At 43.7% G+C, this 72,089-nt stretch overlaps 1 protein-coding gene across 1 annotated transcript; it reads left to right on the forward strand.

Annotated features, from left to right (window-relative positions):
- Positions 1–6,828: 6,828 nt before the first annotated feature.
- Positions 6,829–36,745, forward strand: PPIE (peptidylprolyl isomerase E). Its single transcript, XM_069757177.1, has 10 exons — positions 6,829–6,953; positions 7,047–7,145; positions 10,220–10,263; positions 10,391–10,417; positions 22,687–22,768; positions 22,862–22,962; positions 25,374–25,497; positions 27,556–27,741; positions 34,802–34,944; positions 36,543–36,745. The coding sequence occupies exons 1-10, from the start codon at positions 6,923–6,925 to the stop codon at positions 36,609–36,611; spliced, it is 906 nt and encodes a 301-aa protein (XP_069613278.1). The 5' UTR covers positions 6,829–6,922; the 3' UTR covers positions 36,612–36,745.
- Positions 36,746–72,089: the final 35,344 nt, after the last annotated feature.

A 72,089-nucleotide genomic window follows, 5' to 3' on the forward strand; every position in this document is an offset into this window, starting at 1 on the left:
TCACAGCCAAAATCTGCCAGTTGCGGGTGAAGCCGAGCTGCACCCACGACTAACTGACTTCAGAGCGGTCATAGGGCTAATCGGTCATGCTGTACTGGGAATTGTGGTGCAACAGACTTTTTGAAGCCTGTGCCATTACTACTACTGGTGTTCCTGCGATTTCTGAAAGACATTCCTTATCTGTCTTTTTCTTAATCCAACCCAATCCCCTCTCCCTAACCCCCTTCCCACTTTCCCCTGATCAGTACTTGATCACTCGCTTTTTGTCGCTTTTTTTTTTTGTTCGTACGTCCTGCAGCCGTTGAACGCTGATCAGTGACGCAAGTCACTGATCAGCATCCGTGCTTGTGGTTCTTGAAGACTTTTCATCCCTGTCTATTCCCCCCCTTTGCACCACCTCCGTGTATGCATCCTGCAGCTGCCGAGCACTGATTACTGACACAAATCACTGATCGGCACTTGTGCTCGCTGTTTTCTAGGGCATTTTTTCCCTCTAATTTCCTCCCCCCTTTGCACCACTCCTTGTGTGCGTCCTACAGCCGCCAAATCGCTGATCAGATGCACATCAATGATTGGCACCTGTGCTCGCTTTTAGACAGGACTTTATTTTTTCACCTTTTAGCACCATATTCCTTTAAGGAAAAAAAAAGGTCTGCGCCCCTGATTGGATTTCAGGGAATTAATGCGGATTGCTGTTCAGGATCCATGTCCACTCCTTGTTGTTCCAGATTTCATTAATCAGATCTTTGAGACTAAGTAGTTTTCCAAAGTGGAGCTTAGGGGGGCCTATAATCTCATCCGTATTAAGGAGGGGGATGAATGAATGGAAGACTCCTTTTAATATGCTACAACACTACGAATACCTTATGCCTTTTGGTTTGACTAATGCTCCTGACGTTTTTCAACACTTTCTAAATTACATTTTCCATCACATTGGCAGGTAGATTTGTAGTTTGGATCTGGCGAAAGTACAGGTGGTACTGAATTGGGATTGTCTTGAAGACTTAAAAGCTTTACAAAAGTTTATAGGGTTCTCCAATTGTTACCGTAAGTTCATCAAGAACTTTACGATAGTGGCCATACCACTGATGCATACAGTTTGCCACTTTAAAGAGATGTTTTTCTTCTGCGACGATTCTTATATACAGCCTGATGTCACTCAGCCATTCATTGTAGAGGCTGACGCATCAGAGGTGGGGGTTGGTCCTGTATTGTCGCAGGGTTGATCCACAAGTAAATGGCGTCCATGTGCATACTTCTCCAAGAAACTGTCCGCCAAGAGAAAATATGACATTGGTAATTGGGAACTCTCGGCAATAAAGCGGGCCTTTAAGGAGAGATGTCATTTTTTGAAGGGGGCAGTTCATCCTGTCATGGTTATCACAGATAATAAAAAGCTTTTGTATTTGGAATCTGCCAAACATCTGACTCCTAGACAGGTAAGATGGTCATTATTCTCTAGCAGATTCAACTTTCTTGTGATTTACAGGACGGGGGATAAGTACATTAAGGCTGATGCTTTATCTTGTTGCTTTGCCAGGGAGAGGGGGGAAGTAATTACGAATCTGTTCCTATACTACAGAAAGATGCAGCTATTGCTACTATATGTTCTAATCTGGAGAAGGAGGTCCTAGAGGCTCAGGGGGGCGCCCCTGCTGCCTGTGCTTCATGTAAACTGTTTGTCCCTGTACTTCTCCGTCTTAAAATTTTGAGTGACCATCATGATTCAGTCTTGGCTGGACATCCTGGTAGTTAGCCACCATATATCTTCCTACTCATTGTTTTTGGTAGTCTAGGATGCACCAGGATATTTGGGAATATGTAGCTGCCTGCAGACCAAGGCTCTTCAACCTTTGGTGATTCTCTGTAGACCATGAACTCATTTGTCTGTAAATTTCGTCACTGATCTACCCGTATCAGCAAGTAACACTGAAATATTGGTGGTGGTGGTGGACAGTTCAGCAAGATGACTCATTTCATTGCACTACTTGCATTACGGAACACCAAGACTTTGGCGCAAATTTGTATGAAAAGAAATTGTGAAATTACATGGGATTCCAGCTGATATTTTTTACGATCGTTGGATTCATTTTATTTCCAAATAAATTGTGTTCGCTCAGGGATTCATCTTTCATTTTCATTTTCATCCGCCTTTCATCCACAGTCTAACGGAAAAACTGAACGAGTGAGCCAGGAGGATTGGGTTTCTTATTTACCTCTAGCTGAGTTTCCTGTGAATAACCGTGGTCATGAGTCTACGGTTTTCATCCTCAGTTCTGCTGAGGATGAATGGTTTTCTTTGTGTATTACATCAGTGCGGCAAGGTGTTATTAATAATTTAAGGAGAGTAGGGTCCAAATATAAGAGAGTGGCTTATCGGAGACACTTGGTGGGTCAGGACCTGACTGTTGGTGATTTGGTGTGATTGTTAAATTTTGAGTTCAAAAAGCCAATCAGCGCTCCTTGTTTCGAGCCCTGCTTTGCGCTCAAACAGTAGTTTTCTCCCACATATGGGGTATCTGCATACTCAAGAGGAATTGCACAATTATTTTGGAGGTCCATTTTCTCCTGTTACCCTTGTGAAAATAAAAAGTTTGGGGCTAAAAGTACATTTGTGTTAAAAAGAAAAATTTTCACAGCTCAATGTTATAAATTTCTGTGAAGCACCTGGGGATTCAAAGTTTTTGCAACATATTTACATAAGTTCCTTGAGGGGTCTAGTTTCCAAAATGGGGTCACTTGTGGGGGTATCCACTGTTTATGCACATCAGGGGCTCTTCAAATGCAACAGGGCATCCTCTCTTGATTTCAGCCAATTTTGCTTTCAAAAAGTCAAACGTCACTCTTTCGCAACCAAGCCTTGCTGTGCATCCAAACAGTAGTTTTCTCCCACATATCGGGTATCGGTGTACTTTGGAGAAATTGCACAACAAATTTTATGGCCCATTTTTTCCGGTTACCCTTGTGAAAATAAAAACATGTGGGTCTAAAGTAAATACCCGTATTTTTCCGACCATAAGACGCACTTTTTTTCCTCCAAATTTGGGAGGAAAGTGTGGGTGCGTCTTATGGTACGGATGTAGCATGTGGGGAGGGGGGCAGCAGTGAGTGGGATCGCACTGTTATCCCACTTCAGGATGTTCCGCTGCCCAGAATCAGCGCTGGAGAAACCATGTGCTCCCTATGATTAAGTGCAGTGAATATTCATTAGCGGCTCCCCGCCCACCTATCAGCTGAGCAGCGAGCCAGGAGCAGCAAATGCTTAAGCAGGGACACACATGGCTTCTCCAGTGCTGATTCCTGCAGCAGCTGGGCAGGTCTGTGTGTCTGGGGGAGGGGAGGCAGCAGCAGGGGCCAAGGGAGAGAGGAGATGGCTGCATACCTGCCTGCCATGCCTGGGCTGGACGCTGAGTTCTGTGCAGGAGGACCTGTGATGATGTCAGGAGTGGGCGGGCTGGAGCATCACATGGCAGCTCAGAGCCCTCCCTCTTCCTGACAACATCACAGGTCCTTCAGGCTCTCCAGTCTCCACTAGAATCTGCAGCTTCATCATAACCTGTGCTGTGGAAAGGAAAGCAGTCATGGGATGCTCCAGCTTTAACCTCACCACAGTGTGGCTGGCTGCCACATTTAAGAGGTTAGTCTTTACAAAACACAATAAAGCACTCTGCCACTCCTTTGGTGAACTATAACTCCCAGCATGTCATAGGATCTGCAGGACATGCTGAGAGTTATAGTTCTCCCATGGGATTTTAAAGCAGCACTCCAGTGTTATTTTGCAGTGCTGGAGTGGTGCTTTAAATATAAGCCCTGTGCCCCCATTCTTATACTCACCCTCCAGCATCTTCATATAGTGCTTTACAGACACCACACTGGTCCCGCAGCTTCCAACATAATAACATACTATTATATATAATAACACCACATATAATAGTATGTCATTTATGTTATTAACCCCTTCATGACCGGGGGATTTTTCGTTTTTCCGTGTTCGTTTTTCGCTCCCCTCCTTCCCAGAGCCATAACTTTTTTATTTTTCCGTCAATTTGGCCATGTGAGGGCTTATTTTTTGCGGGACGAGTTGTACTTTTGAACGACATCATTGGTTTTAGCATGTCGTGTACTAGAAAACGGGAAAAAAATTCCAAGTGCGGTGAAATTGCAAAAAAAGTGCAATCCCACATTTGTTTTTTGTTTGGCTTTTTTGCTAGGTTCACTAAATGCTTAAACTGACCTGCCATTAATTATGATTCTCCAGGTCATTACGAGTTCATAGACACCAAACATGACTAGGTTATTTTTTATCTAAGTGGTGAAAAAAAATTCCAAACTTTGCTAAAAAAAAAAAAAAAAAAAATTGCGCCATTTTCCGATACTCGTAGCGTTTCCATTTTTCATCATCTGGGGTCGGTTGAGGGCTTATTTTTTGCGTGCCGAGATGATGTTTTTAATGATAGCATTTCGGTGCAGATACGTTCTTTTGATCGCCCGTTATTGCATTTTAATGCAATGTCGCGGCGACCAAAAAAACGTAATTCTGGCATTTCGCATTTTTTTCCCGCTACGCTGTTTAGCGATCAGGTTAATACTTTTTTTTAATTGATAGATCGGGCGATTCTGAGCGCGGCGATACCAAATATGCGTAGATTTAATATTTTCTTTATTGATTTATTTTGATTGGGGCGAAAGGGGGGTGATTTAGGGTATGTGCACACGTCAGGTTTTTTTCCTGACAAAATCCGGAGAAATCTGCCAGAAAATCGCGTTTTTTTCCGCGCGTTTTTCTCGCGTTTTTTGCGCGGATTTTTTGCGGATTTTTTGCGGTTTTTTTTTTTTTTTTTCCTGAATGCATGAAATCCGCAGAAAATCCGCAAAAAGAATGAGCATGGCCATTCTTTTTGCGGATTGCGTTTTTTTTGCGGAAAAAAACGCATACATCTGCACAAAAAATGCGGAATGCATTCTAAATGATAGGATGCATAATTTGAGCGTTTTTTATGCGGATTTATAGCGTTTTTATCGGGAAAATCCGCAAAAAAAACCGCGAAAAATCCGGACGTGTGCACATACCCTTAAACTTTTATGTTTTTATTTTTTTCACATTTTTTTAAACTTTTTTTTTTTTAACTTTTGCCATGCTTCAATAGCCTCCATGGGAGGCTAGAAGCAGGCATAGCACGATCGGCTCTGCTACATAGCAGCGATCTGCTGCTGCGGACGGTATAATCGCGGCGGCCATTTTCCCAAAGCCGAGATCCAAACTCGGCTTTGGGAAAATGGCCGCCGCGATCTCTAATGCGCACGTGCGGCTGCCCGCGGCCATTTTCCTGAAGCCCCGTGCAGCAGAGTACTCCATCTGCGCACGCGCGGCCCCAGGAAGATGGCCGCCCCCACCGATGCAAGGGATTACAGCGCAGATCGCGCGCTGTGTCTTCACGTGGGCGCAGAGAAGTCGGAACTCTGGACATGCGCACACCACTACGCCACCAACGGAAAGCTGGGGAAGAAAAGAGCGCTGTGAACACGCCCACCTGACCAGACCAGCCTGATTGACAGGCGAAAACGGCGACTTTGGTAATGTATTTCTCAGCATACATGGGGAATCAGGGTACACTACATACACTATAGTAACACACAGCGCAGGCCCTATTTAACAGTATTTATAGCTCAATCTCAAAAAACGGGGTGACAGGTTCCCTTTAAATATTTTACCACATTTTTTAGCTTCAAATATTTTTTTTCCCTATTTTCCACCTCTAAAACCTGGGTGCGCCTTATAGTCCGGTGCGTCTTATAGTCCGAAAAATACGGTAGTAAGTGAAAATGTTAATTTTTTCCTTCCACGTTGCTTCAGTTCCTGTGAAGCGTCGGAAGGGTTAATAAACTTCTTGAATGTGGTTTTGAGCAGGGGTGTCAAACTGCATTCCTCAAGGGCTGCAAACAGGTCATGTTTTCAGGATTTCCTTGTACTGCACAGGTGATTAAATTATCACCTACACACATCATGATTCCAGCACCTTGTGCAATGCTAAGGAAATCTTGAAAACACGCATCCTTTGCGGCCCTCGAGGAATGCAGTTTGACACCCCTGGTTTTGAGAACCTTGAGGGGGTGCAGTTTTTAGAATGGTGTCACTTTTGGGTACTTTCTGTCATATCCATAGACCCCTCAAAGTCCCTTCAAATGTCAGGTGGTCCCTGATAAAAAAAAATGGCTTTGTAAATTTTGTTGGAAAAATGAGAAATTGCTGGTCAACTTTTAACCCTCATAACTTCCAAACAAAAAAAAAAATATGTTTCTAACATGATGCTGATGTAGACGTGGGAAATGTTATTTATTGACTAATTTGTGTGACATAGCTCTCTGATTCAAGGGCATAAAAATTCAAAGATTGAAAATTGGGAATTAAATTTTCCACCTTTTCGCCAAATTTTCGATTTCATCACAAATCAACACAAGTCACAGCGAATAAATTTTTACCACTAACATGAAGTACAATGTGTCACGAAAAAATAAAGTTCGAATCGGTGGGATACGTTGAAGCGTGGTCAGAATTGTAAACTTTGGTCAGGAAGGTGAAAACAGGTTTCTGATTAAAGGAAGTATTAAAGTTGTGCTAATTCTATGCTGGAAGTCATGCTGACCAGGCAGTATTATTGCTGACTGCTACTGTATAACTAGGCACAGTAGCGCCATAGAGGGCTCCATTACTCCGTGAGTACGGCTAGTCCGCCATTATACAGGGAGCTATAAGTGACTGTGGAAAGCGTCTAACAAGGCGCATGCGCACTGCGGGAAGCCTGAGCTAGGATCCCGTGACAGAAGACACCGCCCTTGTTACACTTTTCCCTCTAGTGTTTCCAGACGTCGTACGTCGTGACGTTCATGACGTGGAGGGTAAAGGTGAACGATTTAATCCAACATGTCTGCCACCAAGCGGGTGTTGTACGTGGGTTAGTAATAAGTGCCTGTCGGTGAACCGGCGCCATAGACACGTGTTGTCTCTCCCGACTGCGGACGTTACAGCTGTTCTCTGTGTGTTGCAGGCGGGCTGGCTGAGGAGGTGGATGAGAAGATCCTGCACGCAGCGTTCATCCCCTTCGGAGACATCACAGACATTCAGATCCCTCTGGACTATGAAACGGGTGGGTATTCCAGTGGGGGGCTCATTCACAGGTCCTCTCTCCTGGACCCCCAGGCACGTGTGCGGCTTCTCCAGGGACACCCTGAGCTCCGGACTTGCAGAGCAGTCTGTGTGATGGCCGCAGGGACACGGAGCGTGATGGCCGGCGGCAGAACAGCACTGGCATGGTGTGCGGCAACTGCCTGCCTATCCAGCCCACCCCCATGAGGTGGCCGGTAACCTTGGCAGCAAGCTGTGAATCATAGAATGAAAAATCCCACCCTTCTTCAGATGAATCTGTGTATTAATAGGAGGCAGCGTTGCTTAGTTACAAGGACTTTGCACATTTCCCCATGTAGTAGGATGAGACAAGGAGGTTTTCTCACTTTATGAAGAGAATTGTAGTATTTAAAGTGACCCTGTCAGCAGGATTGAGCACGGTAAACTACACACAGTGTCAGGTCAGCGCCGTTATACTGATTACAATGATACCGGAGGTGATGAAATCCGTCTTGTGGTTGTTTAATCTGCGTTTGTAGTTTTCAGTTAATGATCTGCTCGTGCTGTGGGGGGTCTGCACTTGGTACTCTGCTTCTGCTTAAGGTACCGTCACACTTAGCGACGCTGCAGCGATACCGACAACGATCCGGATCGCTGCAGCGTCGCTGGAGAGCTGTCACACAGACAGCTCTCCAGCGACCAACGATGCTGGTAACCAGGGTAAACATCGGGTAACTAAGCGCAGGGCCGCGCTTAGTAACCCGATGTTTACCCTGGTTACCAGTGAAGACATCGCTGAATCGGTGTCACACACGCCGATTCAGCGATGTCTGCGGGGAGTCCAGCGACCAAATAAAGTTCTGGACTTTCTTCCCCGACCAGCGACATCACAGCAGGGGCCTGATCGCTGCTGCCCGTCACACTGGACGATATCGCTAGCCAGGACGCTGCAACGTCACGGATCGCTAGCGATATCGTCTAGTGTGACGGTACCTTTAGGTAGTCGTCTGTATTGGCTTATGACAGGTCATTGACCTGCTTTGTTAGTCCAAGGATGACAATTGCGATGAAGTTTAGAAGGGGCTGTGTTTAGGCAGTGATAGTGAACGAAGGCTGCCCCGGCCGTTGGCCAGCATGCAAGAATCCCTGCTGGTTGACCTACACGGTGGATACCGCTACTGGTTAAGGTAGGGACGTCACTCCCATATGTATGGTCAGGTCTGTCGGGTAATGTAAGGGACTCAGTCCGACGCGTTTCGGGAGCTAACATCAACTTGTCTTGCAGAAAACAGTCCCTCGTGTGGCTATGTTAACTGAGAAATACAAACGCTTTCATTGTAGGAATAAATGGAGGATAAAACTTAATCCCCAAATTTTCCGTGGTTGTAAGGGGTAACACCAGAGCTAATGACCAGTGAAAAGATTACACTTCATGTGTTCCTTTTTATTTATTTTTTTAAGTATATTATGGTTTTGCCTCCCCTGTAACCCACAGAAAGTCTTTAGATTAGACTCATATTAAAAATGTGGATTGGTTACAAACTTACTTGGCAGTTTCCAAAAATTATCAGTCTTAAAGTGAACCTGTCAGTAGAGCAAATTTGATCGGGTCAGGGCTTAGTCGGCAAGTTATAGCGCTTACCGAATAAGCCGCAGGGTAGAGCTGAGCGAGTGTGGTGGCTGTGTGACAGACGGGACACATGCCTGGATAGCCCAACACTCAGGCTCTCCATGCATGTGCTGTGACAGGGAAACAGCCGTGACACATGCAGCTGATCAGCCGGGGCCCTCCATGTATCCGGGTTCCCTCTGCAGCTTATTCGATTAGCGCTATAGCTTGCCGAATAAGGAGGGACCCGATGAAATTCGCTCATCTCTACCTGTCAGCTAATGCTTCCCAAACTATGGGCAGCATGTTGAAATACTGGCTGTAGTATCCCAGCCATGGATGTTTGTCTCTAAAATGCTGCATTGTTTAATAGAAAAACATACTTTTAACAGCCCCCGGTGACCGAGCCGCGTTATTTACTAGTCTTACAAGCAGGTCCCTGATGCGGCATCTCCCCGCCCGCTGATGCTGAGAATCCTCTGCCTATATGACTAATCAATAGCACCGCTCATTCCCTGGCAGCTATTAAAAGTAAGTGTTTCTCATCTGCAGCGCAATAATCTACATCCCATCACATGCACAGTGGCGAGGAAGCTGTCACATGCCCCCCATATCCCCCCTGACACAGTAGAAGTCTATAGTCATGTGTGGCAGAGTGAAAATATATAGTGAAGAGCTGCATAATACACAACTCAGCTGCTGCAGAACCTCCCAATACTTTTTAGCTGTTATCATTGCATTAAATTGATAGGATTTCCACACTGAGCCATTACATGGTGATCTGGAGATGCCAGTATGTAATGTATGATGCTGAGGCTTCCAGTGTTATTTTGACACACTATAAGGAACGTGGCAGCTGATTCCCACTGCACGACCCCCGGGCCGCATGAATCGGACATTGGCTCAATTATTGCAGATGTTTGTTTTACTCTGATACAACATAGGTTTAATATCTGTCCGGCAGCTATGGTGACTAGCTCCAATGTCCGGTCCCTTACGCCTTTTCCCTGCTTTGCTCCCCTAGGCTGACAGGTGTGCCCCTGTGTATTTTTACTTCTGCAAGTAGACACTGACATGCTGAGTCCTAAAGTTGGGTAAAATGCGCTCTGTTGTGATTTTACTCTACTTGCCGATTCCAGCGTTCGTCACGAGATCGCTCACATGCACTTTGCAGACTTGTGGTGATGTGCGGACTGATGTTCCTCCTGCTTCTCTCAATTGAAAATTGGAGCAGAGACAAAGCAGATGCCCTGTGACGATCAAGGAAATCTGTCGGGGCCCTTATGCAGCAGAATGCAGTGACAGGCAATCTAGTGTCAGGTTTGGCAATTAGGGGTTGTCTGGGCTTTCTGAATAACGTGTGTACCCAGGCTGCAGAATGCTGACCGTTTGTAATATATAGTACTCCCTGCCTCTTTAGTTGTGCTTTGAGTGCTCGTTTTCTGGACTTTTTATTTTTACTATTTGCTATTGTGTTTTCTTAACAGAAAAGCACAGAGGATTTGCTTTTGTTGAGTTTGAGCTTCCAGAGGTTAGTTGAACTTTTTTTTTTTTCTTTTTACCCTTCTAAGGAACTGTGATAAATGTATGAACTTTTGAATATAATTCTAACCTTGGTAAAAAAAAAAAAAAAAAAAAAAAATTTTTCCTTTTTTTAGGATGCGGCTGCAGCTATTGATAACATGGTAAGTTATGGACTTCTTTTCTCTTGCGGAAATGTGCTGTATGGCTAAATATAGTTCAAACTGTGTGATCCCACAGTGTTGATAAGTAGTGATGAGCTCGTTGCTCGGGGTTTCCTGAGCATGCTCGGATGGTCTCCGAGTATTTTGTAGTGCTCGGAGATTTCGTTTTCTTTGCAGCAGCTGCATGATTTGCGGCTACTAGACAGCTTGATTACATGTTGGGATTCCCTAGAAACCAGGCAACCCCCACATGTACTCAGCCTGGCTAGTAGCTGTAAATCATTCAGCTGAGGCGATGAAAACTAAATGTCCGAGCACTTACAAATACTCGGAGACTGCCCGAGCGTACTCAGGAAAACCCGAGCAACGAGTACACTCGCTCATCACTAGTGATGAGCGCAAGTGCTCGTTACTCGATTTTGCTTGTTGGGCTCCTGTATGTACCGAGTATCGCTTTTGAAGTTTAATTTTAATCATTTTTGAAGTTGAATATTTTGAGAAATGTAACAAATAACGGCACAGTATACAACGTTTTATCAGATTGTTTCAGTATAAACAGCCTAACCTATAGAGGACAGAAAAGAAAGCAACCTAACCATGGAAATATCATGCAATAAGGAAGAGTGAGCTCACACCTCCAGAAAAGGCAAACCTTAGGGAAAGACCACCATAATTGTAATGGTGGTTTTAGAGACAAAGTAATAGTGTCCGTAAAGTCATGATGCACTTTTGACCAGTCACTGGAAAGCAACAAAAAACGATAGAAATGTGAAGGGTGCTCCAAATAAAAGAAAAACTCTCCCAGTTTCATATCTATTCAGTGCAGTTCAATGTGGGCCCCATTTGTTGCCCTACACACATCCAAATGATAGCATAAGCTTGTGGTTGCATGATGTCACAGACTTGGCAGTGTATTAATCAGAGTTCAGTTTCAGGGGTTAATCTGACTGGGGGGCTCAGCAACAGCTTAAAGGGACTCTGTCACCTGAATTTGGAGGGAACAATCTTCAGCCATAGGGGCGGGGTTTTCAGGTGTTTGATTCACCCTTTCCTTACATGCTGGCTGCAATATTGGATTGAAGTTCATTCTCTGTCCTCCATAGTACACGCCTGCGCAAGGCAAATGAGTTTGTGTTGTTTGATTGGTTCTTATCTCTCCTCATGAACAGATCTGATATGATTGGGCCAGAGAAAGGGCGCCAAAATGTAAACTATAAAAGTGCACCATGACTTTACGGACACACTGTAGTTTTTCATTTAGCTTTTTGAGCTAAAACCTGAAGTGTACCCAGCAGGAAAGAGACGTGTAGGTCCTTACTGTTAGTTGTGTATTTTTTTTTTTATCCAATTAAAGATTGGGCTCAGAACCTGTCTGGAAAGGAACTTTTTTTTTTTTTTTTTATGTGTGAAACAACTCTTATAGAATATCTGAACACCCACAGTTCAGGCCTAAGGAGAGATCAATTGTTAGCAAAAAGAAAATTGAAGTATTTCTATATATGATCTGCTTTACTGGTTAACTCCTTCACCCCAAAGCCTGTTTTCACCTAAGTGACAGGGCCAATTTTTACAATTCTGACCACTGTCACTTTATGAGGTCATAACTCTGAAACGCTTCAACGGATCCTGGTGATTCTGACATTGTTTTCTCGTGACATATTGTACTTCATGATAGTGGTAAAACTTCTTCGATATGACTTGCATTTATTTGTGAAAAAAACAAAAATTTGTCGGAAATTATGAAAATTTAGCAATTTTCAAACTCTTAGTTTATATGCCCTTAAATTAGAGAGTTATATCACATAATATAGTTAATAAACAACATTTCCCACATGTCTGCTTTACATCAGCACAATTTTGGAAACATAATTTTTTTTTGTTAGGACGTTATAAGGGTTAAAAGTTGACCAGCGATTTCTCATTTTTGCAACAAAATTTGCAAAACCATTTTTTTACGGACCACCTCACACTTGAAGTGACTTTGAGGGGTCTATATGACAGAAAATGCCCAAAAGTAACACCATTCTAAAAACTGCACCCCTCAAGGTACTCAAAACCACATTCAAAAAGTTTATTAACCCTTCAGGTGCTTCACAGGAATTTTTTGAATGTTTAAAAAAATTGAACATTTAACTTTTTTTTCACAAAATTTTTACTTCAGGTCCTATTTGTTTCATTTTACCAAGGGTAACAGGAGAAATTGGACCACAAAAGTCGTTGTACAATTTGTCCTGAGTACGCCGATACCCCATATGTGGGGGTAAACCACTGTTTGGGCAGATGGCAGAGCTCGGAAGGGAAGGAGCGCCATTTGACTTTTCAATGCAAGATTTGCTGGAATTGAGATCGGAGCCCATGTCACGATTGGAGAGCCCCTGATGTGCCTAAACAGTGGAAACCCCCACAAGTGACACCATTTTGGAAAGTAGACCCCCTAAGGAACTAATCTAGATGTGTGGTGAGCTCTTTGAACCTCCAAGTGCTTCACAGAAGTTTATAATGTAGAGCCGTAAAAAAAAGATTATATTAATTTTCACAAAAAATGATCTTTTTGCCCCAAATTTTTTATTTTCCCAAGGGTAAAAGGATAAATTGGACAACAAAAGTTGTTGTGCAATTTGTCCTGAGTACGTCGATACTTCATATATGGGGATAAACCACTGTTTGAGCGCATGGCAGAGCTCGGAAGGGAAGGAGTGCCATTTGACTTTTCAATGCAAAACTGGCTGGAATTGAGATCGGACACCATGTCGCATTTGGAGAGCCCCTGACGTGCCTTAACAGTGGAAACCCCCCACAAGTGACCCCATTTTGGAAAGAAGACCCCCTAAGGAACTTATCTAGATGTGTGGTGAGCACTTTTAACCCCAATTGTTTCACTAAAGTTTAGAATGTAGCATTGTGAAAATTAAAAAATCATTTTTTCTTTCCACAAAATGATGTTTTAGCCCGCAATTTTTTTTTCCCAAGGGTAACAGGAGAAATTGGACCACAAATGTTATTGTCCAATTTGTCCTGAGTACGCTGATACCCCACATGTGGGGGGGAACCACCGTTTGAGTGCATGGCAGAGCTCGGAAGGGAAGGAGCACCGTTTGAAATGCAGACTTAGATGGAATGGACTGCAGGTGTCATGTTGCATTTGCAGAGCCCCTGGTGTACCTAAACAGTAGAAACCCACCACAAGTGACCCCATATTGGAAACTAGACCCCCCAAGGAACTTATCTAGATGTGTTGTGAGAGCTTTGAACCAACAAGTGTTTCACTACAGTTTATAACGCAGAGCCGTGAAAATAAAAAATATTTTTTTTTCCACGAAAATGATATTTTATCCCCTATGTTTTTATTTTCCCAAGGGTAACAGGACAAATTGGACCCCAAAAGTTGTTGTCCAACTTGTCCTGAGAACGCTGATACCCCATATGTTGGGGGGAACCACTGTTTGGGCACACAGGAGAACTCGGAAGGGAAGGAGCCCTGTTTTACTTTTTCAAAGCAGAATTGGCTGGAATTGAGATCGGACGCCATGTCGCGTTTGGAGAGCCCCTGATGTGTCTAAACAGTGGAAACCCCAAATTATAACTGAAACCCTAACCCCAACCCTAACCCTAGCCCTAACCCTAGCCCTAATGGGAAAATGGAAATAAATACATTTTTTTACATTTTATTATTTTTCCCTAACTAAGGGGGTGATGAAGGGGGGTTTGATTTACTTTTATAGCGGGTTTTTTAGCGGATTTTTTGGGTTGGCAGCCGTCACACACTAAAAGACGCTTTTTATTGCAAAAAATAGTTTTTGCATCACCACATATTGAGAGCTATAATTTATCCATATTTTGGCCCACAGAGTCATATGAGGTCTTGTTTTTTGCGGGACGAGTTGACGTTTTTATTGGTAACATTTTCGGGCAGATGACATTTTTTGATCGCTTTTTATTCCGATTTTTGGGAGGCGGAATGAACAAAAACCAGCTATTCATGAATTTCTTTTAGGGGGGGCGTTTATACCGTTCCACGTGTGGTAAAATGGATAAAGTAGTTTTATTCTTCGGGTCAGTACGATTACAGCGATACCTCATTTATGTAATTTTTTTTATGTTTTGGCGCTTTTACACAATAAAAACTATTTTATATAAAAAAATAATTGTTTTTGCATCGCATTATTCTGAGAGCTATAACTTTTTTATTTTTCTGCTGATGATGCTGTATGGTGGCTTTTTTTTTGCAGGACAAGATGACGTTTTCAGCGGTACCATGGTTATTTATATCCGTCGTTTTGATCGCGTGTTATTCCACTTTTTGTTCGCCTGTATGATAATAAAGCGTTGTTTTTTGCCTTGTTTTTTTTTTTTTTTTGCGGTGTTCACTGATGGGGTTAACTAGTGGGATAGTTTTATAGAGCGGGTCGTTACGGACGCGGCGATACCAAATATGTGTACATTTATTGTTTTTTTTTTTTTTTTTTTTTTACATAAATAAATGGATTTATTGGGAAATGTTTTTTTTGTTTTTTTATTTGGGGATTTTTTTTTATTTTTTTTTTACACATTCTATTTTTTTTTTTTTTACTTTCTAACATTGTCCCAGGGTGGGACATCTCTGTATTAGATCAGATCGTTGATCTGACAGGCAGTTTAGGTGGCTTTCTGTCGCCTGCTCTCAGCAGGCGCCGGCTAGCCAGGTCACTTCATGACCCGGAAGGAGTCCGGCGGCCATCTTGGATCCGGGGACTCCTTCCGGGTCACCGGAGCAACGCGATCTCATTGCGTTGCTCCGGTGGGAGAGCGCAGGGAGCCCCCGTCCCTGCGCGATCCCCCTCTATGCCGCTGTCACTACTGACAGCGGCATCAGAGGGGTTAAATGCCCGCGATCGGCGATAGCGCCGATCGTGGGCATTGCTGCGGGGTGTCAGCTGTCATATACAGCTGACACCCGCACCCGATCACCGCGGCGCTCAGCGCGAGACCGCGGTGATCGGTGCGCCGTACTAGTACTGCTGCTGGCACTAATGCAGTGCCGGCAGCGCAGTACTAGTACGGCGCATGTCACGAAGGGGTTAAAGTTGCTCATTCAAGTGAATGGGTCCTTGAAAATAAATCAGATAACACACAGATGCCATGTGTGCGTCTTCTGGGTGCTGTTTTTTCTACTGAGCAATTGATGGAGAAAAGCTTTGAAAAATCTATAGGATATGTATTTTTGTGAAATAAAATGAAACCTTAATTTTAATATCTGACACACTGGACTGAGTCCAGCACACTGTATAAAACGGTCTAACATAGTAACATAGTTAGTAAGGCCGAAAAAAGACATTTGTCCATCCAGTTCAGCCTATATTCCATCATAATAAATCCCCAGATCTACGTCCTTCTATAGAACCTAATAATTGTATGATACAATATTGTTCTGCTCCAGGAAGACATCCAGGCCTCTCTTGAACCCCTCGACTGAGTTCGCCATCACCACCTCCTCAGGCAAGCAATTCCAGATTCTCACTGCCCTAACAGTAAAGAATCCTCTTCTATGTTGGTGGAAAAACCTTCTCTCCTCCAGACGCAAAGAATGCCCCCTTGTGCCCGTCACCTTCCTTGGTATAAACAGATCCTCAGCGAGATATTTGTATTGTCCCCTTATATACTTATACATGGTTATTAGATCGCCCCTCAGTCGTCTTTTTTCTAGACTAAATAATCCTAATTTCGCTAATCTATCTGGGTATTGTAGTTCTCCCATCCCCTTTATTAATTTTGTTGCCCTCCTTTGTACTCTCTCTAGTTCCATTATATCCTTCCTGAGCACCGGTGCCCAAAACTGGACACAGTACTCCATGTGCGGTCTAACTAGGGATTTGTACAGAGGCAGTATAATGCTCTCATCATGTGTATCCAGACCTCTTTTAATGCACCCCATGATCCTGTTTGCCTTGGCAGCTGCTGCCTGGCACTGGCTGCTCCAGGTAAGTTTATCATTAACTAGGATCCCCAAGTCCTTCTCCCTGTCAGATTTACCCAGTGGTTTCCCGTTCAGTGTGTAATGGTGATATTGATTCCCTCTTCCCATGTGTATAACCTTACATTTATCATTGTTAAACCTCATCTGCCACCTTTCAGCCCAAGTTTCCAACTTATCCAGATCCATCTGTAGCAGAATACTATCTTCTCTTGTATTAACTGCTTTACATAGTTTTGTATCATCTGCAAATATCGATATTTTACTGTGTAAACCTTCTACCAGATCATTAATGAATATGTTGAAGAGAACAGGTCCCAATACTGACCCCTGCGGTACCCCACTGGTCACAGCGACCCAGTTAGAGACTATACCATTTATAACCACCCTCTGCTTTCTATCACTAAGCCAGTTACTAACCCATTTACACACATTTTCCCCCAGACCAAGCATTCTCATTTTGTGTACCAACCTCTTGTGCGGCACGGTATCAAACGCTTTGGAAAAATCGAGATATACCACGTCCAATGACTCACCGTGGTCCAGTCTATAGCTTACCTCTTCATAAAAACTGATTAGATTGGTTTGACAGGAGCGATTTCTCATAAACCCATGCTGATATGGAGTTAAACAGTTATTCTCATTGAGATAATCCAGAATAACATCCCTCAGAAACCCTTCAAATATTTTACCAACAATAGAGGTTAGACTTACTGGCCTATAATTTCCAGGTTCACTTTTAGAGCCCTTTTTGAATATTGGCACCACATTTGCTATGCGCCAGTCCTGCGGAACAGACCCTGTCGCTATAGAGTCCCTAAAAATAAGAAATAATGGTTTATCTATTACATTACTTAGTTCTCTTAGTACTCGTGGGTGTATGCCATCCGGACCCGGAGATTTATCTATTTTAATCTTATTTAGCCGGTTTCGCACCTCTTCTTGGGTTAGATTGGTGACTCTTAATATAGGGTTTTCATTGTTTCTTGGGATTTCACTTAGCATTTCATTTTCCACCGTGAATACCGTGGAGAAGAAGGTGTTTAATATGTTAGCTTTTTCCTCGTCATCTACAACCATTCTTTCCTCACTATTTTTTAAGGGGCCTACATTTTCAGTTTTTATTCTTTTACTATTGATATAGTTGAAGAACAGTTTGGGATTAGTTTTACTCTCCTTAGCAATGTGCTTCTCTGTTTCCTTTTTGGCAGCTTTAATTAGTTTTTTAGATAAAGTATTTTTCTCCCTATAGTTTTTTAGAGCTTCAATGGTGCCATCCTGCTTTAGTAGTGCAAATGCTTTCTTTTTACTGTTAATTGCCTGTCTTACTTCTTTGTTTAGCCACATTGGGTTTTTCCTATTTCTAGTCCTTTTATTCCCACAAGGTATAAACCGCTTACACTGCCTATTTAGGATGTTCTTAAACATTTCCCATTTATTATCTGTATTCTCATTTCTGAGGATATTGTCCCAGTCTACCAGATTAAGGGCATCTCTAAGCTGTTCAAACTTTGCCTTCCTAAAGTTCAATGTTTTTGTGACTCCCTGACAAGTCCCCCTAGTGAAAGACAGGTGAAACTGCACAATATTGTGGTCGCTATTTCCTAAATGCCCAACCACCTGCAGATTTGTTATTCTGTCAGGTCTATTAGATAGTATTAGGTCTAAAAGTGCTGCTCCTCTGGTTGGATTCTGCACCAATTGTGAAAGATAATTTTTCTTGGTTATTAGCAGAAACCTGTTGCCTTTATGGGTTTCACAGGTTTCTGTTTCCCAGTTAATATCCGGGTAGTTAAAGTCCCCCATAACCAGGACCTCATTATGGGTTGCAGCTTCATCTATCTGCTTTAGAAGTAGACTTTCCATGCTTTCTGTTATATTTGGGGGTTTGTAACAGACCCCAATGAGAATTTTGTTACCATTTTTCCCTCCATGAATTTCAACCCATATGGACTCGACATCCTCATACCCTTCGCTAATATCCTCCCTTAAAGTGGACTTTAGACAAGACTTTACATAGAGACAAACCCCTCCTCCTCTCCGATTTTTACGATCCTTTCTAAACAGACTGTAACCCTGTAAGTTAACTGCCCAGTCATAGCTTTCATCTAACCATGTCTCGGTTATTCCCACTATGTCAAAGTTACCTGTAGATATTTCTGCTTCTAGTTCTTCCATCTTGTTTGTCAGGCTTCTGGCGTTTGCGAGCATGCAGTTTAGAGGATTTTGTTTTGTTCCAATCTCCTCACTGTGGATTGTTTTAGAAATGTTCTTACCTCCCTTCTGAGTATGTTTTCCTGGGTCGTCTTTGTTCGAGTCTAATGTTTTTCTTCCCGTCCCCTCTTCTTCTAGTTTAACGCCCTCCTGATGAGTGTAGCGAGTCTTCTGGCGAATGTGTGTTTCCCAGGTTTGTTGAGAAACACACATTCGCCAGAAGACTCGCTACACTCATCAGGAGGGCGTTTCCTTTGAGGAAACAAAACAGTCCTATGAATAAGACCTTTTGAAGACTAGGTCCTTTGCAATGCAGAGGGTGAAATCTGTGACAAGTCTCCTGCAAGACCAGTGAATTGTTTGTGGTCATATTCTAAAAAAAAAAAGAGAGGACTGGGCAAAAACCGATTGATTTGGTAATAGAGAAAATTATCTAAAATAGCAAAATTAAGCCGTTCAGCGGGAACCCACACAAGCAGAGGGGCAGCATAGAAATTCCTTGCAGATTATGTCTTGATGGGATTTGAACCCAGGACTGCAAGGCTGCAGTAGTACTCATTAAGGTGAAAAGGCATCTGACTTGCCATGGCTAATGTAGAAAATCCACCTTAATGGAGAGTGGGAAGGGAAGTCAAGAGAGGATTAACTCCACCCTGTCTACTGCCACAAGCCATTGAGATTAGTAATAATTGTAGTATTAAAGGGAACCTGTCACCCCATTTTTTCAGTAGGAGATAAAAATACCGTTAAATAGGGCCTGAGCTGTGCTTTACAATAGGGTATTTTTTGTCCCCTGATTCCCTACCTATGCTGCCGAAATACCTTACACAAGTGTCCTTTTTCGCCTGTCAATCAGGCTGGTCAGGTCGGATGGGCGTGGTCACAGCGCTGTTTCTCCCCCACATCTTGCTTATGTTCCCGTTGGTGGCGTAGTGCTTCTCGCATGCGCAAGTGCCGAATGCACTGCGCAGCTGTAGAAAAAGAGCGCGCTCGCCGCTATTCAGCGGTTTCTCAGTGGGCGCGGCCATCTTCCTGAGGCCGCGCGTGCGCAGATGGAGTCTCCTGCTTCCCGGGGCTTCAGGAAAATGGCCGCGGGATGCCGCGCGTGCGCAGATGGACATCGCGGCGGCCATTTTCCTGAAGCAGAGTTCGAAAACGGGGTGACAGGTTCCCTTTAATTTAAAGGGAACCTGTCAGCAGGATTGTGCACATTAACCTACAGACCGTGTCAGGTTGGTGCTGTTATACTTATTACAATGATACATTGGTTGATGAAGTCCGTCTTGTGGTTGTTTAATCTTTATTCTCAGTTTTCAGTTATTGAGATTCCCGTGCTCTGGGGCGGCCTGTGGGGGGCTTCATGTGGTGCATTGCTTACATATTCATCCTTTTTGGCTCATGACAGGTCACTCATTCTTCAATGACCAGCCCTCTATTTTACATACTGCATAGAATATTGTTTGAAAAAAAAAATTACATTTATCAGGCAGGCAGCGGCGCCTGCGCTGTAGCATGATACAATAGATAACATGCCTGTATTCATTTAACTTTGTTGGGGGGGGGGATCTTAATCAAAATGGCGTCAGTGGCCGCTCCTGCGCACTAGCATCATTCGAAACGGGTTAGATGCTGCTGTGTTGGCATCATTTGGCTCCATAAATATGGCTTTGCTGCCGTTTTGCTAGAAAGAAAATTGGCTCCATCAAAATGGTGGCGGTGGCACCGCCTGTGCAGTAGCATCTATCTGTGATCCAATAGATGCTACTTCGCAGGCGCCATCTTGATGGAGCCAATTTTTTTTTTCCTCTAGCAAAATGGCGGCAGCACAGTAGCATCTATCGCGTTCCAATTGATGCTACCTCCCAGGTGCGGCTACTGATATTCTATTTTTTTTTTCCTCCCCAACAAAATTCTGACAAATCAAATTAATATAGGCATGTTATCCATCGTATCATGCTGCAATGCAGGGACTGGCGCCCGCCTGGTAAATGTTAAATTTTTTATTTTTTGTTCAAACAATATTCTATGCAGTATGTAAAATCGAGAACAGGTCAATAGGGGATAGATGACCTGTCATAAGCCATACTGATGAATATGTAAGCAGAGCACCACATAAAGACCCCCCTACAGGCTGCCCTCAGGATCTCATTATCTGAAAGCTGAAAGTAAAGATTACACAACAACCACAAGACGGATTTCATCAACCAAGGTATCATTGTAATCAGTGTAACAGCGCCAACCTGACACTGTTTGTAGTTTACTGAGCACAATAATGCTTATAGGTATAGTGTAAAAGTGATAGCAAAATTATATATACACTAGATGGTAGCCCGATTCAGACGCATCGGGTATTCTAGAATATGTATGTAGTTTATTTATGAAGATTTTAGAATAATACATTGAATACACAGGATTCGGCCAACCGCAACCAATTAGCAAAGCGTGGTTCAAATCCCGCGCCAATTCGCGGCCGGACTGCGCCTGTCATTGATTGTTCGCGGCCGGCCACGTAGTATATAGCCAGCCACGTAGTATATAGCCCAGCCACGGAGTGTATAACAGCCCACATAGCATATAACACAGCTCACCTAGTATTTAACAGCATCATATCCCTGTTAAAAAAAAAAAAAAAAAAAAAGAATTAAAATAAAAAAGTTATACACTCACCTTCCGTTGGCCCCCGGATCCAGGTCGAAGCATTTACCGATGCTCCTCGTGCGCTCCGGTCCCAAGAGTGCATAGGCAGCATCAATAGTAAAAAGTTGGTCACACAGGGTTAATAACAGCGTTAACGGAGTGCTTTACACCGCGGCATAACGCGGTTCACTAACGCTGCCATTAACCCTGTGTGAGCGCTGACTGTGGGGAGTAAGGAGCGGCCATTTTGCTGCCGGACTGTGCCCTCGCTGATTGGTCGTGGCTGTTTTGCCGCGACCAATCAGCGACTTAAGATTTCCGTTACAGACAGAAAGACGTAAGTGGACCTTAGAAAATTATATAGTAGTTATTTTGCACCCTCTTATTAGAAGATGTGTATGTATACTCTTTTGCCAGAGTTCACTGTGTAAAAAGCTTTATGCAGTTCTACAGCAAGGCATAAGACTTCTCTAGTTGCAAAACAACCCCAAAAAGCTTGAACCAAAGATAACATTTAGGATTTGAACATTTGGGTAGACTTCCCAATGTTTTTGCAATAATTTTCACAACCACTCCTAATAAGAAATATAGAATACAGAATCTTGACAGGAGGATTGATCCCAGGTTGGCAATAATTAAAGTTCAATCTTTAGGCATTGTTGTAATTAGCAGCAGGGTTTGTATGTTAAAATTAAAAGGAAGATCAACCAGTATATTTTTGGGTGTTGTGACTGGAGAACATTACAGATTCTTGTCAACGGACAGTGACAGATGCACCAAATTCAATAGGAGGCATAGATTTGGGGCATCTTTACTCAAGCACACCATATAACAAGAGTGATGTATAAAATATCAAGCTTAATACATTTTCCCAGAGTGCGATGTCTGGATAAAGTCGATGTCTGGATTATGGCAGCCTCTAGATGGTGCTATGTACTTTGTGTGATCTACAATGTAATCATTATTGAAAGACTGCAGCGTTCCTTTTACATGATAACTATAATTATTTTGGCCATATAAAAGGTGCTCAGTGGATAGACAAGCAAATTGATGATCACGTTCATCTTTACCCGGGCCATTGATGAGAAACTAGCTTTATTACAAGCTGCTCGCACGTGGCTCATTGTCGGCCGAAGGTAAAATTCCTTTAGTAGTCGCTGAGACATTTTGTAGTTTGATATTTTTCCATGGAGTAATCAAAACGTTAACAAGTAATTTTTTGCATATTAGTCTGAAAGAATAAAGTTGCTTTTACCTTTCAGAATCTCTAGAAATGTTCTAGTGACCCAATTTATTCCTATGGACAGTGATTTTTGAAAGAAGATGGGAAGGGTCAAAAATTTTTAAGTGTAACCCTAACCTAAGACTGCTGTCAATTCCACTATATATTCATTTTGATCTTCTGCAGTATATTTTGTTAATGCTTCACCTTCAAACTAATAATTAACACTTGTCATATAATATCTAGAATGAATCTGAACTTTTTGGTCGAACCATACGTGTAAATCTTGCAAAACCTATGAGGCTAAAGGAAGGCTCTTCAAAGGCAGGTGAGTTCAACTAATGTATACAGTACAATTTTTTTTTTTTTTACTTTTTTTTTTCAAACTCTAATTTTTTTTTTTTAATTTTATAAATTCTAGTTTGGTCTGATGACGACTGGCTCAAAAAATTTTCTGGTAAAACACTGGATGAGAATGAACAGGCTGAAGGGACAGATGCTCCTAAACCTGCAGCACAAGAGGTAATGGTCATCTAATAATTATTGCTCAATGGGAAAGTAAAGCTATCAGCTGTATTAGGGGCCGATTCATTTAGGTGTTTACAACAGAATTGTGGTGTAAAACACCTTTAATAATTTGCAATATTTTTCACGCAACTACCAAAAATATTGTGACCTTTTTGGAGTTTACACACTAGCCTCGGCCAGCTACACCCATATGGGCATAGCATGGGTGGGACAGGATGTGGCTATGCCCACCTGTCAAATTCATGACTAGTTACACTACTGGAGTGGCATAACCGTCTCTTGAAATGTACTCCAGTTCCTCACTAGTGTACATTTGTATGCCTCCACCAAAATCAGTTGTGCCGAATTCATGAAGTTGCCTGCACCTCTTAATGAATTAGGCGCATTGTACTGTAGCTAGCCCCTTCATTGGCACTGGCATGCTGAACTCCAGTCAGGTTTTTCTAGGGTGCAATTTAACCCCTTAGTGACCTCTGTTTGGAGATACAGCAGTAAGACAATAAACATGGAAGAGCGCAGCATGAGAAGCACCAGGTGGTTTGATTGGGATGTTGCAATGGAAGGTTGGGGGAATAGCCGCTCACCTGGAAGGGATGTGCACCCCTGCACAACGCCGGCAGCGGACCTCTCCGTGCAGTCCTGCTCTGTTGCTCCAGGACCGCTCCTTGCTGTGCTTCCTGGTCTGGTCACGTGGGCCCAAGATCCAGTCACGTGATGCCACTTCACAGGATGTGACTTCACTTCAGGTCCTGTTGCCTGGAGATGAGCTCTATGGCCCCAACCTGCTCCAGCCACAATCCCTCAGGGGAAATGTAAACGTTTTTTTTGGAAAAAATGTGGTCCATTTAAGGAGCGCTATGGCTATAGAGCACACTGGAATAGATTAGTGGTGAACAAACCTTTTATTGAACCACTGCACGTTTCGGCAGCGGACTGCTACCTTCCTCAAGTGGATTTACAGGCCGTGTAGGAAGTGACGCATTAAATAGGGGTGGTGACCAATGGGATGGAAGCATTCAATGATGTCAATTAACCCTTTCTATACAAGCAATCAGCTGTCAGAAAGGCAGCAATAAAACCAAGAAAAAAAAATTAATATAAAAAAATCAAGTCAAAAAATTATCAAGAAATAGTGATGTATAATATAAAATGTACAATATATAAATATAAAAATATGTGAAATATAGCAGTATCGTAATAAAATAAAAAATATTTGAGCGAAGAGCACAGAATAAATGTGAGCAGAGCCTTATTCCGATTTTTGTGAGGCACAATGCACAAATAGACTACAGTACAGAGATTAGTCTTTATTTTTGCACGGTATAAGTGATCAGACTGCTTTATTCTTCGGGTTAGTGATATTACAGCGATACCAAAACATTTTTGGTAGTCTATCACACAGTAAAAGTGCTTTTTATAAAAGTTATTTCATCGCCATGTTCTGAGAGCTGTAACTCTTGTATCGTTTGTTGAACGCAGCTGTGTGAGGGCTTATTTTTTGCATGACGATTTGGAGATATTTTTGGTATCATTTCGGGCACAACATTTTTTGTTAATTCAGATTTTTAAGACAGAGAATGAACAAAAAACAGCAATTCAGTTAATTTTTTTTTTTTGTTTTGCTTTGCAAAGTTCATTGTGCAGTGAAAGTGATAAGGCTTTATTTTTTTCTTGTCAGTACAATTCCAGCAATATCACATTTATATAGTAAGTTTTTTTCATGTTTTGCTGCTTTTACGGACTAGAAACAATATTTTATAAAAATGATTTTGATTTTTACATCGCCATATTCTGAGAGCTGTAACTTTTTTTTAATCTTTTTTTTTTTTAACATTTTATTTTACTACTTTTCAGTTTTTTATACACTTGGTCCCACTGTGGGACATGTGTATTTTTTACTTTGATCGCTGGTCTCATGCACTGCAGTTATCATGTACTGTAGTGCCTGAGACCTGTCTGTCAGTGAGTCAGATATATCCTGCTTTAAGCCGGGTCTCATAGGTTCTAACAGGCCATTGTACCCTGGGGTCATCAGATGCCCTCAAGAGTACCATGGTAACAATCGGCATCAGTGATTACGATCATAGGGAGTCCAATCTGCCATAGAGGGTCTTTTAACCACTTGGATACCACGGTCGCCATTCACAGCAGTATTTGTGGGATTAATCTGCCCCAAAATTGTCCGGGTCCGTTACTGCAGGGTGTAGGATGTCATGTACCCCCTGGAATTTCATCCGCAAGGCAGCGCTATAAACCTATTCTTATGAAATAAAAGGCCCCTTAACTGCCACTGTTTTAATCATATTGGCGGGCGTTATGGGTTAATGTTAGACTGAGAATAACGGAACAAATGTTCTTATTTACTTTTAGACATCTTATCTTTGTGCTCCTTTTGATGCATACAGGGAGAGCCACCTCCTAAAAAAATACGAGCTAACCCCCAGGTCTACATGGATATCAAGATTGGGAACAAGCCCGCCGGACGTATTCGCTTTTTGTTACGAGCAGATGTTGTTCCCATGACAGTAGGTGAGTGTCCATGAATTATTGGATATCAGATAACAGATAATGGAATCTGTAAATTAGAAGAAAAGCAAAGTATTGGTATCTATTGTTAGAGATAAATATTATTTGTCAGAAGTGTCATTTGTATATGTACAGTAGTCTGTAAAAGAAGTGTCTATCGTTCTCCTTTTCTCTGGCTCTCCCTTTTTGCTCTCTGGCTCTCCCTTTTCGCTCTCTGGCTCTCCCTTTTCGCTCTCTGGCTCTCCCTTTTCGCTCTCTGGCTCTCCCTTTTCGCTCTCTGGCTCTCCCTTTTCTCTCAATTCATTTGAATTTGCCTTTCAGGACAAGGTACATGTTAGCATTGCCAAAGCAAGTGGTGAAATAACAGGGGGATGGGGATTTGGACACATCTAGGGAGGGGCATAGGAGCTCCTCTTATTCTGTGGCAGCCACTGACTTATTGCGCTACTATGACCGCTGCACTTTCCTCTTCCCCACAGTAGTATAGGCAGTTTCACTTATTCCTCCATGGAGGTGAAGTCTAGGAGATGATCGGTGTGTCTCTTGAAGTGAGTGTCCCTCCCTGTGTAGTATTTGGGGCACCTCAGCAGGAAGTGGGCATCGTCCTCCATGGCTTCCTGGGGGCACTGCTGGCAGCCTGTTCTCTCTGGGCTTTTAGTTCTGTCGGGGCCGCCTGGATTAGATGAATAGGCTGTGGATGCTCAGTCTATACCGGCTCAGGATCTGTTGCTCTTTGGGGGTTTGCTAGTTTCTCTAGATATGGGACCACTTTGTATACGTCTGTAGGTTCTGGTATATTGTCAGTTTCTGTGATTTGTTCATGTCGTTCTTCCAGAAGGTGAGATATTCCTCTTTGCCTTTGTGTACCATCTTCCGAATTTTGCCTTTTGTTAGGAAATGCAGTTGGTGGGTTGGTAAGGCTGGTTCTGGGTGATTTGGTTTGGGGGGGGGGTGGGGGCTTATTAATTCTCCTGGGGTTTCCTGGTGTAGCAAAGCAATTTGATGGTAGTAGCTGGGACTAGGGTTGAGCGACTTTTACTTTTTTAGGGTCGAGTCTGGTTTCGCGAAACCCGACTATCTCAAAAGTCGAGTCGAATGAAATCGGCCGATTATCGCGAAAAGTCGGGGATCAACCGAGACACGAAACCCAATGCAAAGTCAATGGAAAATCTCCCTCTCCCTCTCCCTGTCCCTCTCCCTCTCCTTGTCCATTTTTCAAGCTGGTGTTATAGAGTATTCTAATTTACTGAGATAATCTTTTGGGTTTTCATTGGCTCTAAGCCATAATCATTAACATAAATAAACACTTGAAATACATCACTCTGTTTGTAATGACTCTATATAATATGAGTTTCACTTCTTGTATTGAAGAACTGAAATAAATTAACTTTTTGATGATATTCTAATTTTGTGAGAATCACCTGTATAGGCTAATACAAACCTATGATTTAAATAGGTCTGTTTCTGATGATCCTTTCTTTTGCTAACCTTTTTTTTCCTTCCTGTAATGATTACGATTTTTTAAATGCCATTTGTCAGCAGGTTTGGCCATGTAGTCTGTCAAGAGCATGATGTAGGGACTGAGACCCTGATTCCAGCAAATGTATTAGTTTTCTGGGTGCAGCTGATCTAGCAGAGCTCAGATGTGGAGCTGTGTTAACCCACCCACACCACTGATTTGTAGTGTTCTGTGTACATTGTATATTGACAGAAAGATGCCAATCAGAGCTGGGGGCATGGATGGACTAGGAGGGTGGCTTATCTACTAGCGATAATCTCCTTCTGATAAAACACTAATTTTATTGAAACTGCAAAATACAGCTCAGTAAGTGGCACGCTGCTGGAATCCGTTTCCCCTGCATCATGGTGCTCTCAGATTACATAGCAAAAACCTGCTAACAGATTACTTTTAACATTACGTTAGAAAACAGATTTTAATTCTAAAATATAGTAGCAGATAAGTAATTGTTTGAGTCCAAAACATGGCTATTTGTTTGTATCAGAACTTATTTATTATTAACATACACTTTGTCCTTACGAATCTTTATTGGTGCCATGCAGAAAACTTCCGCTGTCTCTGCACACATGAGAAGGGCTTTGGCTTCAAAGGAAGCAGTTTCCATAGAGTTATCCCACAGTTCATGTGTCAGGGGGGTGACTTCACCAATCATAATGGCACAGGAGGAAAATCTATCTATGGGCGGAAATTCGATGATGAGAATTTCATTCTGAAGCACACAGGTCCAGGTAGGTAAGCTGCTTATTCCCGGAGCCATAACTTTTTTTAATTTTCCGTCAATATGGCCATGTGAGGGCTGTTTTTCTTTTTTTTTGTGGGACAAGTTGTACTTTTGAACGACACCATTGGTTTTCCAAGTGCGGTGAAATTGCAAAAAAATTGCAATCTCACACTTGTTTTTTGTTTGGCTTTTTTACTATGTTCACTAAATGCTAAAACTAACCTGCCATTATGATTCTCCAGGTCAGTACGAGTTCAAAGACGCCAAACATGTCTAGGTTCTTTTTTTATCTAAGTGGTGAAAAAAAATTCCAAACTTTGTTAAAAAAAATAAATTGCGCCATTTTTCGATACCCATAGCGTCTCCATTTTTTGTGATCTCTGTTTGGGTGAGGACTTATTTTTTGCGCTCCGAGCTGATGGTTTTAATGATACCATTTTGATGCAGATACAATCTTTTGATCGCCTGTTATTGCATTTTAATGCAATGTCACGGTGACCAAAAAAACCTTAATTCTGGCATCTTGACTTTTTTTTTCTCACTACACCGTTTAGCAATCAGGTTAATCCTTTTTTTGATAGATCGGGCGATTCTGAATGCGCCGATACCAAACGTGTATGTTTTGATTTTTGATTTTTTTTTTTTTTTTTGAATGGAGCGAAAGGGTAGGAATTTGAACTTTTATTTATTTTTTTTGTAGTTTTAAAAACTTTTTTTTTTTACTTTTGGCATGGTTCAATAGTCTCCATGGGAGACTAGAAGCTGCCATAACCCGATCGGCTCTGCTACATACTGGCAGTGATCAGATTGCTCACTTGCTATGAGCGCCGACCACCAGGCAGCACTCATAGCAATCCGGCAGTGACAACCATAGAGGTCTGCAGGAGACCTCTGGTTGTCATGCCAACCCATTGGTGACCCGCGTTCACGTGACGGTGGTCATCAATGGTCAGATTTCCAGCGCGATTGCCGGAAGTGCATGTTAAATGCCACTGTCAGCGTTTGACAGCAGCATTTAACGGGTTAATAGCCGCGGGTGGATCGCAATTCCACCGCGGCTGTTCTGTGCACATGTCAGCTGACGTCGGAAAGGGGTTAAAGGGGTCGTCCAGGGTTAGGAAAAATATAGCTGCTCTCACTACATGTTATGCTGAGCTCCAATACTACACAGTACATGTGGACCACTATGAATCATTTTGGGGAAGAAAGCCGCCATGTTTTTTAATCCTGGACAACAGATTTAAACTAACAAAGATGTGCTGTAAATCTTCACTTCAGGACTGAACCGCTTTAACCCCTTCATGACCCAGCCTATTTTGACCTTAAAGACCTTGCCGTTTTTTGCAATTCTGACCAGTGTCCCTTTATGAGGTAATAACTCGGGAACGCTTCAACGGATCCTAGCGGTTCTGAGATTGTTTTTTCGTGACATATTGGGCTTCATGTTAGTGGTAAATTTAGCTCAATAAATTCTGTGTTTATTTGTGATAAAAACGGAAATTTGCCGAAAATTTTGAAAATTTGGCAATTTTCAAATTTTGAATTTTTATTCTGTTAAACCAGAGAGTTATGTGACACAAAATAGTTAATAAATAACATTTCCCACACGTCTACTTTACATCAGCACAATTTTGGAAACAAAATTTTTTCTTTGCTAGGAAGTTATAAGGGTTAAAATTTGACCAGCGATTTCTCATTTTTACAACGAAATTTACAAAACCATTTTTTTTTAAGGACCACCTCACATTTGAAGTCAGTTTGAGGGGTCTTTATGGCTGAAAATACCCAAAAGTGACACCATTCTAAAAACTGCACCCCTCAAGGTGCACAAAACCACATTCCAGAAGTTTATTAACCCTTCAGGTGCTTCACAGCAGCAGAAGCAACATGGAAGGAAAAAATGAACATTTAACTTTTTAGTCACAAAAATGATCTTTTAGCAACAATTTTTTTATTTTCCCAATGGTAAAAAGAGAAACTGAACCACGAAAGTTGTTGTCCAATTTGTCCTGAGTACGCTGATACCTTATATGTGGGGGTAAACCACTGTTTGGGCGCACGGCAGGGCTTGGAAGGGAAAGAGCGCCATTTGACTTTTTGAATAAAAAATTGGCTCCACTCTTTAGCGGACACCATGTCACGTTTGGAGAGCCCCCGTGTGGCTAAAAATTGGAGCTCCCCCACAAGTGACCCCATTTTGGAAACGACGCCCCAAGGAACTTATCTAGATGCATAGTGAGCCCTTTAAACCCCCAGGTGCTTCACAAATTGATCCTTAAAAATGAAAAAGTACTTTTTTTTCACAAAAAAATTCTTTTAGCCTCAATTTTTTCATTTTCACATGGACAACAGGATAAAATGGATCCTAAAATTTGTTTGGCAATTTCTCCTGAGTACACCGATACCTCATATGTGGGGGTAAACCACTGTTTGGGCACAAGGCAGGGCTCGGAAGGGAAGGCGCGCCTTTTGACTTTTTGAATGGAAAATTAGCTCCAATTGTTAGCGGACACCATGTCGCATTTGGAGCGCCCCTGTGTGCCTATGCAATGGAGCTCACCCACAAGTGACCCCATTTTGGAAACTAGACCCCTCAAGGAACTTATCTAGATGCCTAGTGAGCACTTTAAACCCTCAGGTGCTTCACAGAAGTTTATAATGCAGAGCCATGAAAATAAAAAATAATTTTTCTTTTCTCAAAAATGATTTTTTAGCCTGGAATTTCCTATTTTGCCAATGGTAATAGGAGAAATAGGACCACAAATGTTGTTGTCCAGTTTGTCCTGAGTACGCAGATACCCCATATGTGGGGGTAAACCACTGTTTGGGCGCACGGCAGGGCTCAGAAGGGAAGGCACGCCATTTGGCTTTTTAAATGGAAAATTAGCTCCAATCATTAGCGGACACCATGTCGCGTTTGGAGAACCCCTGTGTGCCTAAACATTGGAGATCCCCCACAAATGACCCCATTTTGGAAACTAGACCCCCAAAGAAACTAATCTAGATGTGTTGTGAGCACTTTGAACCCTCAAGTGCTTCACAGAAGTTTATAATGCAGAGCCATGAAAATAAAAAAAAAATTTCTTTTCTCAAAAATGATTTTTTTAGCCCGCAATTTTTTATTTTCCCAAGGGTAACAGGAGAAATTTGACCCCAAAAGTTGTTTTCCAGTTTCTCCTGAGTACGCTGATACCCCATATGTGGGGGTAAACCACTGTTTAGGCACATGCTGGGGCTCGGAAGTGAAGTAGTGATGTTTTGAAATGCAGACTTTGATGGAATGCTGTACGGGCGTCACGTTGCGTTTGCAGAGCCCCTGATGTGACTAAACAGTACAAACCCCCCACAAGTGACCCCATTTAGGAAACTAGACCCCGAAATGAAATTATCTAGATATGTGGTGAGCACTTTCAACCCCCAAGTGCTTCACAGAAGTTTATAACGCAGAGCCGTGAAAATAATAAATACGTTTTCTTTCCACAAAAATGTTTTAGCAAGCAATTTTTTATTTTCTCAAGGGTAACAGGAGAAATTGGACCCCAGTAATTGTTGCGCAGTTTGTCCTGAGTATGCTGGTACCCCATATGTGGGGGTAAACCACTGTTTGGGCACACGTCGGGGCTCGGAAGGGAGGGAGCACCATTTGACTTTTTGAATACAAGATTGGCTGGAATCAATGGTGGCGCTATGTTGCGTTTGGAGACCCCCTGATGTGCCTAAACAGTGGAAACCCCTCAATTCTACCTCTAACACATCCCTAAACCTTATCCCAACTGTAGCCGTAACCCTAATCACAACCCTAACCCCAACAAACCCCTAACCCTAACCCCAACACACCCCTAACCACAACCCTAACCCTAAGACTATGTGCCAACGTTGCGGATTCGTATGAGATTTTTCAGCACCATTTTTGAAAAATCCGCGGGTAAAAGGCACTGCGTTTTACCTGCGGATTTACCGCGGATTGCCAGTGTTTTTTGTGCGGATTTCACCTGCGGATTCCTATTGAGGAACAGGTGTAAAACGCTGCGGAATCCGCACAAAAAATTGACATGCTGCGGAAAATACAACGCAGCGTTCCCGCGCAGTATTTTCCGCACCATGGGCACAGCGGATTTGGTTTTCCATATGTTTACATGGTACTGTAAACCTGATGGAACACTGCTGCGGATCCGCAGCCAAATCCGCACCATGTGCACATAGCCTAATTCTAAAGGTATGTGCACACGCTGCGGAAAACGCTGCGGATCCGCAGCAGTTTCCCATGAGTTTACAGTTCAATGTAAACCTATGGGAACCAAAAATCGCTGTACACATGCTGCAGAAAAACTGCACGGAAACGCAGCGATTTACATTCCGCAGCATGTCACTTCTTTCTGCGGATTCCGCAGCGGTTTTACAACTGCTCCAATAGAAAATCGCAGTTGTAAAACCGCAGTGAAATGCGCAGAAAAACCGCGGTAAATCCGCCATAAATCCACAGCGGTTTAGCACTGCGGATTTATCAAATCCTCTGCGGAAAAATCCGCAGAGGACCAGAATACGTGTGCACATCCCTACCCCTAACCCTAACCCTAGTTCTTACCCCAACCTTAGTGGGGAAAAAAAAAAATTCTTTATTTTTTTTATTGTCCCTACCTATGGGGGGGAGGGGGGGTCATTTACTATTTTTTTTTATTTTGATCACTGAGATAGGTTATATCTCAGTGATCAAAATGCACTCTGGAACGAATCTGCCGGCCGGCAGATTCGGCGGGCGCACTGCACATGCGCCCGCCATTTTGGAAGATGGCGGCGCCCAGGAAAGAAGACGGACGGACCCCAGGAGGCTAGGTAAGTATAAGTGGGGGGAGATCACGGCACGGGGGGGGGGGGGGGTGTCGGAGCACTGGGGGGTGTGGATCGGAGCATGGGGGGGTGGATCGGAACACGGGGGGGTGGATTGGAGCACGGGGTGGGGGATCGCTGTGCGGGGGGTGGATCGCTGTGCGGGGGGGGGTGATCGGAGTGCGGAGGGGTTTGATTGGAGCATGGGGGGTGTGATTGGAGCACGGGGGGAGCGGACAGGAGGAGGGGGGAGCGGAGCACAGGAAGGAGGGGAGCGGACCACAGATCGGGGGGCTGGGGGGGCGATGGGTGGGGTGGGTGCACATAAGTGTTTCCAGCCATGGCCGATGATATTGCAGCATCGGCCATGGCTGGATTGTAATATTTCACCAGTTTTTTAGGTGAAATATTACAAATCGCTCTGATTGGCAGTTTCACTTTCAACAGCCAATCAGAGCGATCGTAGCCACAGGGGGGTGAAGCCACCCCCCCTGGGCTAAACTACCACTCCCCCTGTCCCTGCAGATCGGGTGAAATGGGAGTTAACCCTTTCACCCGATCTGCAGGGACGCGATCTTTCCATGACGCATATGCTGCGTCATGGGTCGGAATGGCACCGACTTTCATGACGCAGCGTATGCGTCAAAGGTCGGGAAGGGGTTAATAACCCTTTTAGCACAAAAATGACAAGTGTGTCTGTCATCGCTGGGATCGTGTCTGGAGTGGTCCATCCACACATATTAAATGTCATCTATTACATAGCCAGCATCTGTGTCTTAAGTCATGACCAAAGGTGAACTACGATTGCTGTTCTTCACCGTTTAGATGCTGCTGTCAATTTGACAGCGATATTTAAATAGACATGGATTACCATGGCAGCTAGGGTCTGCCGAAGGCCCCTTTCGTTTCCATTTTTATACTCCTGTGAAGTTCATTCACAGGCTTGGCTTCGTTGGAGATCGCGATTTACACTATATACTGCAATACTGTGGTTTCTTTTAGTCTATGGTGTGATCAGAGGATTGCAGGTTAAAACCTCCCAAGGAGACTAAAGGTGTCGGAAGTTTTAAAACTAAAAAAAAAAAAAAATTTGTGAAAGGTCTCCATCGCACTCCCCATCTCTTCTTGCGATTGCCGTCCTCCTTCCCTGTTTCGTGTGGATGACGCGTCCGATGTTATCCACGCAGTGTCCTCCATTGTGCTCCTCCGCAGGCGTCTTTCTGGTCTCCGCTGCTGACAGCAGAACAAAGTAATGTGCATGCGTGGGAAAAGGCCAAAGAGGGCCAGTACGTGCACCCTGCAATACTTTGCTCCTCGGAAGGGCAGAGAAGTATGCCTGCGGAGTAGCACGATGGGGTACACTGTGGATAACGTAAGATGCGTCATCCACACGAAGCAGGGAAGGAGGAGGGCCATCGCAAGAAGAGATGCTTGTTCTCAGACCAGCAACGTCGTAGGTGAGCATAATGAAAATGGACCGTGCTGTAGGGAAGTATGTTTTTCTTGTTTTCTTTTGTTATGCAGATTGCATTGGGGACTTATGCGCACTAGTCTAGAATGCTGTAACAGACGACTTACAGGTGCTGGCTGGACTTTATATGGGAGAACCCTGGTGACATGTTGGCTGCAACAGATATGGGTTTTTTGAAAAAAAAACCCTCATCCGTCTAAGTAGAGGCTCTTGGAAGAAAGGGAAGGAAAAATACAAACGTAAAAACTTAAATTGGCTACTGAGGCAAGGGATAAAGAATGAATTGAACACAACTGTTGTATTTAGTGCCTTTTATGCAAATTTGAGCTATGATTTACTGTAATGTTTACGGCACTGCAGTCAGTAGAAAATAATAAAATCTGGGACTTGCACCTATTTGGAGTATGGGAATGACCTAAACTACCAGTTAGGTCCTGACTACTTCCATGTAGATGTGGCTGGTGGCCTTTATGGCCTAACTAGTTATAGACGTGGAGGGCAGATCTCAGAGGTGAGTTCTGAATCTGTTAGACATTAACAGCATATGAATGGAAATGCCTTAAATGTGTGTTTGCGAATACCCATTTCAGATATTTTGCATACCAAAGGGCATCATGACATATGGAATCTGTTCAGTTTGCTAAAATTTTGCGTAGGTGGAACTGAAAGCATATAGGCCACCATATTAGTTGTATGATTTTTACTGTAGTTATAGAATGTCTAATGTATTTGTCAAGTTTTCAGTCCTAAGGTTCTTGTCTATGTGCAGGTCTACTGTCTATGGCAAATTCGGGTCAAAATACAAATGGATCACAGTTCTTCATCACCTGTGACAAAACTGACTGGCTTGATGGGAAGCATGTTATATTTGGAGAGGTTATGGAGGGATTGGATGTTGTACGTCAGATGGAGGTCAGTAACTTCACTTTTTATTACCTATATACTCGAGTATAAGCCGACCCGAGTATAAGCCGACCCCCCCCCCTAATTTTTGCCACAAAAAACTTGGAAAACTTAATGACTCGAGTATAAGCCTAGGGTGGGAAATGCAGCAGCTACCGGTAAATGTCAAAAGTAAAAATGGATACCAATAAAAGTAAAATTAATTGAGACATCAGTAGGTTGTGTTTTTGAATATCCATATTGAATCAGGAGCCCCATATAATGCTCCATAAAGTTTATGATGGCCCCATAAGATGCTCCATATTAAAATATGCCCCATATAATCCTGCATAAAGGTTAATAATGGCCCCATAATATGCTCCATAGACACATTTGTCCAATATAATGCTGCACAAATGCGGATTATGGCCCCATAAGATGCTCCATAAAGATATTTGCCCCATATAGTGCTGCACAAACCTTGATTATGGCCCTAGAAGATGCTCCATACAGACACTTGCCCCATATACCGTAATGCTCCACAAACGTTAATTATGGCCCCATACAGACACTTGCCCCATATAGTGCTGCACAAATGTTATGGCCCCATATAGTGGTGCACAAATGTTATGGCCCCATATTGTGCTGCACAAATGTTATGGCCCTATATAGTGCTGCACAAACGTTATGGCCCCATATAGTGCTGCCCAACGTTATGGCCCCATAGATGCTCCATACAAACACTTGCCCCATTTGCTATTGCTGCGATTAAAAAAAATAATCACATACTCTCCTCTCGTCGCTCAGGCCCCCGGCACTTGCTATATTCATCTGCTCCATGTTCCGGCGCCATTCCATCTTCAGGGTCTTCTGCACTGACGTTCAGGCAGAGGGCACACACTAACCACGTCACCGCGCCCTCTAACCTGAGCGTCACTGCAGAAGATGGAGCGGAGCCGGAACATGGAGCAGGTGGATATCGCGCTGCACTGCGCTCTCCTCCCCGTTATACTCACCTGCTCCTGGCGCTATGCAGTCCCTGCTTCCCCGACGCTGCAGCTTCATCCTGTACTGAGCGGTCACCGTTACCGCTCATTACAGTAATGAATATGCGGCTCCACCTCTATGGGAGGTAGAGCCGCATATTCATTACTGTAATTAGCGGTGCCATGTGACCACTCAGTACAGGAAGAAGCTGCCGGGGAAGCCAGGGAACGCGCCAGGAGTAGGTGAGTATAATTAAACAGCTCCCCCTCCCCTGCCGACCCCTGGGTATGACTCGAGTATAAGCCGAGAGGGGGACTTTCAGCCTAAAAATGTGGTCTGAAAATCTTGGCTTATACTCAAGTATATGTGGTATTTTTTCCCTGTTGCTTGTCATGAAACTCAATTGAAGAAAACCGTTCTGTTTTCTCTATTAAAACAATCTATTCTGAGAAATTTGATGCATTAAAATCCAAGAAATCCTGCATTGGCCCATGAGCTAAGATCTCCAAACCATGTCAGAAACTGATCTATTCTTTTTATTTAAAAGCAAAATAAAAATCTTCCCTATCTTATCAACAGTCTACTTTGGCCAGTATATCTTTTAAGACATGTACACTTATAACTTTTATCTTTTATTGAAGGCTCAAGGGAGCAAGGATGGAAAACCAAAACAGAAAATAATCATCTCGGACTGTGGTGAATACGTATGACCTTGAATGATTTGTAACCTACATTCTAAACACTGAAGACGAAGACCAACAAATGTTATCAGAAGACTTTACATTTTCAGCAGAAATTTTTTTGTAAATTATTAATTTCTTAAAAATAAATATTTTGTTTTCTAGCTCTTGTTTCTTCTTTTTTTTTTTTTTTTTTTTGAGAGATCTCTAAGGAAAATCCTAAATTATTATACATTTATATAGCGCCATTTATTCCTTGGCGCTTTACATGTGAAAGGGGCAAATATAGACAAGCACAATAAACATGAGAAAAACAAGGCACACACAAGTACAGGAGGAGAGAGGACCCTGCCCGCGAGGGCTCACAGTCTACAGAGGATGGGTGATGATGCACTAGGACCGGGTAGAACTGGTTGTGCGGCGGTTCAGCAGACTAAGGCTCACTGCAGGTTATAGGCTTGTTGGAAGAGGTGAGTCTTCAGGTTCTTTTTGAAGGTTTCTGTGGTAGGCGAGAGTCTGATGTGTTGGGGTAGAGAGTTCCAGAGTATGGGGGAAGCACGGGAAAAGTCTTGTATGCGGTTGTGGGAAGAAGAGATAAGAGCGGAGTAAAAATAAAAAAAGCTGTTGCCTGTAATATACATTACTTTGCATTTACAGTCTTTACATTGTTTGCCTTCCCATATACACATGTTACTGACCAGGTGACATGCACCCATTGATACACTAAGGAGCGGGAACCATCACTGCTTACCGGCTCGGTGTCCTCTAAGATTAGAGTCACACTAGCGTTTACAAACTCGGTCCGATGCTGATCCAAAAAAGTGGGCCAAGTATCATGCCAGTGTCATGTGATTTTTAGCAAGTCGCATCTGTCTGACATACGTATGCAATACGTTTTTAACATCAGTTTTTACATACAGTAATTGTCATTTCAAGCTAGCGAATAAAACAATGTTTATATACAGTGCCTCGCAAAAGTATTCGACTCCCTGGAACTTTTCAACCTTTTCCCACATATCATGCTTCAAACATAAAGATACCAAATGTAAATTTTTGGTGAAGAATCAACAAGTGGAACACAATTGTGAAGTTGAACGAAATTTATTAATTATTTAAAATTTTGTGGAAAATCAAAAACTGAAAAGTGGGGCGTATAATATTATTCGGCACCTTTAACTTAATACTTTGTTGCGCCACCTTTTGCTGCGATTACAGCTGCAAGTCGCTTGGAGTATGTATCAGTTTTGAATATTGAGAGACTGTAATTCTTGCCCATTCTTCCTTGGCAAACAGCTCGTGCTCAGTGAGGTTTGATGGAGATCGTTTGTGAACAGCAGTTTTCAGCTCTTTCCACAGATTCTCAATTGGATTGAGGTCTGGACTTTGACTTGACCATTCTAACACCGGGATACGTTTATTTGTGAACCATTCCATTGTAGATATTGCTTTGTTTGGGATCATTGTCTTGTTGGAAGACAAATCTCCGTCCCAGTCTCAGGTCTTTTGCAGACTCCAACAGGTTTTCTTCAAGAATGGTCCTGTTTTTGGCTTCATCCATCTTCCCATCAATTTTAACCCCTTCCCGACCTTTGACGCCACGTAGGCGTCATAAAAGTCGGTGCCAATCCGACCTGTGACGCCTTTGTGGCGTCATTGAGGGATCGCGTCCCTGCAGATCAGGTGAAAGGGTTAACTCCAATTTCACCCGATCTGCAGGGACAGGAGGAGTGCTACTTTGCTTCACCCCCCGTGGCTACGATCGCTCTGATTGGCAGTTTCACTTTCAACAGCCAATCAGAGCGATTTGTAATATTTCACCTATGAAAACTGGTGAAATATTACTATCCAGCCAGGCCGATGCTGCAATATCATCGGCCATGGCTGGAAACCCTGATCTGCCCCCCACCGCCACCGATCTCCCCAGTCCTCCGTCCTGTGCTCCGCTCCCCTCCGTCCTTCTGTCTGCTCCCCCGTCCTGTCAGCTCCCCCCGTGCTCCGATCCCACCCCCCTGTGCTCCGATCCCCATGCTCCGATCTCCCCTCATACTTACCGAGCCTCCCGGTGTCTGTCCGTCTTCACCATTGGCGCCGCCATCTTCAAAAATAGCGGGCGAATCGGCCGGCTGATTCGTTCCAGGTAGGTTTGATCAGTCATCAAAATAAAAAAAAAGTAAATGACCCCCCCTACCTTTATCAATAATAAAATAAAGAAAATATATATATTTTTTTTTCCACTAGGGTTAGGGCTAGGGTTAGAATTAGGTTACGTGCACACTGTGCGGATTTGGCTGCAGATCCGCAGTGGATTGGCTGCGGATCCGCAGCGGATTGGCTGCTGCGGATACGTAGCAGTTTTCCATCAGGTTTACAGTACCATGTAAACCTTTGGAAAACCAAATCCGCTGTGCCCATGGTGCGGAAAATACCGTGTGGAAGCTCTGCGTTGTATTTTCCGCAGCATGTCAATTCTTTGTGCAGATTCAGCAGCGTTTTACACCTGTTCCTCAACAGGAATCCGCATGTGAAATTCGCACAAAAAAACACTGGAAATCCATGGTAAATCCGCAGGTAAAACGCAGTGCCTTTTACCTGCGGATTTTCAAAAAATCGTGCAGATAAATCACATGATTCCACAACGTGGGCACATAGCCTTAGGGTTGGAATTAGGGCTAGGGTTGGAAATAGGGTTAAGATTAGGCTTATGGTTAGGGGTGTGTTGGGGTTACGGGTGTGTTGGGGTTAGGGTTGTGGTTAAGGGTGTTTTGGGGTTAGGGTTGTGATTAGGGTTATGGCTACAATTGGGATTAGGGTTAGGGGTGTGTTGGGGTTAGTGTTGAAGTTAGAATTGAGGGGTTTCCACTGTTTAGGCACATCAGGGGTCTCCAAACGCAACATGGCGCCACCATTGATTCCAGCCAATCTTGCGTTCAAAAAGTCAAATGGTGCTCCCTCCCTTCCGAGCCCTGACGTGTGCCCAAACAGTGGTTTACCCCCACATATGGGGTACCAGCGTACTCAGGACAAACTGGGCAACAACTATTGGGGTCCAATTGCTCCTGTTACCCTTGCAAAAATAAAAAATTGCTTGCTAAAACATAATTTTTGAGGAAAGAAAAATTATTTATTTTCACGGCTACATAGTAACATAGTAAGGCTGAAAAAAGACATTTGTCCATCCAGTTCAGCCTATATTCCATCATAATAAATCCCCAGATCTACGTCCTTCTACAGAACCTAATAATTGTATGATACAATATTGTCCTGCTCCATGAAGACATCCAGGCCTCTCTTGAACCCCTCGCCATCACCACCTCCTCAGGCAAGCAATTCCAGATTCTCACTGCCCTAACAGTAAAGAATCCTCTTCTATGTTGGTGGAAAAACCTTCTCTCCTCCAGACGTAAAGAATGCCCCCTTGTGCCTGTCACCTTCCTTGGTATAAACAGATCCTCAGTGAGATATTTGTATTGTCCCCTTATATACTTATACATGGTTATTAGATCGCCCCTCAGTCGTCTTTTTTCTAGACTAAATAATCCTAATTTCTCTAATCTATCTGGGTATTGTAGTTCTCCCATCCCCTTTATTAATTTTGTTGCCCTCCTTTGTACTCTCTCTAGTTCCATTATATCCTTCCTGAGCACCGGTGCCTAAAACTGGACACAGTACTCCATGTGCGGTCTAACTAGGGATTTGTACAGAGGCAGTATAATGCTCTCATCATGTGTATCCAGACATCTTTTAATGCACCCCATGATCCTGTTTGCCTTGGCAGCTGCTGCCTGGCACTGGCTGCTCCAGGTAAGTTTATCATTAACTAGGATCCCCAAGTCCTTCTCCCTGTCAGATTTACCCAGTGGTTTCCCGTTCAGTGTGTAATGGTGATATTGATTCCTTCTTCCCATGTGTATAACCTTACATTTATCATTGTTAAACCTCATCTGCCACCTTTCAGCCCAAGTTTCCAACTTATCCAGATCCATCTGTAGCAGAATACTATCTTCTCTTGTATTAACTGCTTTACATAGTTTTGTATCATCTGCAAATATCGATATTTTACCCTTCTGCCAGATCATTAATGAATATGTTGAAGAGAACAGGTCCCAATACCGACCCCTGCGGTACTCCACTGGTCACTGCGACCCAGTTAGAGACTATACCATTTATAACCACCCTCTGCTTTCTATCACTAAGCCAGTTATTAACCCATTTACACACATTTTCCCCCAGACCAAGCATTCTCATTTTGTGTACCAACCTCTTGTGCGGCACGGTATCAAACGCTTTGGAAAAATCGAGATATACCACGTCCAATGACTCACCGTGGTCCAGCCTATAGCTTACCTCTTCATAAAAACTGATTAGATTGGTTTGACAGGAGCAATTTCTCATAAACCCATGCTGATATGGAGTTAAACAGTTATTCTCATTGAGATAATCCAGAATAACATCCCTCAGAAACCCTTCAAATATTTTACCAACAATAGAGGTTAGACTTACTGGCCTATACATTCCAGGTTCACTTTTAGAGCCCTTTTTGAATATTGGCACCACATTTGCTATTCGCCAGTCCTGCGGAACAGACCCCGTCGCTATAGAGTCCCTAAAAATAAGAAATAATGGTTTATCTATTACATTACTTAGTTCTCTTAGTACTCGTGGGTGTATGCCATCCGGACCCGGAGATTTATCTATTTTGATCTTATTTAGCCGGTTTCGCACCTCTTCTTGGGTTAGATTGGTGACTCTTAATATAGGGTTTTCATTGTTTCTTGGGATTTCACCTAGCATTTCATTTTCCACCGTGAATACCGTGGAGAAGGTGTTTAATATGTTAGCTTTTTCCTCGTCATCTACAACCATTCTTTCCTCACTATTTTTTAAGGGGCCTACATTTTCAGTTTTTATTCTTTTACTATTGATATAGTTGAAGAACAGTTTGGGATTAGTTTTACTCTCCTTAGCAATGTGCTTCTCTGTTTCCTTTTTGGCAGCTTTAATTAGTTTTTTAGATAAAGTATTTTTCTCCCTATAGTTTTTTAGAGCTTCAATGGTGCCATCCTGCTTTAGTAGTGCAAATGCTTTCTTTTTACTGTTAATTGCCTGTCTTACTTCTTTGTTTAGCCACATTGGGTTTTTCCTATTTCTAGTCCTTTTATTCCCACATTTTCCATTTATTATCTGTATTCTTATTTCTGAGGATATTGTCCCAGTCTACCAAATTAAGGGCATCTCTAAGCTGGTCAAACTTTGCCTTCCTAAAGTTCAGTGTTTTTGTGACTCCCTGACAAGTCCCCCTAGTGAAAGACAGGTGAAAGTGTACAATATTGTGGTCGCTATTTCCTAGATGCCCGACCACCTGCAGATTTGTTATTCTGTCAGGTCTATTAGATAGTATTAGGTCTAAAAGTGCTGCTCCTCTGGTTGGATTCTGCACCAATTGTGAAAGATAATTTTTCTTGGTTATTAGCAGAAACCTGTTGCCTTTATGGGTTTCACAGGTTTCTGTTTCCCAGTTAATATCCGGGTAGTTAAAGTCCCCCATAACCAGGACCTCATTATGGGTTGCAGCTTCATCTATCTGCTTTAGAAGTAGACTTTCCATGATTTCTGTTATATTTGGGGGTTTGTAACAGACCCCAATGAGAATTTTGTTACCATTTTTCCCTCCATGAATTTCGACCCATATGGACTCGACATCCTCATTCCCTTCGCTAATATCCTCCCTTAAAGTGGACTTTAGACAAGACTTTACATAGAGACAAACCCCTCCTCCTCTCCGATTTTTACGATCCTTTCTAAACAGACTGTAACCCTGTAAGTTAACTGCCCAGTCATAGCTTTCATCTAACCATGTCTCGGTTATTCCCACTATGTCAAAGTTACCTGTAGATATTTCTGCTTCTAGTTCTTCCATCTTGTTTGTCAGGCTTCTGGCGTTTGTGAGCATGCAGTTTAGAGGATTTTGTTTTGTTCCAATCTCCTCGCTGTGGATTGTTTTAGAAATGTTCTTACCTCCCTTCTGAGTATGTTTTCCTGGGTCTTCTTTGTTCGAGTCTTATGTTTTTCTTCCCGTCCCCTCTTCTTCTAGTTTAAAGCCCTCCTGATGAGTGTAGCGAGTCTTCTGGCGAATGTGTGTTTCCCAGGTTTGTTGAGGTGTAGTCCGTCTCTGGCGAGGAGTCCATCGTACCAGTAATTCACACCGTGGTCCAAGAATCCGAATCCTTGTTGACTGCACCATCGTCTTAGCCAGTTGTTCGCATCAAGGATCCTGTTCCATCTCCTGGTGCCATGCCCGTCTACTGGAAGGATAGAAGAAAAAACTACCTGTGCATCCAGTTCCTTTACTTTCTTCCCCAACTCTTCAAAGTCCTTGCAGATTGTCGGTAGGTCCTTCCTTGCCGTGTCATTGGTGCCAACATGTATCAGAAGAAATGGGTAGACGTCCTTGGAGCTGAAGAGCTTTGGTATCCTATCGGTCACATCCTTGATCATCGCACCTGGAAGGCAGCATACTTCTCTTGCAGTTATGTCCGGTCTGCAGATGGCTGCTTCTGTGCCTCTTTAGTAGTGAGTCTTCCAACACCACCACTCGTCGTTGCTTCTTGGCTGTACTTTTTGCTGTCACTTGTTGCTGTGTGCCCTTTTCTTTTTTGCTTGCTGGTATTGCTTCATCCTTGGGTGTGCCATCTTCATCCTCTACAAAGATTTGATATCGGTTCTTCAGTTGTGTGGTTGGTGATTTCTCCATGGTCTTCTTGCTTCTTTTGGTCACATGCTTCCACTCATCTGCTTTTGGAGGTTCTCTGACACTTTTTTCACCTTCTGTGACCAGTAGAGATGCTTCTGTTCTGTCTAGGAAGTCTTCATTCTCTTTACTTAGTTTCAAAGTTGCTATTCTTTCTTCCAGACCCCGCACCTTTTCTTCTAAAAGGGCCACTAGTCTACACTTCTGACAGGTGAAATTGGATTCTTCTTCTGGTCGATCTGTGAACATGTAGCACATGCTGCAGCTCACCATGTAGGTTGTCACATCTGCCATGTTGCTCCTAGATCCTGCTGATTTGCTGTGTGTTTTCCTTCTTGTGTAATCTACTCAGCCAAGCTTTCTTGCAATAATGTCCTACAGGCAAAAATTTGCACGCCTTACGGTGCGCGGTTTGGTGATGCTTTCCAAGCAGCTGGTCCCGGCTGTAACCAACGATCTTGCTGAGGGAGACTCTTTGCTTTTCCCAGAAGGCACCTGGAATATGCAAATTATCCTCCTCAAGCTTGAATCCCTGGTTTGGTGATGCTTTCCAAGCAGCTGGTCCCGGCTGTACCCAACGATCTTGCTGAGGGAGACTCTTCGCTTTTCCCAGAAGGCACCTGGAATATGCAAATTATCCTCCTCAAGCTTGAATCCCTGGTTTGGTGATGCTTCCCAAGCAGCTGGTCCTGGCTGTACCCAACGATCTTCTTGCTGAGGGAGACTCTTCGCTTTTCCCAGAAGGCACCTGGAATATGCAAGTTATCCTCCTCAAGCTTGAATCCCTGGTTTGGTGATGCTTTCCAAGCAGCTGGTCCTGGCTGTACCCAACGATCTTCTTGCTGAGGGAGACTCTTCGCTTTTCCCAGAAGGCACCTGGAATATGCAAATTATCCTCCTCAAGCTTGAATCCCTGGTTTGGTGATGCTTTCCAAGCAGCTGGTCCCGACTGTACCCAACGATCTTCTTGCTGAGGGAGACTCTTCGCTTTTCCCAGAAGGCACCTGGAATATGCAAATTATCCTCCTCAAGCTTGAATCCCTGGCTCTGCGTTTTAAACTTCTGTAAAGCACTTGGGGGTTCAAAGTGCTCACCACACATCTAGATAAGTTCCTTTGGGGGGTCTAGTTTCCAAAATGGGGTCACTTGTGTGGGGTTTCTACTCATACGGTCATAGGTTCCCAAGCCTTTATGTAAAATGCAAGTGACTAGCACACTCCAAAAGTGTTGTGATGCAAAGTGGGGTTTTTTATTTACATACAGTATTCACAAACGTTTCGGTCGTTACTGGACCTTCATCAGTGTGCTAATATACTAGTATGCTTAGAGAAGCCCCGAGTAGCAAGTTTAGATTGCATCAATAAAAAGCCTGAAGACATATAGGTCGCGGGGGTAGGCACAAGCCGCAGAGATACAATGGTGTGTCACAAGTGACACTAACTGCTGGATGGAGCAGGAGCCATGCGGAATGTACTGCCACTATGGGCTGCAAAATAGTGCTCAAGGGGTAGGCACAAACTACTGAATGAAGCAGGGGCCACACTTGAGCCTGCACTTGAGGTGGACACCACGTGCTTCCTGTTGCTGATGAGGCGGATAGTGCGCACTATACTTGCAGCCCAGACTGGCGGTGTATACCGTGTGGCCCCTGCTTCATTCAGCAGTTTGTGCCTACCCCTTGAGCACTATTTTGCAGCCCATACTGGCGGTACATACCACGTGCCTCCTGCTTCATTCAGCAGATAGGGTAATGTGTCACGGACTGACACTATCTCAGTAGCTTGTTTCTACCTCATGCGCACTATTTTGCAGTTCATACTGGCAGTACATTCCGCGTGGCTCCTGCTCCATCCAGCAGTTAGTGTCATTTGTGACACACCATTGTATCTCTGCGGCTTGTGCCTACTCCCGCGACCTATATGTCTTCAGGCTTTTTATTGATGCAATCTAACCTTGCTACTCGGGGCATCTCTAAGCATACTAGTATATTAGCACACTGATGAAGGTCCAGTAACGACCAAAATGTTTGTGAATACTGTATGTAAATTAAAAAAAAACCACTTTGCATCACAACACTTTTGGAGTGTGCTAGTCACTTGCATTTTAAATTAAGGTCAAAATAGGCTGGGTCATGAAGGGGTTAACAATCTTCCCTGTCTCAGCTGAAGAAAAGCAGGCCCAAACCATGATGCTGCCACCACCATGTTTGACAGTGGGGATGGTGTGTTCAGGGTGATGATCTGTGTTGCCTTTATGCCAAACATATGGTTTGGCATTGTTGCTAAAAAGTTTGATTTTTGGTTTCATCTGACCAGAGCACCTTCTTCCACATGTTTGGTGTCTCCCTCAGGTGGCTTGTTGCAAACTGTAAACAACACTTTTTATGGATATCTTTGAGAAATGGCTTTCTTCTTGCCACACTTCCATAAAGGCCAGATTTGTGCAGTGTACGACTGATTGTTGTCCAATGGACAGACTGTCCCACATCAGCTGTAGATCTCTGCAGTTCATCCAGAGTGATCATGGGCCTCTTGGCTGCATTTCTGATCAGTTTTCTCCTTGGTTGAGATGAAAGTTTTGGGGGACGGCCGGGTCTTGGTAGATTTGCAGTGGTATGATACTCCTTCCATTTCAATATGATCGCATGCACAGTGCTCTTTGGGATGTTTAAAGTTTTTGGAAATCATTTTGTATCCAAATTCAGCTTTAAACTTCTCCACAACAGTATCACGGACCTGCCTGTTGTGTTTCTTGGTCTTCATGATGCTCTCTGTGCTTCAAACAGAACCCTGAGACTATCACAGAGCTGGTGCATTTATACGGAGACTTGATTACACACAGGCGGATTATATTTATCATCATTAAGCATTTAGGACAAGATTGGATCATTCAGGGATCCACAATGAACTTCTGGAGTGAGTTTGCTGCACTGAAAGTAAAGGGGCCGAATAATATTGCATGCCCCGCTTTTCAGTTTTTGATTTTCCACAAAAATTTAAAATAACCAATAAATTTCGTTCAACTTCACAGTTGTGTTCCACTCGTTGATGCTTCATAAAAAATTTACATTTGGTATCTTTTGTTTGAAGCATATGTGGGAAAAATTTGAAAAGTTCCAGGGAGCCGAATACTTTCGCAAGGCACTGTAAATAGATGATAGATGGATAGAAAGATGTAATTGAGATATATGATCAGTACTTTCCGTGTGTAATCTTCTGTATTTATTTGAAAATTAAAGAAAAAAATGGTGTTGGGGTCCCCCTAATTTTTATTAACCAGTTGAAGGAAAGCAGACAGCTGAGAGCTGGTCTAAATAGCCTTGGAATGGACCATAGATATTAGCCCCCGCCAAGACTAAGAAAATTAGCCATCACTTGCTGCAGAAATTATGCATCCCTTAGATGCACCAATTCTGGTGTTTAGCCTCCACTCTTCCAACTTTCCCTGGTGCAGTGGCAAGTGGGGTAATAGTATTGAGGTTGATGTCAGCTGACATCAAGCGTGATGTGACTGCTCAGCAAGCCAGCCGGATCACACAGAGACAGCAGCGTGTGAGCGCTCCCGCAATGTCTAGTGCTGACATGAGTAAAGTTACCGGAGTTAAATAGCCAATAAACCCTGGTCACCTTACTGACATCACCGCTCGCATCATGAGAATTTTTTTCGTGTTAATATTTCTCATCCACCAAACTTTACAGTTATAATGCAGTCTGGCAGGTAACATTCTTCTGATTGCATTGTACTTGCTGTACAATGGGTTTTTAAGGGGAGGTGACAGGGAGTGAGGGCGCCTCATCGTAACTTGAGAGGACATCTTTTGTGGTTAGGAAGTGATGGGATCATTGGAACAGTGTTGTAGAGATCATGTATGTAGGGTCCATTATTTTCTATACCTCTGTGACACTATAGACCAATACCCCTATTTGGGGAGTACTACCTTTCAGAATTTTATCCAAAACGAATGGGTCTCAGAACATTACCCTATGGTCCTTTACCTTTTGTGCCAATATTTGTGTGAATGTTAACTTTTATTCATTGGGGAAATTGTTTAATATAAAACAACTCATATTTGTTTAAGTAGTAAAAGATGTTCTCTTCTCCAGTTGTTAACTTTTGAAATAAAAAAATGCCTCAACCAGTAGTCTGTACATAGCGTTTTCTATATTTCACTATAGACCTTCAATTAACATCTGGACCCAATGTTTGACCTCCTTAAATTACAGAAAAGCACAAAACAAAAAATACCTAAAAAACTTAACATAACTTTTGTGCTTTAAAAAACACAATTATGCAATATACTGTCTGTATCAGTGGTTAAAAATCATGACCTGGACAAACAGGTGCAGGACTGATGACAGCCTCAGCCACCATGTATCTGCATGAAGGAAAATCTGCAGGAAGATCTGCAAAACTTTTAATGCTGCAATTCTGCTACACTTGCTGTCCAGTTATCCCAGCAGTAAAGGATTGTGCACCTGTATCTGTTACATGATTAGGACGGATTTGTACCCCTTGCAAGTAAGCACTGAAAGAATTCTGATGAAAAAAACACTCTAAATACTTCCACAATTTGCTGTGTTGGAGTGGATTTCTGTTACCCCGTATCTTCACGAAGGTAATGACGGAGGTGTCGGCTATCCTAAGGAAGAAGGGAATTACTGTAGTTCCATACCTGGACGACATCCTTCTAGTAGCAGACTCAACCATCCTCAGGCAGCAGTTCACCCAGACTATCGACATACTAGAGCAACTGGGATGGCGCATCAACTGGGATAAATCTGACTTGCGACCAGGTACTCAAAAAGGGGTTCTTAGGAGTCCTCTTTGATTCTCATAGCAGGATGTCTTCCCTGCCACTCATAAAGTAGGAGGAGATTAAGCACAAGATTCGGGCATTGCAGAGAAAGAGGATAGTCTCTATCCATGTACGCCATGAAAGTTCTAGGCCTAATGACGTCCTGCATTCCAAGTGTAAGCTGGAGTCAGGCCCACTCAAGACAGCTGCAAGGAGCAATCCTGTCAGACTGGAACAGACATCCATCTGGCCTAGAAAGGAAAATGAAAATTTCGGCAAGCCTGAGAGACTCCCTGTCATGGTGGACATCGGGGGGAGAAACTCGGTGAAGGAGTACCTTGGATCCTTTCTCCCTTCATCTGTGTTAAAACCGATGCAAGCCAGAGAGGATGGGCAGCAGAAGTGGAAGGACAGTACCTGCAGGGTACATGAGCCCCGAAGACCAGAGAAGATCGTCCAACTACAGAGAGTTAAAGGCAGTATGGGAGACACTGCAACAATGTCAAGACAGGGTCAGAGATTGCCTTGCGCAGGCGTGTACTACGGAGGACAGAGAATGAACTTCAATCCAATATAGCGGGCAGCATGCAGCCAGCGGGTAAGGAAAGGGTGAATCAAACACCTGAAAACTCTGCCCATATGACCAAAAACTGGTCCCGCCAAATTCAGGTGACAGGTTCCCTTTAAGGCTATGTGCACATGTTGCAGATTCGTCAGCGGATCTGCAGCGTTAACGCTGCAGATCTGCAGCAGTTTTCCATGTGGTGTACAGTACCATGTTAACCTATGGAAAACCATAGTGCACATGCTGCGGAAAAAAACAATGTGCGGAATCGTAGCATTTTTTCCGCAGCATGTCAATTCTTGGTGCGGATCTGCAGCGTTTCTGCACCCATTGACTTCCATTGTGTCAGGCCAATCCGCAGCAAACCCGCAGATGTAAAAAAGATCTGTGGTTTTGCTGCGGAGTTGGGTGTGAGAAACGCTGCAGACTGGGGTGGGAGGAGACTGTGTGGATGGAGACTCTGTGCAGTGAAGATGTGAGTGTCTGTGTGCGGGTGTTTGTGTGTTTTTTAGCTGGGCTGTGTGTGTCTGTGCGGGGATCACAGGGCTGTGTGTCTGTGTGGGTGTGTGTGTGGGTCTGTAGGTAGGCATGCATCGTCCGATAGGACTACTAGTCCGATCCGGCTATGCCTGCTACAGTGACAGGTAGCCGGATGATGGGACAGTAGTAGTCCCTTCATCCTCTTATTGTGTTCAAGAGTAAAAAAAACAAAACACATACAACATACAGTACATACTCACCATCACCTTGATCCCCCGAAGCCATTGCTCACCTGTAAAAAAAATATTAAAAATAATAAACAATATACTCCCTGATCCGCAGATATCCAATTAATACGAGTGTCCCAAGACGATCTCCCGTGATGCAACCGCTCTCCAGGGGCCCCGGAATACAATGATGGAAGGTATCCTTCCGCACTCTATCCCTTCGCCGGTGTGAGAAATAGTTCCTACTCTCACTTGTGGCACTGGTGTGTGGGAAAATTCCCACGTAGCTTTGCCATAAAGTGAGCCTGAACTACAGTAACCTCTTCAGTGATGCACAGCAGGAGCCATTGCCTCCTGTCAGTGTGTCACTGGAGGCCCTGTAGAGTGGTGACATTATCCGATGTCACTGTTCTATAGGGGAGATTGTCGTAGGACACTCGTTTTTTGCAGGTGATTGAGTATGGTAAGTATGGTGAAATTAAGAATATTAAAATACTTTATTCTGGCTGTGTCTTTTTTTTTCAACTCTTTCAGTACTATAGGATCAATAATGGATAGGTGTCTTATTGACGCATTATTAACCGGGCTTAATGTCACCTTACAATACAAAGGTGATATTAACCCCTTATTACACCATATCCCACCGCTACACGGGAGTGGGAAGAGAGGGGTTAAGTGCCAGAATTGGTGCATCTTACAGATGCGCCATTTCTGGGGTGGCTGAGTGCTGGTATTTGTAGCCGGGGGGCAAATATTCATGGCCCCTCTCTAGGCTATGAATATAGGCCCGCTGTCTGCGTAGCCTTTCTGGCTATAAAATATAGGGTGACCCCACGTCATTTTTTTTGGGTTGGGTTCCCCTATTTTAATAGCCATAAAGGCTACACAGACAGCTGCGGGCTGATATTCATAGCCTGGGAAGGGGCCAGGGGTATTACCCCATTCCCAGGCTACAAATACAATGCCATCGGCTTTCCCCCTCTGGCGCAGAAAATTGCGCGGGAGCCCACGCCATTTTTTTCCCTAAAATTAAACATATTGTTCATTAAACATCGGCCTTGCTATTATATATCTATGGATATATCTATAGAGATAGATATGGATATATCTATAGATAGATCTATCTATACATATACAGTTGTGGCCAAAAGTATTGACACCCCTGCAATTCTGTCAGATAATACTCAGTTCATGAAAATGATTGCAAACACAAATTTTTTGTTATTATTATCTTCGTTTAATTTGTCTTAAATTAAAAAAACACAAAAAGAATTGTCCTAAAGCCAAATTGGATATAATTCCACACCAAACATATAAAAGGGGTGGACAAAAGTATTGGCACTGTTCGAGAAACCATGTGATGCTTCTCTAATTTGTGTAATTAACAGCACCTGTAACTTACCTGTGGCACCTAACAGGTCTTGGCAATAACTAAATTACACTTGCAGCCAGTTGACATGGATTAAAGTTGACTCAACCTCTGTCCTTGTGTGTACCACATTGAGCATGGAGAAAAGAAAGAAGACCAAAGAACTGTCTGAGGACTTGAGAAACCAAATTGTGAGGAAGCATGAGCAATCTCAAGCATGCAAGTCCATCTCCAAAGACCTGAATGTTCCCATGTCTACCGTGTGCAGTGTCATCAAGAAATTTAAAGCCCATGGCACTGTGGCTAACCTCCCTAGATGTGGACGGAAAAGAAAAAGTGATAAGAAATTTCAATGCAAGATTGTGCGGATGTTGGATAAAGAACCTCGACTAACATCCAAACAAGTTCAAGCTGCCCTGCAGTCCGAGGGTACAACAGTGTCAACCCGTCGGCGTCTGAATCAAAAGGACTGTATGGTAGGAGACCCAGGAAGACCCCACTTCTTACCCCGAGACATAAAAAAGCCAGGCTGGAGTTTGCCAAAACTTACCTGAAAAAGCCTAAAACGTTTTGGAAGAATGTTCTCTGGTCAGATGAGACAAAAGTAGAGCTTTTTGGGCAAAGGCATCAACATAGAGTTTACAGGAGAAAAAAAGAGGCATTCAAAGAAAAGAACACGGTCCCTACAGTCAAACATGGCGGAGGTTCCCTGATGTTTTGGGGTTGCTTTGCTGCCTCTGGCACTGGACTGCTTGACCGTGTGCATGGCATTATGAAGTCTGAAGACTACCAACAAATTTTTCAGCATAATGTAGGACCCAGTGTGAGAAAGCTGGGTCTCCCTCAGAGGTCATGGGTCTTCCAGCAGGACAATGACCCAAAACACACTTCAAAAAGCACTAGAAAATGGTTTGCGAGAAAGCACTGGAGACTTCTAAGGTGGCCAGCAATGAGTCCAGACCTGAATCCCTTAGAACACCTGTGGAGAGATCTAAAAATGGCAGTTTGGAGAAGGCACCCTTCAAATATCAGGGACCTGGAGCAGTTTGCCAAAGAAGAATGGTCTAAAATTCCAGCAGAGCATTGTAAGAAACTCATTGATGGTTACCGGAAGCGGTTGGTTGCAGTTATTTTGGCTAAAGGTTGTGCAACCAAGTATTAGGCTGAGGGTGCCAATACTTTTGTCTGGCCTATTTTTGGAGTTTTGTGTGAAATGATCAATGTTTTGCTTTTTGCTTCATTTTCTTTTGCGTTTTTCATTTAAGACGAATTAAATGAAGATAATAATACCAAAGAATATGTGATTGCAATCATTTTCAGGAAGAAACTGAGAATTATCTGACAGAATTGCAGGGGTGTCAATACTTTTGGCCACAACTGTATCTATCTAACTATCCATATATCTACATCTATCCATAGATATATATCTATGGATAGATATATCTATAGATAGATATATGAATTAGATATATCTATTTATCAACAGATCTATACATACAGTTAGGGCCAGAAATATTTGGACAGTGATACAAGTTTTGTTATTTTAGCTGTTTACAAAAACATGTTCAGAAATACAATTATATATATAATATGGGCTGAAAGTGCACACTCCCAGCTGCAATATGATAGTTTCCACATCCAAATCGGAGAAAGGGTTTAGGAATCATAGCTCTGTAATGCATAGCGTCCTCTTTTTCAAGGGACCAAAAGTAATTGGACAATGGACTCTAAGGGCTGCAATTAACTCTGAAGGCGTCTCCCTCGTTAACCTGTAATCAATGAAGTAGTTAAAAGGTCAGGGGTGGATTCCAGGTGTGTGGTTTTGCATTTGGAAGCTGTTGCTGTGAGCAGACAACATGCGGTCAAAGGAACTCTCAATTGAGGTGAAGCAGAACATCCTGAGGCTGAAAAAAAAGAAAAAATCCATCAGAGAGATAGCAGACATGCTTGGAGTAGCAAAATCAACAGTTGGGTACATTCTGAGAAAAAAGGAATTGACTGGTGAGCTTGGGAACTCAAAAAGGCCTGGGCGTCCACGGATGACAACAGTGGTGGATGATCGCCGCATACTTAATTTGGTGAAGAAGAACCCATTCACAACATCAACTGAAGTCCAGAACACTCTCAGTGAAGTAGGTGTATCTATCTCTAAGTCAACAGTAAAGAGAAGACTCCATGACAGTAAATACAAAGGGTTCACATCTAGATGCAAACCATTCATCAATACCAAAAATAGACAGGCCAGAGTTAAATTTGCAGAAAAACACCTCAAGAAGCCAGCTCAGTTCTGGAAAAGTATTCTATGGACAGATGAGACAAAGATCAACCTGTACCAGAATGATGGGAAGAAAAAAGTTTGGAGAACAAAGGGAACGGCACATGATCCAAGGCACACCACATCCTCTGTAAAACATGGTGGAGGCAATGTGATGGCATGGGCATGCATGGCTTTCAATGGCACTGGGTCACTTGTGTTTATTGATGACATAAGAGCAGACAAGAGTAGCCGGATGAATTCTGAAGTGTACCGGGATATACTTTCAGCCCAGATTCAGCCAAATGCTGCAAAGTTGATTGGACGGCGCTTCATAGTACAGATGGACAATGACCCCAAGCATACATCCAAAGCTACCCAGGAGTTCATGAGTGCCAAAAAGTGGAACATTCTGCAATGGCCAAGTCAATCTCCAGATCTAAACCCAATTGAGCAGGCATTTCACTTGCTCAAATCCAGACTTAAGACGGAAAGACCCACAAACAAGCAAGACCTGAAGGCTGCGGCTGTAAAGGCCTGGCAAAGCATTAAGAAGGAGGAAACCCAGCGTTTGGTGATGTCCATGGGTTCCAGACTTAAGGCAGTGATTGCCTCCAAAGGATTTGTAACAAAATATTGAAAATAAAAATATTTTGTTTGGGTTATGTTTATTTGTCCAATTACTTTTGACCTCCTAAAATGTGGAGTGTTTGTAAAGAAATGTGTACAATTCCTACATTTTCTATCAGATATTTTTGTTCAACCCTTCAAATTAAACGTTACAATCTGCACTTGAATTCTGTTGTAGAGGTTTCATTTCAAATCCAATGTGGTGGCATGCAGAGCCCAACTCGCGAAAATTGTGTCACTGTCCAAATATTTCTGGCCCTAACTGTATATATGTATATATATATATATATATATATATATATATAGATCTATCTATCTCATTCCTTCTATCTATCTGTGTGTAATGGAGTGTGGGTTGGACAAATGTAAAAGAGGAGGTTGGATAAGAAATGACATCACAAATCTTTTTAAATTTTTTTTGTTCAATAAGATCTTTATTAAGCTTTCAAAAACACATACAAATCCGCATCAAAACCACACAAAAGCTGCATCAAAACCGCATCAAAAACGCACCTGCGTCTTCTGCCAAGAGGTGCGAATTCAGTGAGGAAAAATCTAAAGGCAAAACCGCAACGTATGCATATAGCCAAAAAAGGTCCCTTAGTCTGTATCGGTAGGTGTCACAATCATGAGGAAGACTGACTTGACATGTCCAGAAGGCAGTCATTGACACACTCCACAAGGAGGGTTAGTCATAAAAGGTCATTGCGAAGCTGGCTGTTCACAGAATGCTGGATCCAAGCATATTAATGGAAAGTTGAAGGAAAAAGTGTGGTAGAAAAAGGTGCACAAGCAACCAGGATAACCGCAGCCTAGAAATGATTGGTAAGAAAAGGCCATTCAAAAATTTGGGGGAGATTCACAAGGAGTGGACTGCTGCTGGAGTCATTGCTTCATGAGCCACCACACAGAGACATATCTAGGACTACAAGTGTCTCATTCCTTGTATCACACCATTCATGACCAATAGGCAACGCCAGAAGCTTCTTATCTGGGCCAAAGAGAAAAAGAACTGGACTGTGGCTCAGTGGTCCAAGGTGTTGTTTTCAGATGAAAGTAAATTTTGCATTTCATTTGGAAATCACGGTCCCAGAGTCTGGAGGAAGAGTGGAGAGGCACACAATCCAAGCTGCTTGAGGTCTAGTGTGAAGTTTCCACAATCAGTGATGGTTTGGAGATCCATGTCATGCACTGTGTTTTATCAAGACCAAAGTCAGACCAGCCGTCTACCAGGAAATTTTAGAGGTATTGGGGTATTGTCAAGAGGAAGATGAGAGACATCGGCCCAACAATGCAGACGAGCTGAAGGCTGAGATCAAAGCAACCTGGGCTTCTTAGCAGTGTCACAGGCTGATCGCCTCCATGCCACGTCGCATTGATGCAGTAATTGATGCAAAATGAACCCCGACTAAGTATTGAGTGCATTTACTGAACATACAATTCAGTGGGCCAACATTTTGGATTTTAAAATCATTTTTCAAGCTGGTGTTATAAAGTATTCTAATTTACTGAGATAATGACTTTAGGGTTTTCATTGGCTGTAAGCCATGATCAAAAACATTAACATAAATATACACTTGAAATAGATCACTCTGATTGTAATGACGCTATATAATATGAGTTTCACTTTTTGTATTGAAGAACTGAAATAAATTACCGTATATACACACACATGTATAAGCCGAGTTTTTCAGCACATCTTTTTGTGCTGAAAATGCCCCCTCGGCTTATACACGAGTCACTGTCTCAGTTTATGGCGGGGGAGCGGAGGTATCAGCGAGTCACATGAGAAAGGAGCCGGCGGCTGCGGCTAAAGCCTGTGCCCGCTGCTAAAGATAAATTAATATTCACCGCACTGGCAATAAATATTAATTTCTCTTATAGCGGCGCACAGGTATAGCCACGACTGCCAGCTTCCAGCAGCTTCCTGGCTCTCACGGGTGCCCATTCATTAAGGTAATGAGTATTCACCACTCCCATAGGCATTGAGAGGTGAATATTCATTACCTTAATGAGTGGAGACACGTGATCGCTTGGCCAAAAGAGCTGCTCTCAACGCAACTAGATGCTGTGAGGGTGAGCAGGGAAGGTAAGTAGGATCTCTCCCTTTTTTTTAATGCTTTTATCATGGCGACGATACATACAAGGATGGGGATGAGGAACCATGCAGACAAGGATTGGAATAAAGAACCATGCAGACAAGGATGGGAATGAGGAGCCATGCAGACAGGGATGGGAATGAGGAGCCATGCAGACAAGGATGGGAATGAGAAGCCATGCAGACAGGGATGGGAATGAGGAGCCATGCAGACAAGGATGGGAATGAGGAGCCATGCAGACAGGATCCGAAGGTGAGTATGTTTATTTTTTATTTTTTAACCTGTGACATACGCAGCTGGGCAATATACTACGTGACTGAGCAATATACTACGTAGCTGGGCAATATACTACGTGACTGGGCAATATACTACGTGGCTGGGCAATATATTACGTGGCTGGGCAATATACTACGTGACTGGGCAATATACTACGTCACTGTGCAATATACTATGTGGCTGGGCAATATACTACATCACTGGGCAACATACTATATAGCTGGGCAATATACTACGTAGCTGGGCAATATACTACGTGACTGAGCAATATACTACGTAGCTGGGCAATATACTACGTAGCTGGGCAATATACTACGTGACTGGGCAATAAACTACGTAGCTGGGCAATATACTACGTGACTGGGCAATATACTACGTGACTGAGCAACATACTACGTAGCTGGGCAATATACTACGTGACTGGGCAATATACTACGTGGCTGGGCAATATACTACGTCGCTGGGCAATATACTACGTGGCTGGGCAATATACTACGTCACTGAGCAACATACTATGTAGCTGGGCAATATACTACGTCACTGTGCAATATACTACGTCACTGGGCAACATACTATGTAGCTGGGCAATATACTACGTCACTGTGCAATATACTACGTGGCTGGGCAATATACTATGTCGCTGGGCAATATACTACGTGACTGTGCACTATACTACGTTGCTCTGTGCTGTATACTACGTCGCTGTGCAATATACTACGTCGCTGTGCAATATACTACGTGGCTCTGTGCTGTATACTATGTCGCTGTGCAATATACTACGTGGCTCTGTGCTGTATACTACGTCACTGGGCAATATACTACGTGGCTGGGCAAGAAACTACGTCACTGGGCAATATACAAAAAAAACTCTTTAAGCGGGCACCATCATATAATCATAATGTGGTCTTGTGGGATCACTACTGTGCATGTAGGAAAGTACCGTACCACAAATTGTAAAGAGAAAAAGTACATGCAAGTAAATGTAGGATCACCACTCAATATTTTTGGCAAAATTACAAAAAGTTTATTTTACACACCAAAAAAGACATTACACACAAACAGGGCCGCCATCAGGGCATTACAGCCGTGACTGGCGTATGGGGCCCGGTGAGCAGAGGGGGCCCGCATCAGGCCCCCTCTTACCTGCTCACAGGGCCCCTACCGGCAGCCGCAGGCTGAACCGGGCCCTTAGCGGCAACCGGCGCTACAGCTGTTTAACGCTATTGACGTTAATAGTTAACAGCTGCCAGCCGCAGCGTGCAGGTCGCCGGCGTCTGACGTCATTGTCAGTCGTCGGCGAGTGCACGCTGCAGCTGCGTGGAGAGAGCAGGAGCGCGGCAGGTAGGCAGAACTTTTTTTTTTTATTGAGAGTGGCGATCCGGGGGGAGGGGGGGTCAGGGCAGTAAAGCTGGACACAGGGGGGGGGGAGCAGTAAAGCTGGACACGGGGGGGGGGCAGAAAGCTGGACACAGGGGGGGGCATAAAGCTGGACACAGGGGGGGCAGAAAGCTGGACACAAGGGGGGGCAGTAAAGCTGGACACGGGGGGGGCAGAAAGCTGGACACAGAGGGGGCAGAAAGCTGGACACAGGGGGGCAGAAAGCTGGACACGGGGGGCAGAAAGCTGGACACAGGGGGGGGGCAGAAAGCTGGACACAGAGGGGGCAGAAAGCTGGACACAGAGGGGGCAGAAATCTGGACACAGAGGGGGCAGAAAGCTGGACACAGGGGGGGCAGAAAGCTGGACACAGGGGGGGCAGAAAGCTGGACACAGAGGGGGCAGAAAGCTGGACACGGGGGGGCAGAAAGCTGGACACAGGGAGGGCAGAAAGCTGGACACAGGGGGGCAGAAAGCTGGACACGGGGGCAGAAAGCTGGACACAGGGAGGGCAGAAAGCTGGACACGGGGGGGGGGGCAGAAAGCTGGACACGGGGGGCAGAGTGCTGGACACAGATGGGGCAGAGTGCTGGACACAGATGGGGCAGAGTGCTGGACACAGATGGGGCAGGATTGGACACAGATGGGGCAGAGTGCTGGACACAGATGGGGCAGGATTGGACACAGATGGGGCAGAGTGCTGGACACAAATGGGGCAGAGTGCTGGACACAGATGGGGCAGAGTGCTGGACAGAGATGGGGCAGAGTGCTGGACAGAGATGGGGCAGAGTGCTGGACAGAGATGGGGCAGAGTGCTGGACACAGATGGGGCAGAGTGCTGGACAGAGATGGGGCAGAGTGCTGGACAGAGATGGGGCAGAGTGCTGGACAGAGATGGGGCAGAGTGCTGGACACAGATGGGGCAGAGTGCTGGACACAGATGGGGCAGAGTGCTGGACACAGATGAGGCAGGATTGGAAACAGATGGGGCAGAGTGCTGGACACAGATGGGGCAGGATTGGACACAGACGGGGCAGAGTACTGGACACAGATGGGGCAGGATTGGACACAGACGTGGCAGAGTGCTGGACACAGATGGGGCAGGATTGGACACAGATGGGGCAGAGTGCTGGACACAGATGGGGCAGAGTGCTGGACACAGATGGGGCAGGATTGGACACAGATGGGGCAGAGTGCTGGACACAGATGGGGCAGGATTGGACACAGATGGGGCAGGATGGGACACAGATGGGGCAGAGTGCTGGACACAGATGGGGCAGAGTGCTGAACACAGATGGGGCAGAGTGCTGGACACAGATGGGGCAGAGTGCTGGACACAGATGGGGCAGAGTGCTGGACACAGATGGGGCAGGATTGGAGACAGATGGGGCAGGATGGAGACAGATGGGGCAAGATTGGAGACAGATGGGGCAGGATGGATACGATAGAGACAGATGGGGCAGGATGGGGAGATCATATGGGGCAGAATGGATACTCATGAGGGCAGGATGGGAGAACATATGGCTGGAGCCTGGAATGAGACACACGGGGGCTAAGATGGCGAATATTACCATAGGGGCTAATTAAGGGATATTATTATTGCAGTGATGTATTTATTTTATTTTTTGAGTATACTGTTTTAAATGGGGGGGGCGGTCCTGTTACTGTGTAGAGTGATACTATGTTGCCTTCTTCATGTGGTGTAATGTAGAAGTTGGGAAAATTAAGTAATGTGTTCTACAAGCGGAACTCGAGATAACTGTTTTATTTCCTGCAGAGACGAGTCCTGGCTGGATGAAGTGATGGCGGTCTGTGCTGGATGAAAGATGAAGGACTTCACCTAGAGACGTCACTGGTGAGTCAGTGTTACCTATACACTGACACTATACACTGAATACTATATACAGAGGTCCTGTGTACAATGTCACCAGTGATCACTGTATTACCTATACATTATATACAGAGCTCCTGTGTGTAATGTCACCGGTGATCACTGTATTACCTGTACACAGACACTGCTTACTAATTACAGATCTGTGCATAATGGCACTGATGGTGATAGTATTGTGGGTTTTTTTTAGTTTCAACAAGTTTTTATTTTTCAACAAAAAACCAAGAAAGTTTCACAACAAAATCCCTCGCAGGGGAGTATATATGAATATTATCAAATTCTAAATTAACCTTGATGGTAATTAAACAATACAGTTAAACACGGAGACAAAGACAGGTGGTTGAAAAAGACAAGGGGGGGGGGGAAGGGGGTAAGAGATCCATTACTGCGTCAGAGTACTATCAATGGTCGGGTATAAGGACCCAATCAAAGGAAGGCAATTTAACACCAGATTGGCCTCATAGAGATAGTGTTAGGACTTGGTCAAGATTACTGCTAGAGTTCCTTTCAATCCACGGTCTCCATATTTGATAGTAAGGCTCCCATGAGTCCTCTCTTGTAGCTTGTATTCGTTCACATAACATGATAGTGTTCATCTTGTCAATTACTGAGGAAAGAGATAGGGTAGTTGTTTTCCATTTTGTTGCAATGTGTAGCTTAGCGGCGAGGAACAGCTGATTGACTAGAATATGGAGTTTGTTGGAGAAGCCCGGGTATCTAGCTCCCAGCAGGAACACCGTTGCGTCTAACTGAATCGTTCCACCATAAAGCTCCTCTACAATAGATTTGATCTTTGACCAGAGTGTGGAAACGACCGGACAATCCCACCACGTATGCTTTAGATCTCCCAGAGCTCCACACCCTCTGAAACACCGATCTGATAGATTTGGGTAGATGGCATGTAATTTGCTCGGAACTAAATATGTCCTATGTAGGAGCTTGATGGATGTTTCAACTAAAGAGGTTTGAAGACTTCCCTTAGAGAGGGTGCAGCAGCACTTTTGCCACTCCAATGGGGACATTATCTTATTAAGGTCTCTTTCCCAATGTATCATATATGTGAGTTTTACATCCTCTGATATTGCGTTTAGGTTTGAGTAAATCAAAGAGATGGCTCCCCTGCCCAGTGGGTCATTTAAACATATTTGCTCGTAACCCGATGGGCGGTGGGTGACACCATGTCCCAGGATCTGTTCAGCAAAGTAAAAAATTTGAATGATACGCAATATTTCAGAGCTAGGTGGAGAGTACTTTTGGATGAACTCTTGTTTGGTGAGTAGAATATTAAATGGCGAAGTAAGATGTTTAAGGGTATTTAGACCTCTAGACACCCACCAATGGAAAGGGCGGGGCTCCAACCCTGGTGGAAAAGCTGGATTATGAAAAATATGCGTCATTAAGGAAGTTTTGGATTGTAGGGAGTGTTTAAATCTTTCCTTCCTCCATAACATCAGGGAATGTGCTGTGAATGGAGCTGATACATGGATCCCTTTTGGAAGTCTTTGCAACGACCACATGAGGCCTGGTAGAGTGAATGGGGTCAGGAAGTGAGATTCGAGATTCACCCATCTGGGTGCGCTATGGTTGTCCGCATTAGCACTTATTAGCTGGGCTAGTTGGGCCGCTCTATGGTATAAAGTGAAGTTGGGCAGAGACATACCTCCTCGTCTTCTACTAATAAACATGGTTTTAAGTCTTATCCTAGGTCTTTTTCCCTGCCATAAAAATTTTGAGATCGTGCTATGAATATCTAGTAACGTTTTGGCAGGGACAGGGATGGGCAAAGATCGGAAAACATACAGAAATCGTGGTAAGGAAACCATCTTAATGGTGTGTAGCCTACCTAACCAGGATAAGGGCATAGATGACCATCTGGTAAGATCCGATTTGAGATTTTTAATTAAGGGGGCATAGTTCCATTTAAATAAAGTCGACCTATGGGGCGTTAGATTGATGCCGAGATAGGTTAAGTACTGCTCATTTCTGGTAAACTTAAATTGTGTTGTTATGTTGTTTTGTATGTCTCTGGGGGTGTTAATAAATAGGGCTTCAGATTTGTCAACGTTAATTTTGAGACCAGAAACCAGTTCAAACTCATGGAGAGCGACAAAGAGATTTGGGAGTGTAATAGCGGGGTTGACTATGGATAATAGTAGATCATCTGCAAAAAGGCTAGCCTTGCATTGATCGTCTCTAATTATAGGTCCATTAATGTTGGGGTTGGCTCTGATAGCTTCCGCTAGGGGTTCCATGGCTAATGCGAATAAGGCCGGAGAAAGCGGACATCCCTGCCTGGTACCACGTTGTATGTTAATAGGGGTAGGCTGGTTTGAAGGTAATTTCAGATAGGCCGTGGGGCGATCATATAGCAGTTTAAGGCAAGAGGTAATACCTCTTGGGAAGCCAAACTTAGTGAGGACTTCGAATAAGTATGACCATGATACCGAGTCAAAGGCCTTCTCTATATCGAGTGCTAACAAGAGTAAGGATTGCTTGGAGTGATTAGCTGAATGTATTAAGTTAAGGTTCCTCCTAATATTGTCAGGGCCCTGTCTCTTGGGGATGAACCCTACCTGATCTCGATGAACCAGGATGGGTAGTATTTTATTGATTCTGGCCGTGATTATGGATGTAAAAATTTTTAAATCTATGTTTAGCAATGAAATAGGCCTATAGTTCTTGGGGTAAAGGTGATCTTTCTTCGGTTTTGGAATTACAGTTACGTGGGCAATATAAAATTCAGGTGGCATTTGAGTTCCGTTTAGTAGAGCATTACAGAAGCTCTGTATGTGAGGTATGAGTAAGCTGTCAAATTTTTTGTAGTACTGTGCTGTGAGTCCATCAGGCCCAGGAGCCTTGTTTTTTTTCAAATTTTTTATCGTTGCTTTTATTTCGTCAGAGTTGATTGGTGCTTGGAGATAAGCTGTGTCTGTGTCTGGGACTTTAGGTAGTGTCAGATCTTTGAGGAAGTTCTGAATGCGGATCGGGGAAGGGGGCTGCGGGAGGGAGTATAGGTTTTGATAATATTGCTGAAACATTTTATATATTACATCTGGGTGGGCAGTAATACGACCTGTAGGATCTTTAATAGAGGCAATATTATTCAGGAGCTCTCTACTCCTAAGTTTACGGGCCAACATGCTGCTTGGTTTGTTAGCATATTTGTGAAAAGTAGATTTAGTCCATGTCAGGGCCTTTTCTGATCTATTTGTTAAAATGGTATTGAGTTGTAATTTAATATCCCGAATTTTCTTGATTAGATAAAGTGAAGGGAGGTTTTGGTTTGCCTGTTCTAATTTTGAGAGTTTATTTTCTAATTGCAATTGTAGCTCAGACCTTTGCTTTTTCTTGTTAGAGGCAATTTTGATCAGGGTCCCTGTTATAAATTTTTTGTGTGCCATCCACACAGTTCCCGGGGACACGTCAGTGGTATTGTTAGTTTGGAAATATAGGTTCAGCTCGTCCTTTACTGTAGATAAGACCGTTGGGTCTGTTAGTAGGGACTCGTTCAGTCTCCACCTGAACAGCCTAGAAGTGGTAATGTTAAAGTTAAATGCAGAAAGGACGGCATCATGGTCTGACCAAGATGATACTATATGTCGGGAGTATAGAACCGAGGGGAGTGTTTTGGAAGAGGTGAGATGTAAGTCAATTCTGGAATAGGACTTTTGTGCGGGGGAAAAATATGTATATCCTCTCTGAGGGCCGTTTAGCTCTCGCCAGATATCTGCCAATTGTGGGTTTTTTTTATTACTGATCAGTATTGTAGTATTCAGTCATTGGTGGTAATATGTAATAATAATAATAATCTTTATTTTTATATAGCGCTAACATATTCCGCAGCGCTTTACAGTTTTGCACACATTATCATCACTGTCCCCGATGGGGCTCACAATCTAGATTCCCTATCAGTATGTCTTTGGAATATGTGGTCTGGTCATGGTGTAGCGGTATTTGTTCCTTGTATTTTATATTATTGTATTTTATATTATTCGATCACTGTGGTGGTAATGTCATCTGGTCATAGTGCTGTGGTATTTGTTCCTTGTATGTAGTATTATAGGTCATTTTAAAAATTGAAAAATAAATAAAAATATACCTAAATTGTATTGCATATTTTAATAAATATTTAATAGGTTACAGCAGAGTGGGGCCCGGCCAAAAGTGTCTACCGTGTTATGGTGGCGGCTTAAAAAAGCTTTTGGCCAAAACAAAAGCTGCCGGTTATATGTGTGATCTGGTGATAGGAACTGTCAATGTGTGATAGGTGAGAAGTGGAGATTTTCCAAGAGAGAGCGGTGGGACTGTGGACAGTTCGTGGGGTGGAGCCTGGAGGCGGGGCTGGGGTGGAGCCTGGGCAGAGTTTCAAGGGGGCCCCGAAAATTTTGCCAGTATGGGGCCCCAAAATTTCTAGTGGCAGCCCTGCACACAAATTTAAATGAAATACTGCAATGTAGGGCCCATATAGTGGAGACAGGGTGAGCAGTTTACGTATGTTCACAGCAATACAAACAATGCAACTAGTTGTGCACTCTATACTGAGTATTGCATTGTGATTAGTTTGCAGCATATAATTTTGGTATCATTACTATCTTTAGCCGGGAACTTTATATATTCATATATCAGTTTGGATACTATTTATACCTTGGAATATTGGATTCAACATCCAGGTTCCAATGTGGAACGGTTTTTAAACGCTTTTAAATTTGTGTGTAATGTCTTTTTTGGTCACTGGGCACGGTGGTTGTAGAGGGTAATGCAGTTGTGCCTGGATTGCAGGAGTGGACATGTGTATCTACTAATTGCAGGACTGACTGGGTTATATAGCTTTGCAGGATCCTTTAGTCAGTGCCAGTTGTCCATTGTTCTTGAAGGATTCACTTCCCTGCTGGTCTCTCCAGTTTGCTGTGTATTTCTACAAAGATAAGTCCTGGCTTTGTTTTTGCTGTCCACCTGCAGTGGACCTTATAGTTCTGTGCATTTTCATGTTTTTGTCTTGTCCAGCTTGATCTGTGAAGGATTTTTTGCAGCCTAGCTATTTCTCTGGAGATGCAGATATACCCCCCATGTCTTTAGTCAGATGTGGTGATCCGTATTTTCTGCGGTGGATATTTTCTAGTGTTTTTATACTGACCGCATAGTACTCTGTTCTATCCTTCCTTTTTAGCTAGTACGGCCTCCTATGCTAAAATCTGATTTCATATCTGCGTATGTTATTTCCCTCTCCTCTCACAGTCAATATTTGTGGGGGGCTATCTATCCTTTGGGGATTTTCTCTGAGGCAAGATATGTTTCCTGTTTCTGTCTTTAGGGGTAGTTAGATCTTAGGCTGTGCCGAGGGGTCTAGGGAGTGTTAGGTACCCCCCACGGCTATTTTTAGTTGCGCTGCTAGGTTCAGGGTTTGCGGTCAGTACAGGGACCACCTTCTCCAGAGTACGTCTCATGCTGCTCCAAGGCCACCAGATCATAACAGTACAACTGGCCTACAATTAGTTAATTGCATCTCAGAAGAAGGGTGGAAAGATTTTGAGCCATTTTTTTTTCCTTAGCCTGTTTGGTCTGTTCCTCCCTCTTTACCTCTGGGTGGCTACGGAGTCTTGTATTAACATGAATGTTCAGGAGTTAGTTTCTCGGGTGGATCAGCTTGCTGCTAGGGTACAGGGTATTTCAGATTATATTGTTCAAACTCCTGCCTTAGAACCTAAGATTCCCACTCCTGATTTATTCTTTGGTGACAGATCCAAATATTTTAGTTTCAAAAATAACTGTAAACTGTTTTTTTGCATTAAGACCCCGGTCTTCTGGTGATCCTATTCAGCAGGTTAAAATCATCATATCTCTGCTGCGTGGTGACCCACAGGATTGGGCATTTTCCCTGGAAACTGGCAATCCTGCTTTGCTTGATGTTGATTCGTTCTTTCAGGCATTGGGGTTGTTGTATGATGAGCCTAATTCTGTGGATCAGGCTGAGAAAATTTTGTTAGCCCTGTGTCAAGGTCAAGAAGTGGCAGAATCGTATTGCCAGAAATTTAGAAAATGGTCTGTACTGACTAAATGGAATGAGGATGCCTTGGTGGCAATTTTCAGAAAGGGTCTTTCTGAATCCGTTAAAGACATTATGTGTTATGACCTGGTGGTTAGGAGCACCCGACCTGATAGTTAAACTCATACAGGACGAGCTCTGGGATGTGGGAGCTCTGCTGACCGCAAGCCCTAATCCTATCGCACACACTAAAAATAGCCGTGGAGCGCTCCTGACGCTCCCTAGGCGCCTCGTCACAGCCTCAGAGCTAGCTAGCCCTAGAGATAGAAAATAAAGCCTACCTTGCCTCAGAGAAATTCCCCAAAGGAATAGGCAGCCCCCCACATATAATGACTGTGAGTAAAGATGAAAGTCACAAACGCAGAAATGAAATAGGTTTCAGCAAAGGGAGGCCAGACTTACTAAATAGACAGAGGATAGGAAAGGAATCTTTGCGGTCAGCACAAAAACCTACAAAAGACCACGCAGAGTGTGCAAAAGGGTCCTCCGCACCGACTCACGGTGCGGGGGGTGCCACTCTGCATCCCAGAGCTTCCAGCTAGCAAGACAAAATCAAAATAACCAGCTGGACAAAGAAACAATGAGCAAAAATAACAATAAGGAACTTAGCTTCTGCAGGAGAAGACAGGTCACCAGGCAGATCCAGAAGCGAACTGAACCAATGCTAAAACATTGACAGCTGGCATGGAGTAACGATCTGAGTGGAGTTAAATAGAGAAGCCAACCAAAGGATAAACCACGTCACCTGTGTAAGGAACCTCAGAAGCAGCAGCTTCACTCATAGCCACCAGAGGGAGCCCATAGACAGAACTCACCGAAGTACCATTCACGACCACAGGAGGGAGTTCGACAACAGAATTCACAACAGTTATGGTGGGGTTCCCCACGCCTGCTGGTGTGAGTGATTCTATGTCTCTGGCCATTCAGATTGATCGGCACTTGCGCGAGCGCAGAATTGTGCAAACTGTGGCGTTGTCCTCTGAGCGGAGCCCTGAGCCTATGCAGTGTGATAGGATTTTGTCTAGAGCTGAACGTCAAACATTCAGGCGTCAGAATAGGTTGTGTTTTTACTGCGGCGATTCTGCTCATGTTATTTCTGATTGCCCTAAGCGTACTAAGAGAATCGCTAGTTCTGTTGCCATCAGTACTATACGACCTAAATTTCTGTTATCTGTGACCTTGATCTGCTCATTATCATCATTTTCTGTCATGGCATTTGTGGATTCAGGTGCCGCTCTCAACTTAATGGACTTAGAATTTGCCAGACGTTGTGATTTTCCCTTGCAGCCTTTGAAGAACCATATTCCTTTGAGGGGCATTGATGCTACACCGTTGGCTAAAAATAAACCTCAGTTTTGGACACAGCTGACCATGCGCATGGCGCCAACCCATAAGGAAGATTGTCGTTTTCTGGTGTTGCATAATTTGCATGATGATATTGTGCTGGGTTTTCCATGGTTACAGCTACATAATCCGGTGTTAGACTGGAAATCCATGTCTGTGACTAGTTGGGGTTGTCAGAGGGTTCATGATCAGGTTCCTTTGATGTCAATTTCCTCTTCCCCCTCTTCTGAAGTTCCTGAGTTTTTGTCAGACTTTCAGGATGTATTCGATGAGCCCAAGTCCAGTTCCCTTCCATAGGGACTGTGATTGTGCTATTGACTTGATTCCAGGTTGTAAGTTCCCTAAGGGTCAACTTTTCAACCTGTCTGTGCCTGAACATGCCGCCATGCGGAGCTATATTAAGGAGTCTTTGGAGAAAGGTCATATTCGGCCATCTTCTTCACCGTTGGGAGCGGGGTTCTTTTTTGTTGCCAAGAAGGATGGATCCTTGAGACCCTGTATTGATTATCGCCTCTTGAATAAGATCACGGTTAAATTTCAATACCCCTTGCCTTTGCTTACTGATTTGTTTGCTAGGATTAAGGGGTCTAGCTGGTTTACTAAGATTGACCTTCGAAGGGCATATAATCTTATTCGTATCAAGCAGGGTGACGAATGGAAAACTGCATTTAATACGCCCGAAGGCCATTTTGAATACCTTGTGATGCCATTCGGACTCTCTAATGCCCCATCTGTGTTCCAATCCTTCATGCATGATATCTTTCGGAGTTATCTTGATAAATTCATGGTTGTATATTTGGATGATATTTTGATTTTTTCCAATGATTGGGAGTCTCATGTGAAAAAGGTCAGGATGGTATTTCAGATCCTCCGTAATAATGCTTTGTTTGTGAAGGGGTCAAAGTTCCTCTTTGGAGTGCAGAAGGTTTCTTTTTTGGGTTTCATTTTTTTTCCCTCATCTATAGAAATGGATCCGGTTAAGGTTCAGGCCATTCATGATTGGATTCAGCCCACATCTGTGAAGAGCCTTCAGAAATTCTTGGGCTTTGCTAATTTTTATCGTCGTTTCATTGCCAACTTCTCCAGTGTGGTTAAACCTCTAACCGATTTGACCAAGAAAGGCGCTGATGTGACGAATTGGTCCTCCGCGGCTGTTTCTGCCTTTCAGGAGCTTAAACGCCGATTTACTTCTGCCCCTGTGTTGCGTCAGCCAGATGTTTCTCTTCCATTTCAGGTTGAGGTTGACGCGTCTGAGATTGGGGCAGGGGCCGTTTTATCTCAGAGGAATTCTGATGGTTCCTTGATGAAACCGTGTGCCTTCTTTTCTCGGAAGTTTTCGCCTGCGGAACGCAATTACGATGTCGGCAATCGGGAGTTGTTGGCTATGAAGTGGGCATTTGAGGAGTGGCGACATTGGCTTGAGGGGGCCAAGCACCGTATTGTGGTCCTGACCGATCATAAGAATCTGATTTACCTCGAGTCTGCCAAACGGCTGAATCCTAGACAGGCTCGATGGTCCCTGTTTTTCTCCCGTTTTGATTTTGTGGTCTCGTACATTCCTGGTACTAAGAATGTTAAGGCGGATGCCCTCTCTAGGAGTTTTTTCCTGATTCCCCTGGGGTTCTTGAGCCGGTCGGCATTTTGAAGGAAGGGGTGATTCTTTCTGCCATCTCCCCTGATTTGCGACGGGTTCTTCAGGAATTTCAGGCTGATAAGCCTGACCGCTGTCCTGTGGGGAAACTGTTTGTTCCTGATAGATGGACTACTAAAGTGATTTCTGAGGTTCATTGTTCTGTGTTGGCTGGCCATCCTGGGATTTTTGGTACCAGAGATTTGGTTAGTAGGTCCTTTTGGTGGCCTTCTTTGTCGCGGGATGTGCGTTCTTTTGTGCAGTCCTGTGGGATTTGTGCGCGGGCTAAGCCTTGCTGTTCCCTGTTGTGAATTCTGTGGCGGAGCTCCCTCCTGTGGTCACAAGTGGTACTTCGGCTGATTCTCTCTGGGAGCTTCCGTTTGTGGAGGAAACTGGTACTGCTGCTTCTGAGTTTCCTTCCTCAGGTGATCTGGTGAGGTCGTTAGGTGCTTCTCTACTTAACCCCACCTAATGCTTTGATTCATGCTTCCTGTCAATGTTCCAGTGTTGGACTTGTGTTTCTCTGGATCATTCCTGTGGCCTGCTGCTCTGCATAGCTAAGTGCTTCTTTGCTATTTGTTGCTATTTTTTCTGTCCAGCTTGTCTATTTGTTTTGCTGGAAGCTCTGGGACGCAAAGGGTGTACCTCCGTGCCGTTAGTTTGGTACGGAGGGTCTTTTTGCCCCTTTGCGTGGTTTTCTTTAGGGTTTTGTGTAGACCGCAAAGTTATCTTTCCTATCCTCGTTCTGTCTAGAATATCGGGCCTCACTTTGCTGAATCTATTTCATCCCTACGTTTGTCTTTTCATCTTACTCACAGTCATTATATGTGGGGGGCTGCCTTTTCCTTTGGGGTATTTCTCTGAGGCAAGGTAGGCTTATTTTTTCTATCTTCAGGCTAGTTAGTTTCTCAGGCTGTGCCGAGTTGCATAGGTAGCGTTAGGCGCAATCCACGGCTGCCTCTAGTTGTGTTTGGAGAGGATCAGGGATTGCGGTCTGCAGAGTTCCCACGTCTCAGAGCTCGTTCTATTATTTTGGGTTATTGTCAGATCACTGTATGTGCTCTGACCTCCATGTCCATTGTGATATTGAATTGCCTCGCATAACAGTACAGGAAGCCAAAAGTACTAATGATTCTCAATAGAGGGAAAAAAGAAGTTCTGAGACCATTTTTTTTTCTTGGCTTTGTGTTTTGTCTTTTTTTTCCCCTAGACATTTGGGTGGTTCAGTACACAGGTGTAGCGATGGACATTAGAAGTCTGTCTTCATTTGTGGATCAGCTCTCGGCAAGAGTACAAAAGATTCAAGACACTATTGATCAGAAATCTATGTTAGAACCAAGAATTCCTATTCCTGATTTGTTTTTTGGAGATAGAACTAAGTTTCTGAGTTTCAAAAATAATTGTAAGTTATTTCTGGCCTTGAAACCTCGTTCCTCTGGTGATCCAGTTCAACAGGTTTTGATAATTATTTCTTTTTTGCGCGGCGACCCTCAGGACTGGGCATTTTCTCTTGCGCCAGGAGATCCTGCATTGAGTAATATCAATGCGTTTTTCCTGGCGCTCGGATTGCTGTACGATGAGCCTAATTCAGTGGATCAGGCAGAAAAGAATTTGCTGGCTCTTTGTCAGGGTCAGGATGAGATAGAGGTATATTGCCAGAAATTTAGAAAATGGTCAGTGCTCACTCAATGGAATGAATCTGTGCTGGCAGCTATGTTCAGAAAGGGTCTCTCTGAAGCCCTTAAGGATGTCATGGTGGGATTTCCTATGCCTGCTGGTTTGAATGAGTCTATGTCTTTGGCTATTCAGATCGGTCGACGCTTGCGTGAGCGTAAATCTGTGCACCATTTGGCGGTATTACCTGAGCTTAAACCTGAGCCTATGCAGTGCGATAGGACTTTGACCAGAGTTGAACGGCAAGAACACAGACGTCTGAATGGGCTGTGTTTCTACTGTGGTAATTCCACTCATGCCATCTCTGATTGTCCTAAGCGCACTAAGCGGTTCGCTAGGTCTGCCACCATTGGTACGGTACAGTCAAAATTTCTTCTGTCCGTTACCTTGATCTGCTCTTTGTCATCATATTCTGTCATGGCGTTTGTGGATTCAGGCGCTGCTCTGAATTTGATGGACTTGGAATATGCTAAGCATTGTGGGTTTTTCTTGGAGCCCTTGCAGTGTCCTATTCCATTGAGAGGTATTGATGCTACGCCTTTGGCCAAGAATAAGCCTCAATACTGGACCCAGCTGACCATGTGCATGGCTCCTGCACATCAGGAGGATATTCGCTTTCTGGTGTTGCATAATCTGCATGATGTGGTCGTGTTGGGGTTGCCATGGCTACAAGCCCATAATCCAGTATTGGATTGGAAATCCATGTCGGTGTCCAGCTGGGGTTGTCAGGGGCTACATGGTGATGTTCCATTTTTGTCAATTTCGTCATCCACCCCTTCTGAGGTTCCAGAGTTCTTGTCTGATTACCGGGATGTATTTGATGAGCCCAAGTCAGATGCCCTACCTCCGCATAGGGATTGTGATTGTGCTATCAATTTGATTCCTGGTGGTAAATTCCCAAAAGGTCGACTGTTTAATTTATCCGTGCCTGAGCACACCGCTATGTGCAGTTATGTGAAGGAATCCCTGGAGAAGGGGCATATTCGCCCATCATCGTCGCCATTAGGAGCAGGGTTCTTTTTTGTAGCCAAAAAGGATGGTTCGCTGAGACCTTGTATAGATTATCGCCTTCTTAATAAGATCACTGTTAAATTTCAGTACCCCTTGCCTTTGTTATCTGATTTGTTTGCTCGGATTAAGGGGGCTAGTTGGTTCACCAAGATTGATCTTCGTGGTGCGTATAATCTGGTGCGAATCAGGCGAGGCGATGAATGGAAAACTGCATTTAATACGCCCGAGGGTCATTTTGAGTATCTAGTGATGCCATTCGGACTTGCCAATGCTCCATCAGTGTTTCAGTCCTTTATGCATGACATCTTCCGAGAGTACCTGGATAAATTCCTGATTGTGTACTTGGATGACATTTTGATCTTCTCGGATGATTGGGAGTCTCATGTGAAACAGGTCAGAACGGTTTTTCAGGTCCTGCGTGCTAACTCTTTGTTTGTGAAGGGATCAAAGTGTCTCTTTGGTGTGCAGAAGGTTTCATTTTTGGGGTTCATCTTTTCCCCTTCTACTATCGAGATGGATCCTGTTAAGGTCCAAGCCATCCATGATTGGACTCAGCCGACATCTCTGAAAAGTCTGCAAAAGTTCCTGGGCTTTGCTAATTTTTATCGTCGCTTCATCTGCAATTTTTCTAGTATTGCCAAACCATTGACCGATTTGACCAAGAAGGGTGCTGATTTGGTCAATTGGTCTTCTGCTGCTGTGGAAGCTTTTCAAGACTTGAAGCGTCGTTTTTCTTCTGCCCCTGTGTTGTGTCAACCTGATGTTTCTCTTCCGTTCCAGGTCGAGGTTGATGCTTCTGAGATTGGAGCAGGGGCTGTTTTGTCGCAGAGAGGTTCTGATTGTTCAGTGATGAAACCATGCGCTTTTTTTTCCAGGAAGTTTTCGCCTGCTGAGCGGAATTATGATGTGGGCAACCGAGAGTTGCTGGCCATGAAGTGGGCATTCGAGGAGTGGCGTCATTGGCTTGAAGGAGCTAAGCATCGCGTGGTGGTATTGACTGATCATAAGAACCTGACTTATCTCGAGTCTGCTAAGCGTTTGAATCCTAGACAGGCTCGTTGGTCGCTGTTTTTCGCCCGTTTTGACTTTGTGATT

Source organism: Ranitomeya imitator, chromosome 3 (genome assembly GCF_032444005.1).
Source record: "Ranitomeya imitator isolate aRanImi1 chromosome 3, aRanImi1.pri, whole genome shotgun sequence".
Taxonomy (NCBI): Eukaryota; Metazoa; Chordata; class Amphibia; order Anura; family Dendrobatidae; genus Ranitomeya; species Ranitomeya imitator.

Bases quoted from the DNA above. Each gene is read 5' to 3' on its own strand.
- PPIE (XM_069757177.1), top strand. From the start codon at position 6,923: ATGTCTGCCACCAAGCGGGTGTTGTACGTGG. The intron at 22,963-25,373 runs GTAATGGTCATC...TGATGCATACAG, and splicing joins CTAAACCTGCAGCACAAGAG to GGAGAGCCACCTCCTAAAAA. The intron at 27,742-34,801 runs GTAGGTAAGCTG...GTCTATGTGCAG, and splicing joins TCTGAAGCACACAGGTCCAG to GTCTACTGTCTATGGCAAAT.